General features: G+C 40.9%; 4 protein-coding genes across 5 annotated transcripts in view; 3 read left to right on the top strand and 1 right to left on the bottom strand.

Annotated features, from left to right (window-relative positions):
• The window catches only part of TFAM (transcription factor A, mitochondrial), a 17,505-nt gene extending 17,427 nt beyond the window's left edge, over nt 1–78 (top strand). Inside the window, exon 7 of the mRNA XM_047761254.1 lies at nt 1–78. This exon is cut by the window's left edge and continues 750 nt beyond it. The gene's annotated coding sequence lies outside the window, so the exon portion shown is untranslated.
• Nucleotides 79–7,148: 7,070 nt separating this feature from the next.
• LOC125116765 (60S ribosomal protein L37a-like) lies at nt 7,149–7,424 on the top strand. The gene has a single exon (XM_047762278.1). The coding sequence runs from the start codon at nt 7,149–7,151 to the stop codon at nt 7,422–7,424; it is 276 nt and encodes a 91-aa protein (XP_047618234.1).
• Nucleotides 7,425–25,015: 17,591 nt separating this feature from the next.
• Nucleotides 25,016–47,482, top strand: ZNF487 (zinc finger protein 487). The gene is given in 7 exon segments (XM_047762671.1): nt 25,016–25,083; nt 25,603–25,633; nt 25,635–25,705; nt 30,321–30,461; nt 30,720–30,776; nt 47,204–47,430; nt 47,433–47,482. Coding segments are annotated over 7 exon segments (645 nt in total).
• A 10,430-nt stretch (nt 47,483–57,912) lies between these two features.
• On the bottom strand, nt 57,913–70,922 carry ZNF239 (zinc finger protein 239). 2 transcript variants are annotated; one of them, XM_047759813.1, is made up of 4 exons: nt 70,842–70,892; nt 69,910–69,950; nt 63,134–63,228; nt 57,913–60,390 (listed from the first exon to the last, which is right to left on the bottom strand). In XM_047759813.1, the coding sequence occupies exon 4, from the start codon at nt 60,124–60,126 to the stop codon at nt 58,906–58,908; it is 1,221 nt and encodes a 406-aa protein (XP_047615769.1). In that variant the 5' UTR covers nt 60,127–60,390; nt 63,134–63,228; nt 69,910–69,950; nt 70,842–70,892; the 3' UTR covers nt 57,913–58,905. The 2 variants fall into 2 exon arrangements, with proteins under 2 accessions (XP_047615769.1, XP_047615768.1); XM_047759812.1 differs by having other exon boundaries at nt 62,984–63,228; nt 69,910–70,922.
• Nucleotides 70,923–72,089: the final 1,167 nt, after the last annotated feature.

The following is a 72,089-nucleotide window of genomic DNA, read 5'->3' as shown; positions in this document are numbered from 1 at the left end:
ACTAAAAAATTATGTACCAAATCTATGCGTAATGTTTTATATTGCAGAGAATAAAAATGTAAGTGTTTCCTAATTATATGTTTAAAGGTGAAACATTTATTTTACAGCTTTCTGGGGTTTTATTTTATTAAGATTTTCGAGGCACATGAAAGTTATATGAAATTCAGTGTCCATAAATTAAGTTTTATTGGAACACAGCCATACTTATTCTTTTACTCATTGTTTATGGCTGCTTTTGTGCTGACAGAGCTGACTAGTTGCTACGAGATGCATAGCCTGCAAATACTGACCCATATAGTGTGGGATGAGATTCTCTTAAATTAGGGCTTAGTATAATGATCCTTATGAGTATTCCAGTTAGCACCCTGCCATCTTTTAGCATTTGTTTATCCTCTTAGGAGAGTCAAGCAGAGGTTTTCAAAATTCACACTACCTTTTTGAGCAAAATAATTCAACTGTCAACATCAGTTCGTAAGAATAGGATAACTCACTTTAAGTTTATATTATGTAAGGTATGGGAGTTCCTGCTGTGGCACAATGGATTAATGGTCCAGCTTGTCTCTGGTTCAGTGCAGGTTCCATCCCTAGCCTGGCATAGTGGGTTAAGGATCCAGTTTTGCCACAGCTGTGGCTTGGACCTGATCCCGGGAACTTCATATGCCACAGGTAGAGAGATATTATGCAAAAAAAAATTGTATATTTTAGATCACCAGAAATGAAGGTTTTTGTTCTTTGTGGATGGGAAATAACTACAAAGTCGTGAAAAAAATGACTGAACTTGGCAAAGGTAGGGACCATAGAGAAAAATATAGCTTAAGAGGAAGCCTAAGATTTACATAAAGTTGGGTGTTTTCACACAACTTTCCCCTGTTGCTGGGAATACAGGATAAAATTTGCCATTGGGTCAGTGAGCACCATGAGTCTGAGGCTAGAGTATTTTGGGGAAGAAGGGTTAGGGAAGAAAAGGACATGTGCTAATGTCTATCACAAGCTTTTTCTCAGTTAGGTTTCCAGGAGAGAATTAAGTCCTAATTCCCTGATGGTACTAAGTTTGGTATCATCCTTTGGAGAATGGGAGGAATAATCACTCAAATCATTTACTGTGTTCTCTGCTTCAGGTGAGCCAAGGGAGCACATAGGAGTCAGTGTTTGTGAGGTAGAGAAATGACTTATATAAGCGCCTGCAGAACAAATGTAGTATAAAACATATCTTTGCAGTTATCTTCAGAGCTCTTTTAGCATTTAACATGAGTGAAAGGAGCTAGAGCAAAGTCATTTTATGATAATATTTTCTTTTTCTTTGTTTCTAAAGGAATGTAATCATTACGACTTTATTAGGATAATCTGACTTCACACCTTTCTTAATAAACCTCAGTACATGTTGAAGACTGGCATGCTATATATCAAATGCCATCCAGTTTAACATTATACACAAATGTTTTATTGTCATAAAGAATAAGAATTTCCATCAGCAACCAGTGGCTAGTAATATAAAGATTTAACTTTAGACTTTCCTTAAATTAACTCAAACAGAGAAATTGCTGTAAAAGCAAAGGAATAGTGCCAGGGAAAAAGATGCTGAAGAAAGGAAAGCATTGTCTATGCTATTCTGAGCAGTTGGTCATAAAGAGATGTTTAGGAGTTCCCATGTGGCTCATCGGGTTAAGGTTCAGTGTTGTCACTGCCGTTGGTCAGATCAGTGCTATGGTGTGGGTTTGATCCCTTGCCTGGGACCTTCTGCATGCTGGGCGTGTGGCCAAAAAAAAAGAGGAAGATGTTTATACTTTTGTTCTTTGGAGTACCAATATTGGGTTTTTAAAAAATAATTTGATGACAGGAAAGGAGTATGTGTGATTATTTTACTTTTTGATGTTTAAGGGATATTATGTGCAAATTCAGCCTACTGTAATCATGTGATTTTGCTATTGCTTTTGGCTAACTCCTTTTTTGGAAATGCCGTTTTTTTAAACAAGGCATATACTTTTTAAAATAGTTGCTATGAATGTATAAATTTAAATTTCTGAATTAAAATGATATTATTACAAGTGGAGTTAAAATAACTAGAAAATTGTGTGTTGATTTTTCTGCCATACTACACCTAAAACTAATCACCACTAAGTTGTGCCAACAGGTTAGTTATATCATTTAACTATATAAAAACTTCCTGTAGTGTGGCTTCAGTTCCTAGCTCCAGAACTTCTGCATGTTGTGAGTGTGGCCAAAAATCCATTTATAACTTATAGTTGGTCCACTGTATACATAGTTCCTCTACATAGGCATTTCTGCATCTGTGGATTCAGTCAACCATTGTTATTATAGTACTGTCGTACTTACTGTTGAAAAAAGCCTGCATGTCGGTTAGACTTACACAGTTCAAACCCATGTTGTTCAAGGGTCAATTATACATAGTTTTGACACAGTGACCTTTTATTACAGACTGACAGCCATTAGCCTTCACATTAAAAAACTTGATTCGGTTATGCCCATCTCTAAGGTTCTACTTGAATTGTTTTTTTTGTTTTGTTTTGTTTTTTTGATCTGGAGAGGGGGTGGGATCAAGATGGACTAGGAAGACCCTGAACTAACCTCCTCCTCTGAACACATCAAAAAATACAACTACATATAGAACAATTTTTGCTGAGGGTGAGCCGAAGACTAGCAGAACAGCTCTTGTAAAGAAGAGATTTAGTCAGGATCTTCCTACAGGGTGAACTAGAAGAAGGCGATGTCACAGGCTTGGGAATCCTCCCTAAGGAGCAAGGAGTTTAAGCCCCATATTAAGGATGGAGCATTGCCTCAAGCTGTGGTGTAGGTTGCAGACGTGGCTTGGATCCCAGCGTTGCTGTGGCTGTGGTATAGGCTGGCAGCCACAGATCCAATTTGACCCCTAGTCCAGGAACTCTTACATGCTGCAGGTGTGGCCTTAAAAACCAAAACACATATACAAAGAAGAGCATTATATAATGATAAAGGTAAGTACAACTAGAGCTATAACTCATTAACATGTGCACCTAATATAGGAGCACAAAAATTATATATAAAGCAGATATTAACAGACATGAAGAAATCGACAATAATAAAAATAAGAAAGTTTTAACACCATCTATATCAGTGGACAGAGCAAACAAAATCAATGCGGAAACAATAAGTTATGAACCTGACTAGTATCCATTAGGATGTGGTTTTGATTCCTGTCCTCACTCATTGGGTTAAGGATCCGGTGTTGCTGTGAGCTGTGGTGTAGGTCGCAGTTGCAGCTCTAATTTGACCCCTGGCCTAGGAACTTACATAATAAAAAAATAAAATGACACATTAGACCAATTGGACTTAATAGATACTCATAGGACATTTTCAAAAATGGTACTCACACATTCCTTTCTAGTGCACATGGAGTGTTTTCCAGGATATATCATTTGCTAGGCCACAAAAAAGTCAACAAATTTAAGAGGACAAATATCTTAATTTTATTTGTCTTTTGTCTTTTTTTAGGGCCGTACCTGCGGCATATGGAGGTTCCCAGGCTAGGGATCAAATCCGAGCTGTAGCTACCAGCCTACGCCACAGCCATAGCAACTCGGGAGCCAAGCTGTGTCTGTGACCTACACCACGGCTCATGGCAATGCCGGATCCTTAACCTGCTGAGCAAGGCCAAGGAATGAACCCGTAACCTCATGGTTACTCGTCAGGTTCATTAACCACTGAGCCACTACAGGAACTCCTAAGAGGACTTTTTTTTTTTTTTTTTAATTGAGCATCATTTAGTTTATATATTTATTTATTTTTACTCTTATTTATTTATTTATATCACATCTGTAGTTGTATAATGATCTTAACAATCCAGTTTCACAGGATTTCCATCCCATAACCCAAGCACATCCCCCCACCCCGAGCATCATTTAGTTTAATACACTACTTTCTAAACCAAACATAAACTCTAAGGTAATTTTTTTTATGTTCCTTTTTAAAATAATGTTTAAATTACATATTTTTTTAAATTTTTAAATAAGAATATTTTGTACAAATTAACACACATAATTTAACTCATTTCTGTATCAGTTCCTCCCGGGTGGCAACGTATTTTGGCAGAATGCGAAGTTTGTGTCAGATGACCCTAAGAGGACAAGTTATATCCAGCATTTTTTCCAATCACAACTGTATTGAAGTAGAAATCAATTACAGGAAGAAAAATGGGGAAAACACAGGCACATGGAGACTAAACAACATGCTACCAAAAAAACAATGGGTCAATAAACCAAAAAAGACGGAGTTCCTGTCGTGGCACAGCGGAAACGAATCCACCTAAGCATCCATGAGGATGTGGGTTCAATCCCTGGTCTTGCTCAGTGGGTCAGTGATCCGGTGTTTCCTTGAGCTGTAATGTGGGCTGCAGATTCGACCCCTAGCCTGGGAACTTTCATACATTGTGGGTGCAGCCCTAAGGAAAAAGAAAAAAAAAATGCAAAAGGAAAGGAAGACAAATGGAAATAAAAACACAGCTTTCCAAAACGTTTTTGACACAGCAAAAGCAGTATTAAGAGGGAAGTTTATAGCAATAAGCCCTATCTCAACAAACATGAAAAACCTCAAACAACCTAACCTACCATCTAAAGGAATTAGAATAAATAAAGCCCAATGTCAGCAGAAGTAAAGAAATAATAAAGATCAGAGAGAAAAATAAGTAAAATATAAACCAAAAATCAGTAGAAAAGATCAATGAAACTAAGAGCTGGTGTTTTGAAAATATAAAATTGATAAACATTTTCATTAAGAAAAAAGGAGGACCAAAATAAAATTAGAAATGAAAGAAGTTACAACCTGTATCACCAAAATGCAAATAATCATAAGAGAAAGATGCAACTGATTACATAATATTCCAGACTGAATCAAGAAGAAATAAAAAATCTGAATAGAACAATAACATACTGAAGTTGATTCAGGAATAATTAAAAAAAAAAAAAAAAAACCAGCAGAACCCCAGGACTAATCTTTCTCAAGCTCTTCTAAAAATTGAAGAAAAGGAAACACTACCAAACTCATTCTATGAGGCTAACATTAACCTGACACCAAAACCAGGCAAAGATGCTACAGAAAAAGAAAATAACAGGCCAGTATCTTTGATGAACATAGGTGCAAAAGTTTTTTCTTAACAAAACATTAGCAAACCAAATTCAGCAATACATTAAAAGAATCACGCATCATGATCAAGTGGAAGTTCTAGCCACAACAGTCAGATAAGAGAAATGAAAGGTATCTAGATTGGAAGAACAGAAGTAAAACTATTTACAGAAGACATTATATATAGTATGATATATTATCATATATATAGTATATACTATACATATAGGAAACCCTAAAGAATCCACCAAAAACCTGTTAGAACTAATAAATGAAGTCAATAAATTTGCAGGATACAAGATTAATATGCAGAAATTGGTTGCATTTCCATACACTAATAATGAACTATCAGGAAGAGAAATCAAGGGAGTTCCTGCTGTGGTGCAACAGGTTAAGGATATGGCATTGATGCTGCTGTAGGTTAAGGATATGGCATTGATGTTGCAGTTCACAGTTGCAGCTCAGGTTTGATCCCTGGCCCTGGAAGTTCCATATGCCACAGGTGCGGCCGAAAAAGGAAAGGAAAAAAAAATAGAAATAGGAAAACAATCCCATTTACAATCACGTCAAAAAGAATAAATTACCTAGGAATAAATTTAAGCAGGGAGGTGAAAGACCTATACTCTCAAAAGTGTAAGACATTGATGAAGGAAAATGAAAGTGATACAAATAGATGGAAAGATATTCCATTTCATGCATTCGAAGTATTAATATTGTTAAAATGTTCATACTACCCAAAGCAATCTATGGAGTAAATCAAACCCATAATGTTTTCCAAAGAATCTGAACAAATGATTCTGAATTTTGTATGGAAACACAAAAGGCTCCAAATAGCCAAAGCCATCTTGAAAAAAAAAGAACAGAGCAAGAAATGTCATGCACCCTGACTTCAGCTTATACTACAAAACTACAATAATCAAAATAGTATGGTACTAACTCAAAATCAGAAACATAGATTCTTGGAATGGAATAGAGAATACAGAAATAACTGAAACACATACTGTAAATTAAATTATGTGAAGGAAGAATATACAATGATGAAAACAGAGTCTTCAATAAATGGTGCTGGGAAAACATATAAAAGAATGGAATTAGAACATTTTCTCACATCGTATACAAAAACAAATGCAAAATGGATTAAATACTCGAATGTATGATTTGAAACCAAAAAATCCCAGAAGAAAATGTAGGCAGTATGCTCTTTGACATATGTTGTAGCACTAGTTTTTTGGATCTAGCTCATCAGGCAAGGGAAACACAAGCAAAAATAAATAGGGCATAATCAAACTTAAAATCTTTTGCACAACAGGAGTTCCTGGCTTTTGTACAACAGGAGTTGTAGCTCGGTGGGTTAAGAACCTGACTAGTATCCATGAGGATGTATTTTTGATCCCTGGCCTTGCCCAGTGGGTTAAGGATACTGTGTTGTTGCAAGCTGCAGCATAGGTCACAGATGCAACTCTGATTCAACCCCTAGCCTGGGAACTTCCATATGCTTGTAGGCACGACCTTAAAAAGAAAAAGAAAAAAAAGCTTTTCACCACAAAGTAAACCATCAACAAAATGAGAGGGTAATCTACTGATTGGGAGGAGATATTTGCCATTGATATGTGTCATAAAGCGTTAATATTGAAACTATATAAAAAACTCAGACAACTCCATTTCGAAAAGAAGAAAAAAATTGATTAAAAAATAGGCAGAGAGGAGTTCCTGTCGCGGCGCAGTGGTTAACGAATCCGACTAGGAACCATGAGGTTGCGGGTTCAGTCCCTGCCCTTGCTCAGTGGGTTAACGATCCAGCGTTGCTGTGAGCTGTGGTGTAGGTCACAGTCGTGGCTCGGATCCTGCATTGCTGTGGCTCTGGCGTAGGCTGGCGGCTACAGCTCCGATTGGACCCCTAGCCTGGGAACCTCCATATGCCGCGGGAGCAGCCCAAAGAAATAGCAAAAAAAGACAAAAAAGACCAAAAAAAAAAAAAAAAAAAACAGGCAGAGAACGCTCTCTTTCTGGGCCCAGACTAGTTTTGTGGCAAAATGGCTGAGAGCACCAAGGTCGGAATCACGGGTAAATACGGGAACTGTTATGGTGCTTCTTTCAGGAAAATGGTGAAGAAAATTGAAATCAGTCAGCACACCAAGTACACTTGCTCCTTCTGTGGCAAAACCAAGATGAAGAGACGAGCTGTGGGCATCTGGCACTGTGGTTCCTGCATGAAAATGGTAGCTGGTGGTGCCTGGACCTACAACACCACTTCTGCTGTCATGGTAAATTCTGCCATCAGACAACTGAAGGAATTGAAGGACCAGTAGAAGCACTACCAATGGAAACTTTGCTAGCCTATAATAAATAGGTTAATTTATGTAACAGAAAAAAAAAATAGGCAGAGAAACTGAGTAGGTCTTTTCCCAAAGAAGAGATACAGATGAACAAAAGGCACGTGAAAAGATGCTCAAAATCATAAGTGTTGGTGAGGATATGGAGAAAAGGAAACCCTAATACACTGTTCTTGAGCATGTCAGTTGGCACAACCACTATGGAAAATGTGGAGGTTCCTTTAAAAATTAAAAATAGAACTACCACATGACCCAGCAATTCCATTCCTGGTTATATATCCAAAGAAAAAGAAAGCACTATTTTGAAAAGATATATGTACCCCCCTATTAATAGCTGAGATATGGAAGCAACCTAAGCATCCATGAATAGATTCATAGGCAAAGAAGATGTGGTACATATATACAAAATGGAGTATTACTCATATAAAAAGAATAAAATTTAGTCATTTGTGACAACATGGATGGACCCAAAGAGTATGCTTAGTTAAATAAGTCATAGAAAGACAACTATTGTATGTTTTTACTTATATGTGGAATCTGATAAATAAAACTAATGAGTAAAACAAAACAGAAACAGACTCACAGATACAGAGGAACAAATTAGTGGTTACCAGAGAGGAGGGCTAGGGTGGAAGGTGGGGCAAGAGAGATGGAGATAGGGATGTGAAAACTATTAGATACAAAATAAATTATAAAGATGTATAGCATATAAAATATAGCCAATATTTAATAGTAACTTCATATGAAATATAATCTGAAAAAATTGAATCACTATGTTATACACTTGAAAGTAATATAATACTGTAAGTCAAGTGTGCAGATGAAGGATTCACAATTATAAGTCCTAAGAAAGGAAGGTCAGCAGCCTATCATTTGGTGTAAACTGAAAATAACAGTAAATTGGAGTTCCCGTTGTGGCGCAGTGGTTAACGAATCCGACTAGGAACCACGAGGTTGCGGGTTCGATCCCTGGCCTTGCTCAGTGGGTTAAGGATCTGGCGTTGCCGTAAGCTGTGGTGTAGGTTGCAGATGCGGCTCGGATCCTGCGTTGCTGTGGCCCTAGTGTAGGCTGGCGGCTGCAGCTCTGATTAGACCCCTAGCCTGGGAACCTCCAAATGCCGCAGGAGCGGCCCTAGAAAAGGCAAAAAGACAAAAAGAAAAGAAAAGAACAGTAAATTATGTAATATTTGGTTTTTTTTTTCAATAGGCATTTTAATGGGTGAGGGTGTGTGTGTGTGCGCGCGTGCGCGCGCATGGTTCAGGAGAGGTGTCAAAGATTTTATCCTTGGGATACTGCCTTGTCCTGCTAGAAGGCTAGAAGACTTGCTAGAGTTTAGTTATCTCTCTGCAGAGGCCTAGATGGAATCATCACATACACGGAGTTTTTCAGTTCTTAGTAACTGCAACAGTTTATCACCAGGAGAAAAAGAGCCCTCACAATTAGGACACTTCGTGTTTCTGCCTCAGTTAAGTAACGGATTTGCCGTGACCAGTCACCAATAGAGTTTGAAAGAAATGATGTGAGTGGTCACTGATCATGATGTGCATCTATTATTTTTTCCTTTAAAAACATTTTTATTGTGGTAAAATATACCTAACATGAAATATACCCTTTTAACAACTTTTAGGGGAATTCAGTGGCCTTAACTACATGTACAATGTTTTGCAGCCATCACCACCATCCACCTCCAAAACTTTCTCATGAGTCCAAACTGAAACTTTCTACCCATTAAACAGTAACTGCGATACTCTCTCCCCTATCCCCTGATAACTACTATTCTCTATAATTGTGACTCTTTAAGGCACAGTATATATAAGGGCAATATTTGTCCTTGAAGTATATATCATAATTTCATCTCTTCTAAAGGTTGAATAACGTCCCCATTTTATATTTTATACACATACATACACATGCATGCGTAACATTTTGTTTATCCATTCTTCTGTTTTTTGTTTGTTTGTTTGTTTGTTTGTTTTGGCTACACCTGAGGCAAATGGAAGTTCCCGGGCCAGGGATGGAATCCAAGCCGCAGCTGTGACCTATGCCACAGCTGTGACTTTTGATACAGTTGAACCAATGCTACAGCTGCACCAGTGCCAGATCCTTAACCCATGCGTTGGACTGGGGATTGAATCTGTGCTGCCACAGACAACACCAGGTCCTTAACCCACTGTACCACAGCAGGAACTCCTTCATTCATTTGTTGATAGATATTTGGGTTGTTTTTACCCTTTGCCTGTGGTTACTAATGATGATGTGAACACTGGTATACAAATATCTATTCAAGTCCCTGCTTTCAATTCTTTTTGGTTTATACCTAGATTTGAAATTATTGGATTATATGGTACCTCTATGTTATTAATGTGGTGGTTTGTAGACTGATGAGCTAGAAGTCAAGTTGCAGTATTTTATGGCGTTGTAGGAAAGATGGGGCATGAGACAATGGTTATGTCCCAAGTCTTGAGTGAGTCTCTGGGACAAGCCATCATATGAGGGTCCTTGGCTTCACCCAGGAAAGAATTAAAGAGTGAGCCATAGTGAAGTGAAAGCAGGTTTATTTAGAGTGATGCATACGCCATAGAGAGTGCGGATCATCTCCAAAGGGGAGAGAAGCTCTGGAAGATACACATTCCATAGACAGAATGTGGACTGTTTCAAAAGTTTTGAGAGCATGCCCTTTTGAGTTTGGGAGTGGTTAGTTTTTACGGTCTGGGTAATTTCAAAGGCTAATGAGTGGGAGGATTATTCCAACTATTTTGGGGAGGGGACAATGGCTTCCAAAAGGCAAAAAATGGCTTCCACTTTTTGGCCTTTTATGGTTTGCCTTGGAACTCTCATGGCACCTGTGGGTGAGTCATTTAAATAATATATTACAATGAGCCTATAATGAGGCTCGAGTTCTCCTGGAAGTCAAATCTTCACTGTCTTGTGCCTAGTAGGTTCTAACCATTTTTTGTGATATTCTGTCCTTCTTCAAGGTCATGTCATTCTTTTAATGGTTATGCCCTGCCCTCTTCCTTCCTATCTTAATGGGATTTCTTTCAATTAATATGAAAAGGAAACTAAATTTTGAATTTTATTGTTGGGGGAGTGGTGTTATTTAATCAAACCATGTCAAATGTAATTCATGCATATCTGAGCCTGTAAGGGATTGTTAGTACAGTGCTGCCACATTTTATGGGAATGTAAGTTGTGCACATTATGATATGAATCAATATCTGAAAGTTATATGTTGTGCACAAAGTTTAAAATAATGCAGTTCTGGGAGTTCCCGTTGTGGCTCAGTGGTTAACGAATCTGACTACGAACTATGAGGTTGCAGATTCGAACCCTGGCCTTACTCAGTGGGTTAAGGATCTGGTGGTGCCGTGAGCTGTGGTGTGGGTCGCAGACATGGCTCAGATCCTGCGTTGCTGTGGCTGTGGCATAGGCCGGCAGCTACAGCTCCAATTAGACCCCTAGCCTGGGAATCTCCATATGCCGCGAGAGCAGCCCTAGAAAAGGCAAAAAGACTAATAATAATAATAATAATAATAATAATAATAATAATAATAATGGAGTTCTCTTAATATTTAAAAAATGGTTGGGAGTCACAGAATTTCAAAACTCTCTCTCTCTTTTTTTTTTTTTTGCTTTTTAGGGCTGCACGTTCACCTGCAGCATATAGAAGTTCCCAGACTAGGGGTCAATCGGAGCTGCAGCTCCCAGCCTACACCACAGCCATAGCAACTTGAGATCCTAGCCATGTCTGTGACTTACACCACAGCTCATTGCAACGCTGTTAATCACTGAACAAGGACAGAGATCAAACCACATCCTCATGGATACTAGTTGGGTTAGTAACCGGATGAGCCACAATGGGAACTCGCTCAAAACTCTCTTGAACCCAAATTGAGGGCAGTATTTGTTATTACCTGCTTAATCCCTTTAGCACACAAAATTTAGCTCTTTCACATGTCATTCTCCTATAAATATTATGTGCTTTGAAATTTTTGTAAATGATCTGCTGACATATTGCTATTGTAATATTCAGTGTTGTTAAAACTCAAACTCTTTTTTTTAAAACCAACTAACCCAAATATTCATTTAGGATGGGCATTAATGCTTGTTCTGTAAAATATGCCTGAAGATTGGTAACTCTGGAACAGTATGTTTTTTTTTTTTTTCTTTTCCTTGGTTTCACTCTGGGAATATGGAAGTTCCCAGGCTAAGGATTTTTTTTTTTTTTTTTTGTCTTTTTGCCATTTCTTGGGCCACTCCCGCAGCATATAGAGTTTCCCAGGCTAGGGGTCTAATTGGAGCTGTAGCCACCAGCCTACGCCAGAGCCACAGCAACGCGGGATCTGAGCCGCATCTGCAACCTACACCACATCTCACGGCAACAGGATCCTTAACCCACTGAGCAAGGGCAGAGATCAAACCTGCAACCTCATGGTTCCTAGTCGGATTCATTAACCACTGCGCCACAACGGGAACTCCTCCAGGCTAAGGATTGAATCGAAGCTTTAGCTAGCTGCAACCTACACCATAGCTACAGCAACACTGGATCCTTAACCCACTGCACCAGGCCGAGGTTCAAACCCATGCCACCATAGAGACAATGCAGAATCATTAACCCACTATGCCCCAGTGGGAACTATGGAATTATGTTTTTGATAAAATTTGATTTTGATGCCTGTGCAGTTGAATTGGTAGATAATAGTCTGGAATGCTCAGAAAATAAGAAGCAGAACTAAAAAAAATTTCTCCATCCTGTTAGTAGATTTATGCTTTTTGAGAATGCCCTCTCTATAATTTTTCCAATGGGATAATTACTACTGCAGCTGAAACTTGGCCTTTGTACACTGGTGCTGAATAGAAAGGAGGAGACAGAATTTTGGACAAAGTAGAAAGGAGAAGTTCCTAGGCTAGGAGTCGAATCGCAGCTGCAGCTGCAGCTGCCAGCCTATACCACAGTCACAGCCAATCCAGATTGGAGCAGCATCTGCAACCTACACCACAGCTCACAGCAATGTCAGATCCTTAACCCACTGAGCAAGGTCAGGGATCGAACCTGAATCCTCATGGATACTAGTTGGGTTCTTAACCCACTGAGCCGCAATGGGAACTCCAGAAAGGAGTAGCTTTTATTGCTTTGCCAGGTAAAGGAGGCCACAGCAGGCTAATGCCCTAAAGACTGTGTTAGGGCCACAGATAAGAATCAGGGTCCATGCATGCTTGCGTTTTTGGAAAATTTCAAAATCATCAAAGCTGGTGTCAGGTGGTCCTGGGACAGGTTCTTGTGGTCTTTGAGGCTGTTGCACCATTACCTTCTTTCTAGACGGAAGAATCAAAGTAGTTAATATCTTCCATTTGTTAGGGGTTTTAGTTCTGCAGAAGAGCTCAAAGATACTGTTATGTGCGTAACTTAAGGTGGGGTCAGGACCCTGCCCCCATGCTTCACTATTGTTTCTTGAATTCTCCCCCCTGGTCTCTGTATCCACTCCCTTCGCTGATTAGCCACTATTTGAACCTGCCCTTAGGAACTCAGGGAAGGTCCTGGAGGCTGAATGAAGCCTGTTTCCTACAAACAGGAAATGGGGGCGGGACGACACAGAAATGCTTTTGTGGGAGTTCCCTTTGTGGTTCAGCGGGTTAAGAACCTGACTAGTATCCACGAAGATGCGGGTTTGATCCCTGGCCTCACTCAGTGGGTCCAGTGTTGCTGGAGGCTTCAGTGCAACTTGCAGATGCAGCTGGGATCTGGTATTGCCGTGGCTGTGGCATAGGCTGGCAGCTGCAGCTCCAATTCAACTCCTAGCCCCTGTGAACTTCCATATGCCTTAAAAAAAGAGAGAGAGAGAGAGAGAGAAAGGCTTTTGTGCCCACGAGCCTCACGGGGCCTTGCTTGGTTTCAATACTTAATCATCTAGTGAAAGTTGAGGAAGTCTTTCTCTGTCTACACTTAGACATTCCTCATATCACTACTATATGTATGTGGGTTTTGTTAAATCCTGGATTTAAAAAGTTTCAAAAATTTAAATCCTCTATAACAGACACTCTCAGGACAATTGGAGAAATTTGAATACGGACTTGATATTAGATGATTTTTATGGAATTGCTGTAAATTTTGATAATGGTATTGTGATTATACAAGAAGATACTCTTAACCACCTCACACCAGTCAGAATGGCCATCATTAATAAGTCCACAAATAACAAGTGCTGGAAGGGTTGTGGAGAAAAGGGAACCCTCCTGCACTGTTGGTGGGAATGTAAACTGGTACAGCCACTATGGAGAACAGTTTGGAGATACCTTAGAAATCTATACATAGAACTTCCATATGACCCCGCAATCCCACTCTTGGGCATCTATCTGGACAAAACTCTACTTAAAAGAGACACATGCACCCGCATGTTCATTGCAGCACTATTCACAATAGCCAGGACATGGAAACAACCCAAATGTCCATCGAGAGATGATTGGATTCGGAAGAGGTGGTATATATACACAATGGAATACTACTCAGCCATAAAAAAGAATGACATAATGCCATTTGCAGCAACATGGATGGAACTAGAGAATCTCATCCTGAGTGAAATGAGCCAGAAAGTCAAAGACAAATACCATATGATATCACTTATAACTGGAATCTAATATCCAGCACAAATGAACATCTCCTCAGAAAAGAAAATCATGGACTTGGAAAAGAGACTTGTGGCTGCCTGATGGGAGGGGGAGGGAGTGGGAGGGATCGGGAGCTTGGGCTTATCAGACACAACTTAGAATAGATTTACAAGGAGATCCTGCTGAATAGCATTGAGAACTTTGTCTAGATACTCATGTTGCAACAGAACAAAGGGTGGGGGAAAAATGTATACATGTAAGAATAACTTGATCCCCATGCTGTACAGCAGGGGTGGGGGGGAGAAGATACTCATAGAAGATACATGACAGACTTAGGGCTGAAGTTTCATCACAAAGACATATGTAGATAAATCATGTTGGTCTGCAATCACAGGCTTGCAAGCCTTGTACTTGCCCAGCCTCAATCTTGAAGAGTCCAGAGTCAGTGATAGAGACATCAGTAGTTTAATAGATGGGAGATCTTTTTTTTTTTTTTTTTTAGCTTTTTACGGCCGCACCATATGGACGTTCCCAGGCTAGGGGGTCGAATCAGAGCTATAGCTGCCAGCCTACATCACAGCTCATGACAGCCGGATCCTTAACCCACTTAGGGAGGCCAGGGATAGAACCTGAAACCTCATGGTTCCTAGTCGGATTCCTTTCTGATGAGCCACAGCAGGAAATCCTATATGGGAGATCTTACATGTTTGGAGTGAAGGGTGTCTGGAGCAACACCCCACTGTGAATGGCAGACATCTGGCAGGACACAGCAGCAGTCTTTGCTGCCTGGGGGAAAGGAAAGATTGCCAGTTATATGGGGAATCAGGTCAGATGGGTTCATTACTAGGGAAACCAGTAGAGGGGCACAGCCCCTAAGAGGTGGAGCTCTTCCCTTTGTTAAACTATCAAAGGGGAGCCATTCTGATCTAAAGATTAAAACAATATCTAGCTGGGGGTGGGGCGCAAGTAGGTAGGCCTTTACTGATTAGATTAGGATTAAGGTGGATGGTCAGTCACGTGAGTGGGGTGTGGGTGAAGCAGGGACTGGTTGCCTGGGGATGTACAGAGAGGAGCAAACAGCCATCTTGGGTGGCCTGATTATACAGGCAAATATGATACACAGCTTTTTTTTCTCCCCTTTCATTTTTCCACTGCATCTGCGTGGCATCTGGAAGTTCCCAGTCCAGGGACTAAATCTAGGCAATATATGTGGTCTATGCCACAGCAATGGCAATGCCGGATCCTTAACCCACTGCCACGGTGGGAACGCTGATACACAGTTTTTGACTCTAAATGAGATATGTCTGCTCACTGAGTATGTTGCCAAAACTCAGCCTCTGTCCACCGGTGCCTAATAGAAACATGCAGACAGTTTGGGGTGAAGGAGAAAAAGATAGCTTTATTGCTTTGCCAGGCAAAGGAAGCCACAGCAGGCTAGGGCCTTAAAGACTGTGCCCCCTTTGGGAGAGATTAAGAGGTGGTTTAATAGTTTTGGGAGTGGAAAACAGGTCCATAGATAAGGATCAGGGTAGAGTCAAGCTTGCATTGTCTCTCAAAGCTGGTGTTTAGTGGCCCCAGGCCTGGTTCTGGTGATCCTCCTTCTTTGCAGAATGAAGAATGCTTCATCAAGTAATTAACATCTTCCATTGTTGGGGGTTTTAGTTCTGCAGAAGGGCTCCAAGATACTGTTAAGTACATTCCTTGAAGTGGAATCAGGACCTTCCCTCCAGGCTGCACAATGGTCAGTCTCTTGACTTCTTCTCCCTGGTCTTTGCTCCTCTTCCTTCCCTGATGAGCAACTGTTTGAACCTGCCCTTAGGAACTCAGGGAAGGTAATGGAGGGTGAAACTTATTTTCTAAAAACAAAAAATGGAGGACACAGAAAGGCTTGTGTACCCAGGAGCCCCACGGGGCCCTAGCGTGCTTACAAATTCTTTCAAATTTTGTTTTAAATTTCCATAATGAAGACCTGGGAAATTCGTTGACCAAGAAAATGTTTATACTGCTTACTGAAATAGCTATGGCTTGAAAATACCACTTGTGTAAAATGTCAAAAGGCTGTGTACTGTTACCTAAGGGAGATCAGGCTGTGTGTGTGATAGTCTTTTCCCCCAGTTTGTGTGTATTTTCACTCATCTAACACTTTTTTGTGTACAAGTAATTTTGAGACTTACTTGTGTCATCACACTTCATAATGATTGTTACTACTGCCAGCACGACCAGCACTAAGCTGCTGTGCCTTCCTGTGGGAAGCCCTGCTGTCATGTGGTTTGTTTTCAATTATTGCACTGTGGGTCTCCTCCAGTCTTCCTCCCACTTCAGGCCCTGGACTAAGCACCTCACACTTCCTTCCTGACACCAGCCCACAGGGCTCAGGTCCCACTGAGGCAGAATATTAACTCAAGTAGTCAGTGTTGGAGCATGGGCTTCGATGCATTCTTTGATACGGCCATTGATGAACATTTGTGGCTTAAGGGCTCCAGGGAGTAACATCCCCACAGGCCTTGTTTACTATAGGGGGAGTACCTATGCCCAGATGGGCATTAATCCCTAATCCCCTGTGACCCAGTTTATGGGAAGAAAAGGACACAGAAACTATGAGACTTACGGGACATTTCCACCCCTAAGACCCCTATTGGACAAGGACGGATAAAGGTAACCAAGCAAGGCCAATGGGAGAAAACCACATCTTTCTGGACCCCACGTTGTTGGTACCCCCCCATCTTTAAGGGATAGAAAATCCCTATAGGACAATAGAGAAGGGGGGCTCTTCTCCCCACTCCCAGCAGCCCTGGGGGCTATTTGCTCTCCTTTAATAAAGACTTTGCTTGCTTGCCTGCTGCCTGTGTGTTGGTGGAGTTCATTCTTTGACTGCATGAACAAGAACCCAGATTCAGGTAACATCTTTCTGGCATCACCACTGCCAGCTCAATGGCAGGGGCAGGGCTTGGCGCCCACCAAGGGCTCTGATGGGAAGCACCCTTTGTGTCTGTGGCACACTGGTGCCAACAGGTGCTCTGGCACATGCACTTCCCATTCACAGCCCCAGTCTGGGTGCTGGCGGGATCCGAGCACCATTGGGTTCTTGGCAGGTGCAAAGGGCTGGCCTACTCTGCCGGAATTAGGGGTTCAAGGCTTGATCCCGGCAGGCTGGAAGTGCCGAGGTGGGTTGTTCTGGGCTGGTCTTTGCACTTATCAGTGCCTGCAGGTCCCCAAAAGCCGCAGTAGTGTTGGCAGCCACTGTTCTGAGGTCGCCACACATTCCATGAATGCTTCACAGAGTCCTCGCCTTCCCACTCTAATAGATAGGGAATAGAGACTCAGAGGCCAGTGAGTTTCCAAAGTCCACACAGCCCCAGGAGGCTGTGCTAGAGGCACATCCACAGCTGCTTCCTTCCTAAAAAAAATTATCTGAGAATGGCCTTGTATCCCTCCTGGCACTAAGCCAAAGGACATCGCTGCCTAGTGTAACATGAACTCTTATCACTGGGCACTTGGATTTATGGGATTCCTGGTGTTTCTTCAGGGCCCTGGGATCACAGTTCCTAATGGTTAGTTCTGGGCCTGGTCTAAACTGTCAAGTCTATGTGCTTTTGAAGTCTTGATTTGTAGTTCTCGTCGTGGCACAGTGGTTAATGAATCCGACTAGGAACCATGAGGTTGCAGGTTTGATCCCTGGCTTTGCTCAGTGGGTTAAGGATCCAGTGTTGCCGTGAGATGTGGTGTAGGTTGCAGATGCGGCTTGGATCCCAAGTTGCTGTGGCTCTGGCGTAGGCTGGTGGCTACAGCTCCAATTAGACCCCTAGCCTGGGAACCTCCGCATGCCGCAGGAGTGGCCCTAGAAAAGGCAGAAAGACAAAATAAATAAATAAATAAAGTCCTGATCTGAGTTTATTGAAGGACTCCACCTGAGATTTGGGGGCACAGGGAGTTCCAAGATTTGGGGCCCTCATGTATAGCTTCCAACTAAAATGATTTTGTGTTCAGGTCTTGGTTCCTAGGAACAAAGCTGATCTTGTGAGGAAGAGGAATCCTGTCTGTAAGATGGCTCATCTGCATGGAGATCTACCAGGGCTGCAGAACAGAGGAGGATCAAGGCCAAGAAGCTCAGACCCTAGATTTGCATGGCTAGTAGCACTGTGATTCTTGTGCTCTGCAAGCCACCCTTCAGATTGTGACATCCTGAGGTTTGAGCCAAGTTTCGTGAGAGGCGACCCGGGCTAAAGTGAGGGGCAAGTCTGCCCAGGAAACTATGCTTTTGAGTATTTGAGAGAGCTGAGTCTGGGGAAAAAAAAACACCACCTATCACTAAGAAAATGTTATCTCAGGAGTTCCCGTTGTGGCTCAGTGATAACAAACCTGACTAATATCCATGAGAACACGGGTTCAATCCCTGACCCCACTTAGTGGGTTAAGGATCTGCCATTGCCATGAACTGTGGCGTAGGTTGTAGAAGCGTCTTGGACCTGGCATTGTTGTGGCTGTGATAAAAGTCAGCAGCTGCAGCTCTGATTCAACCCTTAGCCTGGGAACTTACATATGCCGCAGGTACGGCCCTAAAGAAAAAAAAAGAAAATGTTATCTCAGTCTTCTCTAACAGCCTTTTACTTTTTTTCAGTTCGTCTACACTTTCCAGTTCCTTAGGGGGCCTCACACCATGCCCTTTATCACATGTGGCATTGAGAGACGTGGGTGCTTCCTCGATCTTGATTTCACAGACAGGAAGCAGTGAAAGAAAGAGAGCTTCCTGGACTGCCTGTTTTCTGCCTAGCCTGAGAGATGAAAACCACTGAGCCCAAAAGGATGAATGTCCATGTTATCTCATTCTTGGCAGCCTATCCAATAGTCAGATTTGCAGACATAGTCAAACCTAGCTTCTATCAAAAGACTGAGAAACTATTGCCTAGGTAGTTAACTATGGGAGTAGTGACTATGGGAAATCAGTGTAGCCATCTGCCTGTATTTGCTCCTCAGGAGAAACAGGACACTTTGTATCAAAGGAGAACTCAATCAGTTCCGGTTTCTAGGCCTTGTAGACCTTTTTCTGCTGGTCCCACTGGATCCAAGCATAGAACCAGGGAAATCTTTAAGAAAGAATGGATAATCTTTAATATTATGAATAGGTTGCACAGCAGATAGGTTACAGTTATATTTTCTGGCAAATGCTCCCCCACTGTCCCTTCACATTTCAAACTGCATCACTTATTGGATCTGTCTGGTCAGGGACACCAGTAACCTTATTGTGATGAATGTCATTGATCATATAGTATTTGCCTTAATTGAGCATTCTGTCCAGGTGACACTCATGTCAGCCCCTCCTAGAAAGTGTTTATTGGTTTCCGGTGTCTTCCTCTGTGATTATTTCTTTTCTGTTTTCTCCATGGAGTCTTCATCCTCTTCTTACCTCTGCTTCCCACAAGGTGTCCATTAATGGTCCCCTATTGTCCTCTCCTGGTCTTGCTGAGTGATCTCCTTTCCCTTCTGGGCATGTACATTTGCTGGGATGCTTTTCTGGCTCTCTAGCCCAGACCTCTCCCCTACCTTAGACCCAGTTGGCCAACTTTCTGTTCAACATCTCTGTATGGCTCTTCTAAAGGCCCATCAGACTCTATGATCCAAAGGAAAAGTTGTTATTAAGAGCCTTCCACCCTTCTCTTTTATTTCCCATCAGATGTCGTCACCAGCCCACACACAGCACTTAGAAATAAGTGCTTTTACCTTTACCTGCTACCCACACATCCAGTCAGCAATCAAATCTTGTTACTCTCAAGTTGTTAATACTTCTTTCTTTTTTTTTGAAATTGAAATAAAGTGTACACAAATCCTCAGAGTACAACTTGATGAATTTATTATACACTTTGCTGCTGAATAGCTATCCCTCAGCTCAAGATAAGGGGCATTTTTCTGTACAAAATGTTTTCCTGTTTTCTTGCCAAGGCTGGTCTTATCCGCTCCCTCATCCCGCATGTGTGTCTCCTTTTGGATTCTTATTCTATTGCAGTTGCTTCTTTGTCTAGCGTAATACCAGTACCATCCTGCCTTATTGTTTGGTTCGTCAAGATTTGGAGTTCTCTTGTGGCACAATGGGTTAAGGATCCAATGTTGTCACTGCAATGGTTTAGGTCACTGCTGTGGCATGGGTTTCATCCCTGGCCTGGGAACTTCCACCTACCACTAGGGGAGCCAAAAAAAAAAAAAAGAGTTACTGTGACTATAATTTCTTTCCCGCCCCTTTCCTGGGAATTTGCTGGAATTTGGTATTACACTGAATGTATAGATTGATTTGGGGAGTTTGGTTATATTAATATTGACTTGAATTTTCAATTCATGCACATGGCATTTCTCTTCATTTATTTAGGTCTCATAATTTTTCTCAGCAATGTTTGATAATTTCTATGTGTACATCTTATACTTCTCTCATTTGATTTATTCTTAGGTGGTTGAGAAATTTTCTCTGTATTTGGATGCTGCTAGTACATAGAAATTCAGTCAATTTTTGTATATTGAACTTGTTTTCAATGACTTTACCACTTATTAACTCTAATATTTTATCTGTAGAATACTTGTTTTCTTTTCTTTTTCTTTTTTTTTTTGTTTTCTTTTTAGGGCCACACCTGTAGGATATGGAAGTTCCTGAGCTAGGGGTCAAATGGGAGCTGCAGATGCCAGCCTATGCCACAGCAACAGCAACATAGGATCCGAGCCTCATCTGCAACCTACACCACAGCTTGTGGCAATGCTGGATTCTTAACCCACTAAGCAAGGCCAGAGACTGAACCCACATTCCTGTGGATACTAGTCAGGTTCTTAACTCACTGAACCATGACGGGAACTCCCTATTTTGGGTTTTCTATCCATGCAATAATATGTAAAACTGATTTTTAAAATTTAGTAATATTTTCTGTGAAGGCACAGCATAACACAACAATTATAATTGGCACTTTACTTTCAAATGACCTTGTTCCAATTTAAGGTGACCTTGGGGAGTTGAGTAACCTCTCTGCCTCAATTTTCTTATATGTTAAATGGGAAAAATAATGTCTTTTTTTAGGTTTGTCCTGAGTATCAGATAGTATATACTTAAAATACTCTATGGAAGACATTTTTCTAAATAGCTGCCCAATGAATTTTAACTGTAATTATTTTTTTTGCATTTTTATTTATTTATTTATTTTATATAATTTTTTTTATTTTCCCACTGTACAGCAAGGGGGTCAGGGGTCAGGTTATCCTTACATGTATACATTACAATTACATTTTCCCCCCACCCTTTGTTCTGTTGCAACATGAGTATCTAGACAAAGTTCTCAATGCTATTCAGCAGGATCTCCTTGTAAATCTATTCTAAGTTGTGTCTGATAAGCCCAAGCTCCCGATCCCTCCCACTCCCTCCCCCTCCCATCAGGCAGCCACAAGTCTCTTTTCCAAGTCCATGATTTTCTTTTCTGAGGAGATGTTCATTTGTGCTGGATATTAGATTCCAGTTATAAGTGATATCATATGGTATTTGTCTTTGACTTTCTGGCTCATTTCACTCAGGATGAGATTCTCTAGTTCCATCCATGTTGCTGCAAATGGCATTATGTCATTCTTTTTTATGGCTGAGTAGTATTCCATTGTGTATATATACCACCTCTTCCGAATCCAATCATCTCTCGATGGACATTTGGGTTGTTTCCATGTCCTGGCTATTGTGAATAGTGCTGCAATGAACATGCGGGTGCATGTGTCTCTTTTAAGTAGAGTTTTGTCCAGATAGATGCCCAAGAGTGGGATTGCGGGGTCATATGGAAGTTCTATGTATAGATTTCTAAGGTATCTCCAAACTGTTCTCCATAGTGGCTGTACCAGTTTACATTCCCACCAACGGTACAGGAGGGTTCCCTTTTCTCCACAACCCTTCCAGCACTTGTTATTTGTGGACTTATTAATGATGGCCATTCTGACTGGTGTGAGGTGATATCTGGTAGAGATATATTGTCTCTTACTGTAACTGTGGTTTTCTTTAAATTATCTTGTAATTGTAGCAGATTTTCTTTTACCTATTTGGATATATACAGATTTGATTTTACCATTTATCATTACATAGTATCTACTTTGTACCTTCTCACGGATCCCTACCAGGAACCCACATTAGGTCCCAACTAGGATCCATGGGGATGTGGGTTCAATCCCTGGCCTTGCTCAGTGGGTCAAGGATCTGGCATCGCTGTGACCTGTGGTGTAGGTCGCAGGCTCGGCTCGGACCCTGTGTTGCTGTGCCTGTGGCGCAGGCTGGCAGCTGTAGCTCCGATTTGACCCCTAGCCTGTGTGAACTGAAGTTTGGCACTTGCCTCTACGTGGAGTAAAACATGAGCCACTGTAGCTGCCAATCTACAGTACCCCCTGAATGGAGCTCAAGGTGGAGACCAAGAGTGAGGCCCTCTGTGCTCTGGGAAAACTGGAAGAACAAGTCTTCGGATAGCTAGATATTTTTAAGAGAAGATTTTACGAGCTCAATTCTTGCATCTCCTCGTATCTAGAAAAACACTGATCCATCAATGATGACTAATGTCTATGACTAGTAGCAACCTTCAGAGACCAGCAGAAAACTGTAAAATGTGTGCATGGCTGCAAGCGCCTCCGCCTTCACCTTTATCACTTGGATCTTGATATTCCCCCTTTCCGCTTTGGGCCAGTATTTCAGAGCTTCTAAAATACTGCCTCCTAGGCTGTAGTTAGTGGGCGAAACAAAAGATGTCATGATCATCTGTGAGAACAGCTGCTCCCAAGGGTGGGCCAGTGAGCCCTGAGGGAACTCAGGGAAGAAACAGAAGAAGCATATCAAAGGAGTGATTCCAGTCTTGTGCAAATCTGGTTATCTGTACATTTTTTTGTTCCTACTACCTCCCCTTTGTTGCAAAAACTCATATCCTAGCTTCCCCCTCCTCTCCTCTGAGCAGTTTCTCAGGGTTACCTGAGATGCTGTCTCCCGGTCTAATTTCACCATAAATAAAACTTAACTCTCAACTTTCAGGTTATATTTTTTTTAGTTGACACCTGGGAACTTCCATATGCTGCATGTGTTGCCCTAAAATGACAATAATAATGACGATAATAAGTAAAACATAATGCAATATACATCATAATTTATACTATTTTTTTTTGTCTTTTCGCCTTTTCTAGGGCTGCTCTCGCGGCATATGAAGGTTCCCAGGCTAGGGGTCTAATCGGAGCTGCAGCCGCCGGCCTACACCAGAGCCACAGCAACGTGGGATCCGAGCTGCGTCTGCGACCTACACCACAGCTCCTGGCAACACCGGATCCTTAACCTACTGAGCAAGGCCAGGGATCTAACCCGCAACCTCATGGTTCCTAGTTGGATTTGTTAACCACTGAGCCATGACGGGAACTCCATAATTTATACTATTAATTATACTTTTTCAGAATCTTTACTTTTTCTGCATATTCGTATTTGTCACTATTTCATTTTTCTTTGGTAAATTGGTAGTTTTCTGATTTTCAGTTCTCACAGCTACCAACCCACAACTAAGTATTACAACTGAGTTTATTTATTTATTTATTTATTTTTTGTCTTTTTTTTGCTATTTCTTTGGGCCGCTCCCACGGCATATGGAGGTTCCCAGGCTAGGGGTTGAATCGGAGCTGTAGCCACCGGCCTACACCAGAGCCACAGCAACGCGGGATCCGAGCCGCGTCTGCAACCTACACCACAGCTCACGGCAATGCCGGATCGTTAACCCACTGAGCAAGGGCAGGGACCGAACCCGCAACCTCATGGTTCCTAGTCGGATTCGTTAACCACTGCGCCACGACGGGAACTCCTACAACTGAGTTTATATCTACTAACATATCAGGATTACTCTGCTATTCCATAGTGTAGTGATTGCTACTCCTCTTCCTCCAGTTCTTAGATGATCTTAGAAAGTTGTAATCCATTCATTACTCCTCCCCAAACCCATGCTCCGTTTTGCTAATTTACCCAGGCTCTTTTTTAATTCTTTCCCCAAGCTAGGGGTCTAATCGGAGCTGTTGCTGCTGGCCTACGCCAGAATCACAGCAACACCAGATCTGAGCCCATCTGCGAACTGCTGCTGGCCTACGCCAGAGTCACAGCAACACGAGATCTGACCCCGTCTGCGACCTATACCAGAGCTCACGGCAATGCCAGATCCTTAACCCACTTAGCGGGGTCAGGGATGGAACCCGCAACCTCATGGTTCGTAGTCAGATTTGTATCCGCCCTGCCAAGACGGGAGCTCCCCACCTGTTGCGGCAGCTGTCAGCAGCCCAAGGCCGGAGCACATCAGCTCTGATGGCAGCCCTATGGCCAGTGTACCAGCTCCAGCAGGTCTGTGGCCCCAGTGTACCAGCTCCAGCAGCTCTTTCACCTGGCGAGGAACCAAGCGAGCACTCGGAGAGTTGGAGAACTCAGGGACTCAGAGGAGATCGCTCTCCGGAGTCTGAGCCCAAAAGAGGGGTTTCACAAGGCTTTTATGGGCTAGTTCTTCCGGGTCTGTTCTTGGCGGACCAGAGTGAGAACTGGCAAAGTAATAGATGTGGGACCAAGTTTTACAGAAGCTGATGTGTGGGGGAGGGGTGGTTATGGGTAGTTGGCTGGGTTAGGGGCGGTTTGGCCAGATTTTGCTTAGTCATCATGGCCAGGGTGTCTCCTTTTGACGTTTTTGTCAGGACATTTTCTCCTACACACCCAGGCTCTTTTATTATGGGGGGGGGGGGTCTCTTCTGTTTTAAGAGGTCTTCTTTATGTTATATATTGCATCCTGTTCATATCATCCATCTAGTTGTAACCTTCCTCTTGACCTTCACCTTGCTTGAGGCTTGTTCGGCAGATTGTTAGTACCTCCTTAGTGTTTTCTATGCAGAGATTACAGGGACAATTTATTTCCCAAAGTCCTCCTCATTTGAATATGTCTGGTTTGGGACCTCTCATGACAGCATGTGGGCCCTGCTCAGAGGACTCTACAGGGATATGATGCTAGAGAACTATAGCCACCTCATCTCAGTGGATAGGGATTGCATAATTTGTAGATCCAAATAATATTTGCTTCCTTTTTTGCAGCTGATATAGGTGTTTCCTTTGTAGAGATTAATGATTAGATTTTTGTTTTGTTTTGTTTTAGGGTTGCATCCATGGCATGTGGAAGCTCCCAGGCTAGGGGTTGAATCAGAGCTATGCCACTGCCACAGCAATGCAAGATCCAAGCCATGTCTGTGACCTGCACCACAGCACATGGCAACGCCAGCTCCCCGACTCACTGAGTGAGGCCAGGGATCGAAACCCTCATGGATACTAGTCAGATTTGTTTCCACAAATTGTACCACAATGGGAACTCCTGATTTATAGATTTGAAATTCAGGAATCAAAGGTGATTCATTCCTTTCATGCACTAGGAAGAACACTTGTGTTCTCTTCCCAGCAAAATATTCAAGCGGGCCTATTTTCATGCAGACATAACTTTGTCCTCCTTTAAAGATCCTGAACCTCAAGCTACCTGTCTAAGTCCTAAGTCATTTCCCATTTACAGGGTATTGTGTTGCCAAACCAGAGGTGATTTTTCAAATTGGAGCAAGGAGAAGAGCCATGGATGTTAGAGGAAGAGTCCCAAAATCAGAACCACCCAGGCGAGTAGTGAGCATAGAGGTTACTGTAACCTAGGGAGAAATCACATCTCAGGGAGTTAGTTCAGATGCTGCTCTCTTTCACATTTTTTAGGAAATTTTTTTAGAGTTAATTGAGCTTTGGAAGTGACAGAATAATTGGCCTTCATGCCTCAGATGCATGTATCACACAGATAAGAGCTAAATGGTTTCTTTTTCAGTTTTCTTCCACAAATCCAACCTATGCCTCTATAATTTTAGATATTTGATTATTCTTCTTATGTTGATTTCACTTGTCTTCTTTTAGTCATGTATTATGTATTCATTTAATAGATATTAATTTGATATCCACTATATGCCAGGTCTGTTTATGTGCTGGGGATGCAGTTGCTAATAACATAATGACTGAATTTTAGTGGCAAAAGAGAATTAAATGTGGTGCCACTTAAGAAATTGTGATCAGAAAAGAGCCTCCTTGAGGTCAATATTATTTTTATTTATTTGTTTTTGTTTTTTAGGGCCACACCCATGGCACATGGAGGTTCCCAGGCTAGGGGTCGAATCAGAGCTGTAGCTGGCCTGCGCCACAGCCACAGCAACTCGGGATCTGAGCTGTGTCTGTGACCTACACCGAAACTCACGGCAACGCCAGACCCCCTACCCACTGAGCGAGGCTAGGGATGGAATCTGTATTCTTGTGGATACTAGTCAAATTTGTTTCTGCTGCCCCACAATAGGAACTCCCAAGAGGTCAATATTATAATTAACACAGATTTTAATTGAGTGAGGCAGTAGATTTTGAATGTTCTAGCCAGATGGTATATACCCTGTGCCATGAACTTGAGACCAGAGTGTTTAGTGTGTGCAGGACAGGATAGTGTATGCCAGGCTAGATAAGGGTCAGAGAGTTAGAATTGATGTCAAAGAGATATTTGGGCCAGTTGGCTTTACTGGCTATTGAAAGTGCCTTAATCCTTTTTCTTTTTTTCTGGCTGCACCTGCAGCATGCTGAAATTTCCGGGCCAGGGATCAAACCTATGCCATAGCAGCCACCTGGGCTGTTGCAGTGACAAGGGGGTATACTTAACCCACTGTGCCACAGGTAACTCCAAAAGCACCTTAAATTCTAATTGAGATGGAGCCATTGGAAGGTTTTGAGCAAAGGAGAGCATGTACTGATCTGATTCATGTATGTCTCTGACTGATATACAGTAGAAATGCTGACAGAGGGGTGGAGAGGAGAGAAGAGTAAAGTCAAGGATGGCAGTTAGCAGTGTGAGGGCTCATAGTGCCTTATACTGGTCGGAAATAGTGAAAGTCAAATGGCATGGTTGGATTCTCAATATATTTTGAAGTTGTAGCCAAAACAGGATTTGCTGTTAGAGTGCATTATAGGTATTGGAGAAAGAGAAGAATCAAGAGAAAACCTGAAAGGTGTTTTTTTGTTTGTTTGTTTGTTGTTTTTATTTAGGCACTGGATATCCAGTAAAGCTAACTTTTAACACAAATGGGGGAACTTGAGGAGAAACAGTTCTGGGAGAAAATAAGTAAAGATATGGGTAAATTTATCCAAATATTATTTCTATAAAATACAGACAATCTCCAAATTACAATTATTCAACTCATGATTTTTCAATGGTGTGAAAGCAGTAACCACTCACTGGAAACTGTATTTTGAGTTTTGAACTTTTCCATGGGCCAGCGGTATGTGGTAGGATACTCTATTGTGGTGCAAGCTGCACCTCCCAGTCAGCCACATGATCATGAGGGCAAACAACCTTACAACTATTCTGTACCCATACAACCATTAGTATAATAATCAATAAATTACATGAGATGTGCCACACTTTATTATAAAATAGGCTTTGCATTAGATGATTTTGTCCAACTGTTGGCTAATACAAATATTCTGAGTGCATTTGAAGTAGGCTAGGCTAAGCTATGATGATTGGTAGGTTAAGTGTAGTATACGCATTTTCAACTTTTGATATTGTCAACTTACAATAGGTTTATGGGGACATAACCTCATTGTAAGTCAAAAAATATCTGTAGTGTTCATTCTTTTGGGTATAAAAACAATAAAAATATTCTAAAATGATGTAAGTAATTTATCAGTTGATCAGACTCGTGTTCTAAAACCCTTTTATTGTTTAGAAGAGGTGTTGAGTTAAATATGAATGGTAAAATTTAATGAGTAAATGCTATAAGAAAATAACTTCTAAACTCTTGAAAGGAAGAAAATGTAGAAGAAAAAAATTAAAATATATTGGATTATTTATTTATTTATTTGTTTATGTATTTAGTCTTTTTTTTGTCTTTTCTAGGGCCACACCCGCGGCAAATGGAGGTTCCCAGGCAAGAGGTCTAATGGGAGCTGTAGCCGCCAGCCCACACCACACCCACAGCAACATGAGTTTCAAGCCGCGTCTGCCACCTACATCACAGCTCATGGCAACGCTGGATCCTTAACCCACTACAGGAGGCCAGGGATCAAACCCGAAACCTCATGGTTCCTAGTCGGATTTGTTAACCACTGAGCCACGATGGGAATTCCTAAAATACATTGGATTAAAAAAAAAAAAAAAAAAAGAACAATGAAAAAGAGGGGAAAGGCAAGTAAAAATTAGAACAAGTGGAAACTATAAGTGAAATGGAGGAAACTAACCTAGATATTTTAGTAATTACAATACATTTGAACGGACCAAACCCTTTTGTTAAAAGTTAAATATTGTCAGTCTGATTTTTACAAATATAGGTGTATGGTATTTGAAAAGTACATATGAAATATATAAAGAAATAATGAACTATATTTCATTGTTGGAATATAGAAAGGAATAATGATATATTTCAAATATTAAACAAAGTAGAATATTAAACCTTGGTATACTATCAGGGTTCCTGTGTACTCAGTTTTTGTTTCTGAATTTCTTTATTTTTAAATTAAATTAATTTTGTTGTTTTTTTGACTACGGTATGTGGAAGTTCCCAGGCTAGGGACTGAACCCACACCACAGCCACTGCAGTGACAACACCAGATCCTTAACCCACTGTGCCATGAGAGAATTCCATGCTTCAGTTTCCTTTTTTAAAAATTTTATTTATTTATTTATTTGCTTTTTAGGGCCACACCTGTGGCATTTGGAAGTTCCTAGGCTAGGGGTCTAATCGGAGCTGTAGCCACCAGCTTAGGCCACAGCCATGGCAACACGGGATTCGAGTCACGTTTATGAGCTACACCACAGCTCACAGCAACGCCGGATCCTTAACCCACTGAGGGAGGCCAGGAATCAAACCGGAAACCTCATTGTTCTAGTTGGATTCCTTTCTGCTGCACCATGACAGTAATTCTTCTTCTTTTTTTTTTGCTTTTCAGCATGTTTCAGTTTTCTTATTGAGCTCTCTGAAGTATCAGTTGCAATGATGGTATGAAGAAGTTTGGAGACCTTATTGTTGTTTGTTTGTTTGTTTAGTTTTCATTGAATATGGTTGAGAATTTAGAAAGTTTATTTTCTACCTTTAATTGCAAAGAGCAGAAAATTGACATAAGGACTTTTCGCAATTAATTTACAATTATTAGACAAATCATAAGATGAGTGTAGAGCATTCTAGATGATGGATAATTGATTGTATAAGTGAAATTCATACTCTAAGTTTTAGATGATAATATGCTAGGAGAATAAAGATGTGCCTCTGAGTCTCTTATAAGAATAGCTTGAGGGAGTTCCCGTTGTGGTGCAGCAGAAACTAATCCGACTGGTAACCATGAGGTTGCAGGTTTGACCCTTGGCCTCAATCAGTGGGTTAAGGATCCGGCATTGCTGTGAGCTGTGGTGTAGGCTGGCAGCTATTGTTCCAATTTGATCCCTAGCCTGGGAACTTCCATGTGCTGTGGGTGCATTCCTAAAAAGAAAAAAGAGGAAAAAAAAAAGAATGTATACTTCATTTGGACATTACTATTCATTGTAATCCTAGTGAGAATGCAAATATAGCCTAGGCAATACAGTTTTCCTTTCAACTCTAATGGAAACGTGTACTTACTGAAGTTTAATTTGGTGCTATTATTTGGAATAGAAAAGAGGAGAATGAGGTTGTAACCATGTGCATTAGTGAGGTTCCTGCTTCTGGAGATAATGACTATGTTCTGATTTAATTGTTCTTTTGATAGCTCCTCTTACCCTCATTGTCTATTAATTTTCTTTGTGAGTCTACTTAATATTTGTTGAGCTGTTGGGCTGATTCTGTTCCCTGTGAGGTTCCCCATCCCAAGATTAAGCAGTCATTCAGACATTTTAAAGTTGTTGTTTGTGTTTATTTCAAATTGTCTATTTTTGAATATCTCATTTAAGAAAAACTGAGGTATAATTGACATACAGCATTTTAGTGTCAGATGTACAACAAAATGATTTGATATTTGTAAGCACTGCAAAATGATCACCACAATATACATTTTTGAAATGTCAATCTATTGTGTTTTGTTGCCAGAGTCCCCATTTTCCACTACTGCAAGTTATTTATTTCTCAAAGCTAGTGGAATGAGACCGTATGCCCTTGGGATTACTTTCACAGCAAAAGGCTGGGCTGGAATAGGACATATGAATGTGTCTTCTTTCCATAAGAAATATGTTGATATTTATAATCTATAGTAAATTATTTTCATTTCTGGACTTTTGCATAATTGACCTGATGGAGAATAGCCAGGGAAATGAAAACAAGCATTGGTGGAAAGTTGATTTTGTCCACAACAAAACAGTGACTAAAGAGAGAAATAGTGTGTTAGGAAAAACATTTTCTTTTTGGCTTTTTAGGGCTGCACCTGAGGTGTATGGAGGTTCCCAGGTTAGGGGTGGAATCCGAGCTGTTGCTGCCAGCTTACACTAAAGCCACAGCAATGCCAGATCCGAGCCGTGTCCTCCACCTACACCACAGCTCACAGCAATGCTGGATCTTTAACCCACTAAGCAAGGCCAGGGATTGAACCCACAAACTCATGGTTCCTAGTTGGATTCATTTCCGCTGCACCACAACAGGAACTCTGGAAACACATTTTCTTGGAACACAAACTCTGTTTTACCAAGGAAAATACCTGGTATATATGACTCATGGGATGAATTTGAATTTTGTTTCAGAATTAATTATCAGTAAAAAACTCCTTTGTAAGGCAGTTTGATGAGTTTACTGTCCATGTGGAAATTATTCTTCTGTACAAAGCACATTCTCATTCCCGAGAGAAACCTTTTGAATATGACAGAAATGGAAAAGCCATCAGTCAAAGTGAGGGCCTATTTCAGCATCAAGATACTCAAAACTCTAAATAGAGCTTCCTTTTGAATATAATGAATGTGGGAAAGCCTTCAAGGAGGGGGCAATTTTTTTCTTTTTTTTAAGATTTTGTTGTTGTTGTTGGTCTTTTTAGGGGCGCACCCGCAGCACATGGAGGTTCCCAAGCTACTGGTCTAATTGGAGCTATAGCCCCTTGCCTACACCACAGCTACTGCAGGAAGAAATCTAAGCCTTGTCTGCGACCTACACCACAACAGCTTACAGCAATAACGGATCCTTAACCCACTGAGCAAGGCCAGGGACCCAAATCCATGTCCTCATTGATTCTAGTCAGATTTGTGTCTGCTGCTCCACGAAAGGAACCCTCTTTTGACAATTTTCTAATTGGGTTTATTTTTTTACTGTTGAGTTTTATATTTGTTCATTTCATTTCTTTTTTCTTTGTTTTTATTGCTGGCCTTTCTGTGGATTACTGGAACATGTTTTAGAATTCCATTTTTATGTATCTAAAAGGTTTTGAATATATCTCTTTGTATAGCTATTTTAGTGGTTGCTCTATGTATTATACATACACGTATCTTATTAACTTTGCTTTCATTTTATCAGTTTGAATGAAGAATAGTAACCTTACTTCCCTTTACATCCTTTTTTCCTCACTATAATCAGACATTATAATTTGTGTTTCAAGTCAGAAATATAACTTAGAAATCTTAAGAGAAGGAAAGTCTATTGTTTTAAACTCATATTTTTTATTTACTATGTTCTGAGTCCTCCCTTAATCATTTTTTAAATTAACTTTTTATTTTTAAATTAAAAAAAAATTTTGGGCATTCCCGTCGTGATGCAGTGGTTAAGAATCTGACTAGGAACCATGAGGTTGCAGGTTTGATCCCTGGCCTTGCTCAGTGGGTTAAGGATCTGGCGTTGCTGTGAACTGTGGCGTAGGTTGCAGATGAGGCTTAGATCTGGCATTGCTGTGGCTCTGGTGTAGGCCAGTGGCTACAGCTCTGGTTACACCCCTAGCCTGGGAACCTCCATATGCTGTGGGTGCAGCCCTGGAAAAGACCAAAAAAAAGAAAAAAAATTTAATTTTACATTTTTGTTTAAAGAATTTCTAGCCATTTATGAGGGCAGATCTGAGGGTGATAAATTCTCTTAGTAATCCTTCATTTGAAAAATATTTATTTTCTCTTTGTTACTGAAGGATATTTTGGCTGGTTATAGGATTTTTTTTTTTTTTTTCATCTGCTCCTGCACATGTGGAAGTTCCTGGGCTGGGGATTGACCCTGAATACTGCAGTGACTGGAGCCACAGCATTGATAATACCAAATCCTTAACTGCTAGGCCACCAAGGAACTCTTGGTTATAGGAGTTTGTATTGGCATTTCTTTTCTTCCAGGACCTGAAAATTTTTGTACCACTTCTTTCTGGACTCTATAGTTTCTAATGAGAAATCTATTATCATTCAACTTTTTCCCTTATAAGTCAGGTGTCATTGCTCTCTTGATACTTCCCAGATTTTTTTTTTTATCTTTAGTTTTCAATAGTTTGATTATGATGTATCTTTTTTTTAATTTTTATTTTTTGTCTTTTCTAGGGCCGCACCTGTGGCATATGAGGTTCCTAGGGTAGGGGACTAATTGGAGCTGTTGCTGCCGGCCTACGCCAAAGCCACAGCAATGCCAGATCTGAGCTGCATCTGCGACCTGCACCACAGCTCATGGCAACGCCGGATCCTTAAACTTCACTGAGCGAGGCCAGGGATCACATCCGCAACCTCATGGTGATTATGATGTATCTTGATACAGATTACTTCAAGTTTATCCTGTTTGAGGTTTACTCATTTTCCTGAATGTTTATGCCCTTTACCAAATTTGGAGAATTTTTAGCTTTTATCTGTTCAAGTATTTTTCCAGTGCTACTTTGTTTTTCCTCTCTTGTGACTCTGATAACATGAATGTTAAAATTTTAAATTTAGTTTGTCAGGTCCCTAAGGCTGCCTTTTTTTTTTTTTTTTTTGGGTCTCTTCTAGGGCCACACTTGTGGCATATGAAGGTTGCCAGGCTAGGGGTCTAATCTGAGCTGCAGCCGCCAGCCACAGCCACAGCCACTAGGGATCCGAGCCGCGTCTGCAAACTACACCACAGCTCACCTCAACCCTCTGAGCAATGCCAGGGATCGAACTTGTAACCTCATGGCTCCTAGTCAGATTTGTTAACCACTGTGCCACGATGGGAACTACCCCCTGCCCCTTTTTAAAGTCTCTTTGTTGTTCAGATTGGGTGGTGATGCTGTTGTGAGTGAACTTAATTATTTTTCTCATCATTGCGAAAAATAAGAGGTTATATTGTACAAGAAAATGTTTTCTGCAAGGTTAGTGATAGAAATCATCATATATGATGGCATTTCTGCAAACTATTAAGTTATATGTTTAATGGTTAAGCACGTTAATCTAACAGAGTGAGAGTAAACCTGTGTTCATCATTCCTTTTGGTTTGTGCTTATTTTTCTGATTTTCCATATTTATATATTTTTAATATATATTATATAGTGTATTTAATATTCAATAATCAAATAACTATTTAATATTATTTAATATATAATACATGGTGCAATTATTTAATATGTAATTATAATTAATATAATTATACATGATATATTAATATATAATTAATAATACATATAATATATAGTGTATTTTGTATAATTCTTGGAAGCTGGTCTGGTAAAAAGTATAATAATAAAAAACATTCTCCGTATTTTCTTTCTTTCTTTTTTGCTTTTTAAGGGCCACACCGGTAGCATATATATGGAGGTTCCCAGGCTAGGGGTCAAATTGGAGCTACAGCTGCTGGCCTACACCACAGCCACAGCAACACTGAATCAGTGGCAAGTCTGCGACCTACACCACAGTTCACTGCAACGCAGGATCCTTAACCCACTGAGCAAGGCTAGGGATCCAACCAGCAACCTCTTGGTTCCTAGTCGGATTCCTTTCCTTTGTGCCGCTACAGGAACTCCCATTCACCATTATTTTCCAGTCCTGGGAGAAGCCATGCTATTCCCTCGTTTTCTATTCATAGGGCAGGTCTCGTGTCACCGCTTCTGATGTTAATGTCACCCTGCCAGCCTTCTCGGGGTCTCGCTGCGCTGGTTCCACCTGCACATGCTTAGCCTTGTGCGCGTTTCCCTGCCAGGCACGTAGGTGCATACCCTTCCCGCTGGAGTTGATGGGAAGCTGCACACGTGGGCCTTCCTGTGCGCATGTGTATCCGTGGCCAGCGTTTCACAGCTCGGCTGAATCAGGGCGTTGGCAGTGCTGTGTCAAGGTTTAGCCGCAGAGCTGTGTGACCAACGCAGCTGAGAAGGTTGCTGGGTGAGTGTAGGTTGGAGCGGGGTGCGGGACGGGTTCCAGTGTGGCTCTGCAGCAGGGCACGTGCAAAGGCGGGCTGCTGGGGGGTAGGGGGAGAAGAGTGTGACCTGGCACCCAGGCTCTGAGGATTTGCAGCCAGCTGTCAGGCCATGTCCACTAGGGGTTGTGACCTTGAGCAAGTGAGCCTCTGAAAGCAGCCCGGGTCCACACTTTGAAGGAGACCTGGCTCTTCAGTGGACTTCTCTGCATTTCCAACGAGGTCTGTGTGAAGCATTGGGCGTAGCGTTTTGTGTTTAATGATTAAGCAGCCGTTGGTTTCATTTGGTAGCTCTTGAATTTTCGCAATCGTTTGTTTTAGCAAATAAGAAAACAGGCCTGAGAATTCCCGTCGTGGCTCAGTGGTTAACGAATCCGACTAGGAACCATGAGGTTGCAGGTTCAATCCCTGGCCTCGCTCAGGGGGTTAACGATCCGGCATTGCGGTGAGCTGTGGTGTAGGTTGCAGACACGAATCGGGTCCATTGTTGCTGTGGTGTAGGCTTGCGGCTACAGCTCCCATTAGACCCCTAGCCTAGAAACCTCCGTATGCCTTGGGTGCGGCCCTAAAAAGACAACAAACAATAGGTCTGGAGAGATGAATGACTTACCCAAGTTCACATACCTTGCAGGTAAAGGAGTTGGACTGAAGGCCAGGTGTTGTCCAGATCTCTTGCTGCTGCTAATAGGACGCTGCTGAGCACTCCCAGGTGGCACAGGTGCCTTTCTGCCCTGTGGAGCCCTGGGTTCAGAGTCCACAATCATGGGTATGGATTTCTCCCAAACCTTACCAGCCTGTGTGTTTCAGCAGTCCTGCTTGAGCCTAAAGAAGGTGCAGTCTTGGAAGCAGCCTTCCAGAGTAGCCAAATCGGGGGCCCTGTATGAAGATTACAACTAAATGCTTTTGTCCCATAGGCCCTGAGTTCCATTTCCCTGGGAACAAAGTGATTCTGTGGGAAGATAAAGGGAAAGAAATGCACGAACCAGAAACCTACCTGTAAGAAAACACCCCTGAGAACTCCCTCAGACCTCAAAAGAGCTTCAGTGCAGAAGTAGACGAGACCTCTAAAGGAACAGATTTCCAAGGCCAGAAGTAATTTTTGATCTCCCTGCCCTAGAATGAGCATGTCTTCAGATGTCCTGTTAGAAATCATCACAGCTTTGTAAAGTGGAAGGTCGTGACCAGGTTTCAGCCGAGAGCTGTGCTGCCTTGAATGGTGAGTGAGGCGCAGGCTGCACAGAAAATGCCACTTCTCTGTGGGTGCTCAACCTGGGGGAAGGGGAAAGATCACCACAAAAGAGGAAGTTTTAAGTAACTCTCCAAATAGCCCACATTTTCCATATCCTGAACTTGTATATCCATGTATTTAGCATGTAGATATTTTAAACCTTTTACGCTGAACTTGGAATCACATCTTGGTAGTTCAGGGATGGTCTACAAGGTTTATCTATCTCTGCCTTATTTGAAAGATTAAAAACCTGCGAAGCCTGAGAGAGTTAATAAATTGTTACAGGTCACCCCTTTGTTACTGATCAAGACATAAGTGTTTCTTGGTTTTCTCCTATGTACATTTAAAACCAGTTTGTTATCAAAAGATTATGAAATTGCAATCAAGTTGGGACAGATTTAAAAAATAACTCATTAAAGCATTCATTCCCTTTTTCAGAGTTTCTGTGAATTGTTCAATATTTCCAGTATTATACTAATGGAAAACAGATAAGCAATGCAACCTCAGTAATTCCAGCCACATCAGCTTAAAGAAAACAGTTTCTTTGGAGTTCCCCTTGTGGCACAGCGGAAACAAATCGGACTTGGAACCATGAGGTTCCAGGTTTGATCCCTGGCCTCGCTCAGTGGGTTAAGGATCTGGTGGTGTTGTGAGCTGTGGTGTAGGTCACAGATGCGGCTTGGATCTGGCATTGCTGTGTCTGTGGTGTAGGCCAGTGGGTGTAACTCTGATTAGACCCCTGGCCTGGGAACCTCCATGTGCTGTAGGTTTGGTCTTAAAAAGCAAAAACAAACAAACAAACAAACAAAAAACAACCACAAAGAAAACAGTTTTTCTTTTTTGGCTGCACCTGTGGCATATTGAAGTTCCTGGGCCAGGGATCAAATCTGAGCTGCAGCTGTGACCTATGCATCCTTAACCCACTGCACCACAGCAGGAATTCCAAGAAAACAGTTTCTGTGTTAGTATCTTGTAATGTATAAATTGATTGTATTTTAAGGTTTTTTTTTTATGTTTCATAGACATAAATTATTGTTGTAATCAATGAATGTGTATGTTTACTTTCACCCAGTGAAAATGTGTATCTGGTCATTGTTATTATCTTCATATTATTCAAACTGCCTATTCTGTGGAGCATTGTAGAAAGGTAAATCCAGGATCTGCAAGGCAGGCCAGATTCTCCTGACTTGGTTCTTATTTCCTTCTTCCCAAGCTCTACCTTTATACTTTTCTACATTTTTCTCAAACCAGCAGAAAATGAGTAAATCCTGGTGAGTTATTTCTATATTATTTTCAACTCTATTCATAATGCTTTGTGTGAGGCTTTTAAGGGTTAGAGGATTAGATTGGAAATACAGAAATAAATACAAATCAACAATGGTAATAAACAGCAGATCAATGATAGAATTCTATAGCATATAGATATGTACAAGTTTTATGATCTTAGAGAGTTATCAAAGTTGGGCTGCAAATTTGTTCCTTTCTTTTTCTTTCTTCTTCTTCTTCTTTTTTTTTTTTTTTTTGCTTTTTAGGGCCACACCTGCGGCATATGGAAGTTCCCAGGCCAGGGGTCTAATCGAAGCTACAGCTCCTGGCCTATGCCACAGCCACAGCAATGCCAGATATGAGCTGTGTCTGTGACCTACACTACAGCTCATGGCAATGCCGGATCCTTAACCCACTGAGCAAGGCCAGAGATTGAAGCTGCAATGTCATGGTTCCTATTCGGATTCATTTCTGCTACGCCACGATGGGAACTCCATGTTCCTGATCTTTCTGATCAGGTCATGGCAAAGTACAGACATCTGGTAAATGACTTACATTTTCCATAAAGAGAAACCATATTGTTAATGGGGCATAAAGCCTTCCTACCACTGAAGTCTAAAACAGTTTCTTTCTTGCCCTTTGTGTGAATGATGAAATGTACCGTCTTCTTTCTAATAACTTCCTTAAAAAACATGCAGCCTCTTTCATAAAGCAGTTCTTCAGTGGAAACAGAGAGCTCTAGAGCTAAGGGAGAACTCAGTGAATATAGGTTTTCAAAGAATTGAAATGTGATGGTCCTGTACTATATGCTGTTCAGTATGGTAACCACTTGGCATATGTGGCTATTTAGTTTGAACTAATTAAAATAATAGTTCCTGAGTCACATATCAACATTTTAAGTGTTCCGTTGCCACATGTGGTTAGTGGCAATCTGCTCTAGACATTTTTTTTCCCCTTTTCTTTTTAGGGCTGCACCTGTGGCATATCGAGCTTCCCAGGCTAGGGGTCAAATTGGAGCTGCAGCTGCTGACCTATGCCACAGCCACGCAATGCAGGGTCCTAGCTGCATTTGTGACCTGCGCTGCAGCTTTCTGCAATGCTGGATCCTTAACCCACTGAGTGAGGCCAGGGATCAAACATGCATCCTTACAGATACAGTGTTGGGTCCTTAGGCCCCTAACCCACTGAACTACAACAACAACTCTTCTAGACTGTTTTCTGATGTTCCTGCTTGATCCAGGGATAAAATGTAGGAAATAATTGAGTGCATTTCCTTACTGATTATTTCAGTAAATGACTTTTTCCCACTAGGCTGCATTTATTGAGTGGCATAGATACTTCAGAGTTATACTCTTTGGCACTTATGTCCGTAATTCTGCTTTACATTTCAGATCATTCTTGCTTCTGCCTTTACATTTGTCATAATCTCTTTTGGTAAAGGTCACAGTGAACTACTTATATTCAGAGGATGGCTGTTTTCTGTGCCTTCACAGACACTGTAGACCATTCTCTCCTGAGAGCCTTCTGTTGGTTTCTCTGACACAACCCCGTTGGCTTTTCTGTTTTGTGGTGCTTTCTTTGCTTTCCCCCCCGCCCCCCTTAATCATTATTGTCCTCAGGTGCCTATCCTAGTTCCTCTGCTTCTTGTTATTCTCGACCCTCCCAGATCCCATCCTCTCTTTTTGTAGCTGAGGAGCACCTGTGGGACTCAAAAGTGTCTTTCCTGTACACATCACTGCTGGTCCCTGTGTGTCTAAAAGCGCATCAACACAACAGATCCAAAATAAAAGTACTTGTGTTCCTTTACTGTCTGTCAAGTGTTAACAACTGCTCAGCCAGTCATACTATCCATCCTTAAAAAGCAGGTCCTAAACCACTCCCATCTCAGTCTCCTATCCATATGGTTAGTCATCTCATTCTTATATGTTTTAAATTCTTAATATTTTTTATATCTGTCTTTTCTAGCTCATCCTGTAGTCCACCATCACTTCATTTTCTTTTTTGTTCCAGTCTGTATGCCTCTGCTTTTTAGCATCTCAGGATTATTTTAATTTGTCTAAAATGTTCATCAGTTAATGTTTCTTCCACTCCATTGGCTTTTACCTGTTGACAGAGTCCAAGATCCTGTGACATAAATGGCTGCTGCTGACAGAGTGACTTCATACTATCCATCCTTAAGTACACACCATGACTGGTCTAGTCTCTGTCAGTGTGTTACTAAGCAATTGTGATATGTTTCCTGTGAATTGTCAGTGTGTTACTAAGCAATTGTGTTACTAAGCAATTGTGATATGTTTCCTGTGAATTGCTCTGTTTATATTTTTTCCTATTTTTTCTAATCTCGTAAGAATCTGTTATGTAATTTGGATAGTAATTTTTTTTCTCTTTTTTATGTGTAACTGCATTTCCTCACTGTGTTCCCCCCCCCCCCCTTTTTTTTGTCTTTTCCAGGGCCGCTCCCACAGCACATGGAGATTCCCAGGTTAGGGGTCCAATCAGAGCTGTAGTCACTGGTCTACACAGAGCCACAGAAATGTCAGATCCTTAACTTGCTGAGCAAGGCCAGGGATCGAACCCACAACCTCATGGTTCCTAGTCGGATTCATTAACCACTGTGCCACGATGGGAACTCTGTCCTTTTTTATTTTAACAAGGTAATTTTTTTGGTAATAATAAAATTTTAAATTGTGATGTACCTAGTGGATTTTTAAAATGTCTTTTAAAAAAGCCATTTGTCTCGACATGATTATGATGAAGAGTCCTTAACATATTAATCATAGGTATTTTATTTTATTTTATTTTGGCTGCCCCTGAGGCATGCAGAAGTTCCTGGGCCAGGGATTGAAACCCTGACACAGCAGTGACCCAAGCCACGGCAGTGACAACATCAGATCCTTAACCTGCTGAGCCACCAGGGAACTCCTAATCATAGTTATTCTAAATTCTCTGTATGATGATGCCAACATCAGTGTCATACTGGATTCTGCAAAAACAGAACAAAACAACTTAAGAATGTTTTTTTTTCCTTGCTTATTGGCATACCTTGTAGTTTTTTGTTGAAAGCTGGGCAAGTATCTGGTAATAGAAACTCAGGCCAATAGCCTTTAGTGTGAAGGTTTGTGTTATTCTGGTTTAGGATTTAGGCTTTGTTTACTGGTTGTTGTAGCTATAGGTGCCAAAGCCTTCAGTTTCCTCTGGTGTCTATTTTTGTCTCCCTTCTTGACTCTGAGTCCTTAAAAATGCCGTCTTAGTCAGAGTCTGCGTCTTAGAGCTCTTTTAGCTATGATTCATTGTCACTATGCTGGAGTCTTGTAGGTGTGGTGGTAAAGGATGGAGGAAGGAAACCATTCTATAGTCTCATGATTAAATCTCAGTTTTTTAATGGGCATGTATTCTTGGGGCTGAGATTTTCACAAGTGTTTCTTCAACAGTATAGCTTTTCCTCCCTGCCTCCACCCCCTTCCTTGGCTGAGAGTTCCTATTCTATTTCTTTGAAACCCTAACCTTGATTTACTTACCTCATGATTAATTCTTTTCCATCTGTCCCTTTAATTTACTGGAATCCTAATTATTTATGTTAGCTCTTCTGGATGTGTCAGCCAATACCATTGCTTTTATGTAGTAATTACTTAGCTTGGATTTCTTTTCTCAGGATTCTGGTTCCTCTTAAGTGGAGGTAGTCATCCCTTTTCATGATCTAGGTTGTGCATTTCCAGTGTACTTTGATAGATAAGCTGCTAGGGTCTTTCCAGTATGTGTCTCCCAAACAGCTAGTAAAGGCAAGTCAGTTTCTACCTTTGTGGTAGCTAATAAGCTGGAACCCTGTTACTTTTTTTTTTCTTTCGGTAACAGGTCCTTTAATTGAACAAAGAGCTTCCTTGGTAGCTGAAATCCTGTTGTCTATTCGTCTGTCACACTCCAGTGGCCTGTTACTTTTTTATATGCTCAGGAAAGAAGGCTGGACCTCTCATGTGATAGCACTTGGCTATCTTTTATTTCATGTTTTAGGAGATTTGCACAATATTTTTCACTTATGTTCATTGTATTTCAGGTCTTCAGTTAAGAATTTTGATTTCGGTTTTCACAATTCAGTCGTCAAGTTTTTTGAACAGTAATGTCGAACTCAAATATTATTATTATTATTATGACTATTATGTTTATGTTGATATGCTTTTTGGTTTTCACAATTCAGTCGTCAAGTTTTTTGAACAGTAATGTCGAACTCAAATATTATTATTATTATTATTATTATGACTATTATGTTTATGTTGATATGCTTTTCATTCTTTTTCATTTGGGTTAAGTTTTGGGAGTGGTTGCTATTCTTTTTTCCCCTCAGTTTTATTGAGAAATAATTGACATATATCATTGAATACTTTTTAAAGTGTCCAGCATGGCGGTTTGATTTATATATACAACGAAATGATTACCACAATAGGTTCAGCTAACACCCATCATCTCATATAGCTACAATAAAAAGGAAAGAAAGAAGAGAAAAGAAAACAAAATTTTCTCCTTTGGTGAGAACTCTTAGGATTTACCCTCCTAACAGGTTTTCCTATCATACAGTGGTGTTAGCTGTAGCCTTCATGTGTGCATTGCATCCCTAGTACTTACTTACCTTTTGACCACCTTCTTTCAGTTCCTGCTCCCTCCACTCCGCGCCCCGGGTAATCTCAAGTCTGATCTATTTTCCTATATTCATCTTTTTATTTTTTTTAGATTCCATGTTAAGTGAGATCATACAGTATTTATCTTTGCTCTCTCTGACTTATTTCACTTTGCATAATGTTTTTGGAGTCCATCCATGTTGTTGCAAATTGTAGGATTTCCTCATATTCTGTGGTTGAATAGTAAATATTCCATTGTGTCTGTCTACCTCTGTCTGTCTGTCTATCTATCTATCTATATCTGTTTCTAACTCACAACTTCTTTATCCATTCATCTGATGATGGACACCTAGGTTGTTTTCATGTCTTTGCTATTGTGAATAATTCTGCTAGGCCATGGGGGTGCAGATATCTTTTTGTGAGTTAGTGTTTTTGTTTCCTTTGGATCTATTCTCAGAAGTGGAATTGCAAGATCACATGGTAGTTCTATGTTTAATTTTTTGAGGCTCCTTATGGTATTTTCCATTGTGGCTAGACTAATTTGCATTCCCACCAACAGCGCATGAGGGTTGCTTTTTCTCCATATCTACGTCAGCATTTATCATCTCTTGTCTTTTTGATGATGGCCATTCTAATAGGCATAAGGTGTATCTCATTGTGGTTTTAATTTGCATGTCCCCAATGATCAGTGATTTTGAGCATCTTTTCGTGTACCCGTTGGTCCTTTATATATCTGCTTTGGAAAACTGTTCAGGTCCTTTGCCCATTTCAATATTGGGTTATTAGTTTTTGTTTGTTTTGCTGTTGAGTTGTATGTGTACTTTGTTTATTTTGGATATTAACCCCTTATCAGATATATGGTTTCTAAATATTTTTTAACAATCCATAGGTTATCTTTTCACTTTGTTGTTGGTTTCTTTTTTCTAAAGAAGTTTTTTAGTTTGAGGTATTCCTACTTCTTTCTTTTTTAGTTGCTTGTGCTTTGTATGTTAGATCTAAAAAACATAATTGCAAGACCCATGTCAAGGAGCTATTTTCCTGTATTTTTTTCTAGGAGTTTCATGGTTTCAGGAGTAGTCAAGGTTGTTTTTTTGTTTGCTTGTTTTTAATTTTGAGAATTATTTCTTGTTCTCAGATGGTTCTTTTGATTAAAGTCCATTCTTAGTCAGTTTTCTATTCAAGTATGTTGAGTTATATTTAACACATTAAATTGGAATTAAAAGCAGATTTTCTTTCATTTCTTGCTGTGGTTTTTGTTTTATTTATGTTCAGTTGTTTTGATTTTTTTTTAATTTAAAAAAAAATTTTTTTTGTCTTTTTTTTTTTGCTATTTCTTGGGCCGCTCCCGCGGCATATGGAGGTTCCCAGGCTAGGGGTCCAATTGGAGCTGTAGCCACCGGCCTACACCAGGGCCACAGCAACGCGGGATCCGAGCCGCGTCTGCAACCTACACCACAGCTCACGGCAACGCCGGATCGTTAACCCACTGAGCAAGGGCAGGGACCGAACCCGCAACCTCATGGTTCCTAGTCGGATTCGTTAACCACTGCGCCATGACGGGAACTCCTGTTTTGATTATTTTATTGCTTACTGTTTTGTCCTTGGTTTTCCTAAAATATCTCTGCTTATTCTTTTTCTATTCATTTTTTAATAAGTGAAGAACTATATGTTTAATGTGGATTGCCAATTTTATTTTTACCTTTCGGATAAATTTTTCCTCCCAAATGGCTCCTGAATTTACCTGGATGCTTATAAAGATGGCTTAGGAGGTAATTTTCTTTTCTCTTTTCTTTTTTTTTCCTTCTTTTTTTGTCTTTTTGCCATTTCTTGGGCTGCTCCTGAGGCATATGGAGGTTCCAAGGCTAGGGGTCGAATTGGAGCTGTAGCCAGCAGCCTACACCAGAGCCACAGCAACATGGGATCTGAGGCGCCTCTGTGACCTACACCACAGCTCACGGCAAGGCAGGATCCTTAACCCACTGAGCAAGGTCAGGGATCGAACCCACAACCTCATGGTTCCTAGTTGGATTCGTTAACCACTGAGCCATGATGAGAACTCCGGGAGGTAATTTTCTTTTTACATCATGAATGTGGGACCAAAATACCTTAATGTCTTATTTTGCATGATCATTTATTTCCAGGAATTGGCAAACATATTTAGTAAAACACACAGACAGCAATATTTTAGGCTTTATGGGCCAAGAGATAAAATCAAGAGTGTTATGTAGGTACTTATTGAACAAGAAAGAAAACAAATTTCTACCAGTTTTTTGTTGGTGAAATTTACTTATTTATTATTATTATTGTTATTATCTTTCTGTCTTCTTAGGGTCACACCCATGGCACATGGAGGTTCCCAGGCAAGGGTCTAGTTGGGCTACAGCTGCCGGCCTACGGCACAGCCACAGCAATGCCGGATCTGAGCTGTCTCTACAACCTACATCACCGCTCATGACAATGCCAGATCCTTAACCCACTTAAGCCAGGGATCGAACCCGCAACCTCATGGTTCCTAGTTGGATTTGTTTCTGCTGTGCCATGACGGGAACTCCTGTTGATGAAATTTAAAATATAATGATGATTGACTGTAGTCTAGTCAATGTAGGTCTAGTAATAGAATGATAGAGTTCTTTTGGGGTTGATAACATTTTGCTTAATTTGGATTCTTTGTTAATGTTTCTTATCAAAATCTATGGTAGATTGTCATCTGTTAATGCTAACGTGTAATGAGCTTTGGCATATTTCCTCATTGAAAATGTCCTTCAGGAGTCCTGTCCTGACTAGTATACATGAGGACGTGGGTTTGATCCTTGGGCTCACTCAGTGGGTTAAGGATCTGGCGTTGCTGTGAGCTGTGGTGTAGGTTGCAGATGCTGCTTGAATTTGGCATTGCTGTGGCTGTGGTGTAGGCTGGTGGCTACAGCTCTGATTCAGCTCCTAGCCTGGAAACTTCCATATACTGTGGGTGCAGCCCTAAAAAGACCAAAAAAAAAAAAAAAAAAGAAAAAGAAAACATCCTTCACACAAATAGGTAAATTATTGATATCCAGTCCACAATATATGATTTCAACTTATTAGCAAATTCCTTACTTATAAACCATTTATAGAATTTTTGTAAATTCTTCTCTTGGTATCTGCCTTTTAGCCTGTCATTGCATTGCAGATTAATCACTTCTAACTGAAGGTTTAGTTGGAATCTTGTTAAATAGATTTTGAAATATGAAAATTTCATATGATTTACATTGAGGTCTAGAAAAAGTCACTGAAAGTGTAATTTGAGATTAGGAAATATATCTACTATAGATTTAGAAATGCAGATCTCAATTTTTTTTGGCCATGCCTGTAGCATGCGGAGGTTCCCAGGCCAGGGATCAAACCCACACACACCACAGCAGTGACCCAAGCCACTGCAGTGACAAAGCTGGATTCTTAACCTGCTAAGCCATGAGAGAAATCCGAGATCTCAATTCTTGCTTTAACTTTTGACAGCACAGAATGTGCAGCTTAACTTTACTTGTGATTCTAATAATACTGAAATGTCTAGTGTGGTTTAAGATTTGCATAAGTGCTATTTTACTTTGTAATTTCAGGTAGAATTCATTAAGACACATTATCATGTCTTCAGAAAGAGCTAATTTCCAAAGCTATTCAGTGTTTGATATAATGGATATTGAAGGATGGTCTTCTCATTCAAAAGCATTTCAATTTCAGTTTTGAGCTAAAAATAAATTATAAAATTTTACCATTGCTAAGCCATTGGAGTACTCCGTGGAAAGGCAAGTCAAGATATTCATCTTCTATTTCTTTTTCTTTAAATTGAACTATAGTTGATTTACAATATTGTGTTAGTTTCAAATATACAGAAAAATGATTCAGTTATACACACACACATAAATATATATATATACACACACACATACATATATATATACCTATAATGGAAAAGAATCTGAAAAAGAATATATATCAAGGAAAGTCACTTGATCATTTGCCTTTTTTTTTTTTTTTTTTTGGTCATTTTAGGCCCACACCCATGGCATATGGAGGTTAGCAGGCTAGGGGTCAAATTAGAGCTGTAGCTGCTGGCCTACACGGCAATGCTGGATTCTTAACCCACTGAGCAAGGCCAAGGATGGAACCTGTATTCTCATGGAGGCTAGTCAGATTCGTTTCCACTGAGCTATGATGGAAACTTATTTGCCTTGTTTTTAAATTGAGTATTGATGTTGCTTCCAGTGCCATTGACTCTGTGAGCAACTCTTCTAAAGTTTATAATAAAACAAGTTAATTTTCTCTAGATAGATTTCTTCTTATTTTTTAAAAAAATAATTTCTATGTATTTATTTGCTTTTTGTTTGATGTCATCTTTGACTCATGAGCTTTTTTTCTTTTTCTTTTTTGGTCACCCCATGGCATGTGGAGTTACTAGGCTAGATCAGATCCTGGGCTCAGTTGTGACTTATGGCATAGCTGTGGCAATGCCAGATCCTTTAACTCACTGCACCCATCTGGGATTGAGTCTGTCTTGGTGCTACAGAGACGCTGCCTATCCTGTTGCGCCACGACAGAAACTTCTGGATACATTTATTTAGCTAGTTTTATCAAATACAAGTTAATTCACCATTGCTAAGTGGCTTCCTTGCTTTGCTAAGACATGAGTCACTTTGGTTGCAACCTCATTTTCTTTTCTTTCTTTCTTTTTTTTTTGTCTTTTTGCCTTTTTCTTTTTCTTTTTTTTTTGTTTTTGCTTTTGTTTTTTTGCCTTTTCTAGGGCCGCTCCCGTGGCATATGGAAGTTCCCAGGCTAGGGGTCAAATTGGAGCTTGTAGCCACCGGCCTACGCCAGAGCCACAGCAACGCCATATCCGAGCCGCGTCTGCAACCTACACCACAGTTCATGGCAACGCTGGATCCTTAACCCACTGAGCAAGGGCAGGGATCGAACCCGCAACCTCATGGTTCCTAGTCGGATTCGTTAACCACTGAGCCACAACACGAACTCTGCAACCTCATTTTAATTTTTAATTTTTTTGTGAAGAAATTTTGCTACTATGAGATATTATGTTTTATTATCAAACTCTTTTGACTGGTACTTGGCTGTGAGTTGGGAATACAGTTGTTGAATGCTTAGTTTGGTGATATTAACTTACATGGTGCTCCTTTTAGCACAGCTCTCGTGTCCATTGCTTAGTATACACAGTACTTTACCATCTAATTTGATAAGAAAATAGTACTCCACTGTGCTTTAAAAATGTGAACATTCAAAGTCTACTCTCTTTTTTTTGACATGATATAAACAAACTAAAATAGGAATTCTTTCGTGGCATAGTGGGTTGGGGATCTGGCGTTGTCACTGTAGCAGCTTGGGTCACTACTATGGTGCAGATTCAATCCCTGGCATGGGAGTGTCCACATGCCACAGGAGTGTGAGGAGTATGCTCCTAAAATTACTTTCAGACCAGAAGATTGGGCTGTCCCAGGACATTTATATATTAAGTCCCCTTTCCACATGAAATGTGTTAACATTTTTAAGCTATGATAAGTTATTCTTATTTCTAGAATTCTGGAATGTTGATGACCTGATGGAAAAGAGCCAGGAAAACCAAGACTAGCATTTATGGGAAATTGATTTTGTCAACAATAAAATAATACTAAGGAGAGAAGTAGTGTATTAGGAAAAACATTTAATATAGACACAAGCCTGTTCCAATGAGAAAAATACCTGTTAAAACTTCTGTAATGAATTTGAATATTTCAGAATTAATTATCACTAACAGAAACTCCTTTGTAAAGAAGATCGGCGAATTTAGTGTTCAAGGGAAATTGCTTCTTAGTACAAAGCCTGAGAATTCTCATGCCAGAGAAAAACCTTTTAAATATGGTAGAAGTGGGAAAGCTGTCAGTCAAAATGAAGACCTCTTTCAACATCAGGATATTCAAACTCTAAAGCAATTGTTTGAATAAATGAATGTGGGAAAGCCTTTTATAAGGAGGCAGCCTTCATTACCTGAAAGAGAGCATGCCCGTGGGAGAAGCCCTGTGAATATAATGAACGTGTGAAAACCTTTTCTGATGATTTGAACCTTTTTGTACATTAGACAACTCTTGCAAGGAAGAATCACTGTGAATTAAAAAAAAAATTTTTATTATAGTTGATTTACGATGGTCTGTCAATTTCTGCTATACAGCAAAGTGACCCAGTCATAGATATATTCACATTCTTTTTCTCATATTATCTTCCATCATGTTCCTCCACAAGTGATTGAATATAGTTCCCTGTGCTATATAGCAGGATCTCATTGGTTATCCATTCCAGATGCAATAGTTTACATTTACTAACCACAAACTCCTAGTCTATCCTACTCCCTCCCTCTCCTCCTTGCCAACAACAAGTCTGTTCTCTATGTCCATGAGTTTGTTTCTGTTCTATAAATAGGTTCATTTGTGCCATATTTTAGATTTCATATATAAGTGATATCATGGAATTTATCATTTTCTTTCTTACTCACTTCACTTAGTATGAGAATCTCTAATTCCATCCATTTCCATTGCTGCAATGGCATTATGTTCTTTTTTATGGCTGAGTAGTATTCCACTGTGTATAGGTACCACTTCTTCTTAATCCATTCATCTGTTGATTGACATTAAGGTTGTTTCCATGTCTTGGCTATTGTGGGTAGTGCTACAATGAACATAGGGATGCATGTATCTTTTTCAAGGAAAGTTTTGTCTGGATATATGGCCAAGAGTGGGTTTGGTGGATCATATGGCAATTCTATATTTAGTTTTCTGAGGTACCTCCATACTGTTCTCCATAGTGGTTCTACCAATTTACATTCCCACCAACAGTGCCAGAGGGTTCCCTTTTCTCCACACCCTCTCCAGCATTTATTTGTAGACTTTCTAATGATAGCCATTCTGACTAGTGTGAGGTGGTACTTCATTGTAGTTTTGAATTGCATTTCTCTAATAATTAGTGATGTTGAGCATTTTTTCATGTGCTTGTTTGCTATCCATATGTCTTCTTTGGAGAAATGTCTATTTAGGTCTTCTGCCCATTTTTCAATTTTTTTTTTTTTGGTCTTTTTGTCTTTTTAGGGCTGCACCTGCGGTGTACGGAGGTTCCCAGGCTAGGGGTTTAATTGGAGTTGTAGCTGCCAGCCTACGCCATAGCCACAGCAATGCTGAATCAGAGCCACGTCTGTGACCTACACCACAGCTCACGGCAACATTGGATCTTTGACCCGCTGAGTGAGGCCAGGGATCAAACCTGAAACCTCATGGTTCCTAGTCAGATTCATTTCCACTGTGCCACTATGGGAACTTTCAATTATTTTTTTGCTATTGAGTTGTCTGAGTTGTTTAAGCCCTTGTTGGTTGCATCATTTGAAACTATTTTCTCCCATTCCACAGGTTGTCTTTTATTATTATTATTATTATTATTATTATTATTATTATTATTTCCTTTGCTGTGTAAAAGCTTGTAAGTGTGATTAGGTCTCGTTGGTTTTTTTCTGGTTTTTTTTTTGTCTTTTTGTCTTTTTAGGGTAGCACCTGCGGCATATAGAGGTTCCCATTCTAGGGGTCCAATTGGAACGATAGCTGCCAACCTACGCCACAGCCACAGCAACGCGGGATCTGAGCCACGTCTGCGACCTACACCACAGCCCACAGCAATGTCTCATCCTTAACCCACTGAGTAAGGCCAGGGGTCAAACCCACAACATCATGGTTCCTAGTTGGATTTGTTTCTGCTGAGCCATGACGGGAACTATGGGAGAGTTTTTATTAATATTCAATTTCATTTTAGTGATTGATCTGTTCAAATGATTTATTTCTTCTGGATTTGGTTTTGGTGGACTGTATGTCTCTATAAAGTTGTCCATTTCTTCTAGGTTGTCAAATTTGTTGGCATATGATTGTTCATGTATTCTCTTACAATTTTTTTTGTATTTCTGAAGTATCTGTTGAGATTTCTCCTTTTTCATTTCTTATTTTATTTGGTCTTTTTCTCTTCTTCTTGGTAAATATGGTCAGAGGTTTGTCAGTTTTGTTTACCCTTTCAAAGAACCAGCTCTTGGTTTTACTGATGTATTTCTATTGTTTTTTAAATCTCTATTTTATTGATCTCATGTCTGATTTTATGAATCACTGTGAATTTAATGGGAGGTGGTCTTTTGGTGAAAAGTTAGCTCTAAATATAAACACCATAGAGTTATCATGGGGAAGAAATACTATGAGTGTGGGAATAATTTTGGCCAGAAGTTATTCCCCATTCATAATGAAAGAACTCACAGAGGAGAAACAAACTTTGAATGTATCGAGGGAGGGGAAATCTTCAGGAAACCAAATTTCTCTCAACACCAGCAAACACATATAGGGAAGAAAACTTTTGAAAATAGTCAGTATGAGAGATCTAATCGGCATATGTCAGTTCTTCCTACAGTTGCTCCAGGACTGCAGGAGGAAATTCCCAGGCCATGTATGGCCTACATAGGGATAACTCCAAACATACCCTTACTGAATAAAGAAGAGATATTTCATAGTTCAGGGAGCTCAAGGCAGCTGTAATATGTGGGGTAGAAACTGAAGAGGGAGATAGCAGAAAAAGAGCTTGAAAAATCTGAGTACCAGTCTGCAAGACTCTTTGAGGCCTGGCAAAACCCAGCAGCTGATAAAGGAACAATTACTGGGGAACTGTAAGACAAACAATTTCTGGGAGTCATACAGAGCTGGGAATCATTTGACGACCTACCAGCCAAAACCCCTCCTCCTTCAGATCCTAGGATCATGGTCTCTCCACCTTTTGGTATAGTTTTTGAAGACCCTGTGGATTTACTGAGAGTGGAATAAGAGTTGGGAATATAAAGAAAAAAAAAGAAAAAAAGAACAAAAAATAAAGAGAACAAAAAAAAGAAAAGAAAAGAAAAAGAAAAAAAAGAGTTGGGAATATATATCGTTCTGTATTAGTGTTCTGCCATAACAAAATACACAGACTGTGTGGTTTAAAGAAAGGCATTTATTTTCTTACAGCTCTGGAGGCTAGAAATCCATGATCAAGGCACTGGCAAATTTGATTTCTGGTGAGGAGGGCTCTATGTCCTCACATGGCCTTTCTTCAGTGTATGCATGCAAGTAGGGGAGGGGAATGAGGACAAGCTCTCTGTTACTGCAATGCGGGATCCCTAACCCACTGTGCTGGGCTAGGGATTGAACCCACACTGCCAAAGAGACTACACCAGATCTTAACCTGCACCACAGCAGGAACTCACTGTTGACTCTTATTTTTTAGGACCACACCAGCAGCATATAGAAGTTCCCAGGCTAGGGTGGAATTGGAGCTACAGCTGCCGGTCTACGCCACAGCCACAGCAATGCAGGATCTGAAGCCGCATCTGCAGCCCACACCACAGCTCATGGCAATGCCAGATCCTTAATCTGCTGAGGGAGGCCAGGGATTGGACCCACATCCTCACAGACTTTGGGTCAGGTTCTTAAGTACTGAGATGCAATGGGAACTCCCCTGTTGTCTCTCCCTTTTTTTTTTTTTTGTCTTTTTGCCTTTTCTAGGGCCACTTCCCGCCGCATATGATGATTCCCAGGCTAGGGGTCCAATCGGAGCTGTAGCCGCCGGCCTGCGCCAGAGCCACAACAATGCAGGATCTGAGCCTCGTCTGCAACCTACACCACAGCTCACGCCAACGCCGGATCATTAACCCCCTGATCGAGGCCAGGGATTGAACCCGCAACCTGAGATCGAACCCACAACCTGATGGTTCCTAGTCGGATTCATTAACCACAGCACCACGACAGGAACTCCTGTCTCTTCTTTTTTTTTTTGTCTTTTGGCCATTTCTCGGGCCACTCCTGCGGCATATGGAGGTTCCAAGGCTAGGGGTCCAATTGGAGCTGTATCCACCGGCCTACACTAGAGCCACAGCAACTCTGGATCCGAGCCGTGTCTGCAACCTACAGCACAGCTCACGGCAATGCCGGATCCTTAACCCGCTGAGCAAGGCCAGGGATCGAACCCACAACCTCATGGTTCTTAGTCGGATTCGTTAACCACTGCACCACAATGGGAACTCCAGTCCTGTGTCTTCTTATAAGACACTTATCCTCTTGGATCAGGGCTCCAGCCTTTTGACCTCATTTAACCTTAATTACTTAGAGACTCTGTCTCTAAGTTCAGCCATGCTGTGTGGTCAGTGCTGCAACATATGAATTTGAAAGGAGACATAATCATTTGGTCCTTAACATCCTGGCCCTGGCACTCAAAATCCATATCTTTCTTCCCTTTTCTTGAAAAATTGCTTATATTCTGTGGAGTTCCTGTTGTGGCACAGTGGTTAACAATCCAACTAGGAACCATGAGGTTGCCCTAGAAAAGCTAAAAAGCCAAAAAAAAAAGAAAGAAAAATTGCTTATATTCTGTAGAATCTAAAAAGTCTGACAACCTTCCTTCATTGCATCCCATCTCTGTCCCCTTCTGTTCAAACTGACAGCTCATATAATCTCTTAACCTCCTTATCCATACACTTGCAGTTTGCCTCAGAACATGTTTTCTAATTTTTTATAATCTGAAAATTGAGAACTTTCAATTCTCATTGAAAATGGGACTTTTGGAGTTCCCGTCGTGGCGCAGTGGTTAACGAATCCGACTAGGAACCATGAGGTTGCGGGTTCGGTCCCTGCCCTTGCTCAGTGGGTTAACGATCTGGCGTTGCCATGAGCTGTGGTGTAGGTTGCAGACGCGGCTCGGATCCCGCGTTGCTGTGGCTCTAGCGTAGCCGGTGGCTACAGCTCCGATTCAACCCCTAGCCTGGGAACCTCCATATGCCGTGGGAGCGGCCCAAGAAATAGTAACAACAACAAAAACAACAACAAAAAAAAGAAAAAGAAAATGGGACTTTTTCAAATTTTCTGAGACTGTGAATTTTCCAAATCTTTAAGCTCTGATTTCTTTTGCTTATTCTTTCTTCGTTTCATCTTTCTCCTCTCACATTTTGCTATAAGCAGTTAGAAGGTTGCACCATTAACATTTTGGTTAGAAATCTCCTAGGCTGGGAGTTCCCATCGTGGCACAGTGGTTAATGAATCCGACTAGGAACTATGAGGTTGCAGGTTTGATCCCTGGCCTTGCTCAGTGGGTTAAGGATCCGGCGTTGCCGTGAGCTGTGGTGTAGGTCACAGACGAGGCTTGGATATGGCGTTGCTGTGGCTCTGGTGTAGGTGACTACAGCTCCGATTAGACATCTAGCCTGGGAAACTCCATATGCCCCAGGAGCGGCCCAAGAAATGGCAAAAAGCCAAAAAGCCAAAAAAGAAAAGAAAAAAACTCATAGGCTAAATATCCAGTTTCATTTCTCAAAAGTTCCATCTTGCACAAAACATTAGAACACAATTTAGACAAGTTCTTTGCCACTTTATAGCAAGGATCTATTTTCTTCTAGTTTCCAATAACATGTTTTTCTTTTCCATCTGAGACCTCACCAGAATGGCCTTTAATGTTCATATTTCTACTGACATTCTGTTCATTCTGTTCTTGGTGATTCTCTCAGATGATAGAAGCTTTCTTTTATAGCTTCCCTCTTTTCTTTCTGAGTCCTCACCCGAATTGTCCTTAATATTCACATTTCTACCGACAGTGCCTTCAAGGCAAGCTAGGCTTTTTCTAGCATTCACCTCAAAACTCTTTTGTTCTCTGCCCATCATCCAGATCAAAAGTCACTTCCACATTTTTAGGTATTTGTTTTAGTTGCACCCCTCTTCACAAATCTGCTGTGGCACCCAAATCTGCTCAGGCTGTAATAACAAAATACCATAGAATGAGTGGCTTAAATGACAGAAATTGGTTTTCTTAACAGTTGTGAAGCCTACATGCCCCAGATTGTGATGCTGGAAGATTTGGTTTCTGGTGAGGACTGTTTATGGCTTGCAGATGGCTGCTTTCTCACTGTATCCTTACATGGCTTTTCTTCCATGTGTGCTTGTAGGGGGTTAAGAGGCAGGGAGATAGAGTGAGTAATAGAGATGTCTCTCGTGTCTTTTTCTTATAAGGATACTAATCCTACTGGATCAAGGCCTCCACCTTTATGACCTCTTTTAACCTTAGAGGCCTCACCCCCAAATGTAGCCATACTAGGGATAGGGCTTCAACATACGACTTTTGGGGGGGACACATACAGTCCCCAAATCAACCTACAGCCCACTGAATGTCCAATTCATTCCCTCCTTACCCTCCATTCCCCCACTCCCCTGCACCAGATCCTCCATCTCATCTAAAATTGGGTCGAATTATACATATCTGGAAGAGTGGAACTGATCCCTGAGCAAACTTTAATTAATCCACTAAGAAAGTATCCCTCTGTCAACTACTCAAGAGTTCAGGAGAGAAGTACAGATCTTATGGCTGCTATTTTTAAAATAAATTTTTGCATTTATGTTCATGAGACATGCTGATGTGTGATTTTCTTGTGATATCTTTATACGACCTTGGTATGTGGGTATATTGGCTCATAAAATAAGTTGGAAAGTGTTTACTCTTAGAAGAGTTTGTGTAGAATTCTTACTACATCTTTGTTAAATGTTTGGTGGAATTCACTTGTACCATTTGGCCTGAACTTTTTTTGTGTGGGAAGGTTGTCAGCTACAAATTGTATTTAATAAAGCTACTCAGATTTTCTCTTTCTTCTTGAATGAGCTTTGGTAGTTTGTAACATTCAAGGACTTTTTCTATTTCAACTAAGTTTTGGAATTTATTGGCATATTTATTAATATAATTCCATTCTGCTTTGGCTGCATCCCACAAATTTTGATATATTTATTCAGTTCAAAATATTTTCAGATTTTCATTGTTACTTCCTCTTTACCCCTTGGCTTATTTTAAGAGCTATTAATTTCTAAATGATGCTGACCCTTCAGGTATCTTATTATAGCAACTTCTAATATAATTTTGTTCTGGTGATAGAATATACCTTGTATGATTTCTGTTCTAAGTCATTTGAAACTTGTTTTATAGCCCATAATGTATATGAACTTGAAAAAAAAAAGAATATTTTATGCTATTATGTTGGAATATTCTATAAATGTCAGTCAAGTTAGTTGATAATCTTACGTATCTTAATGATTTTCTGACCATTTGTGTTATCAGTTATGTGAGAGTATTCAAATATATAACTATAATTGATAATTTGCCTATAGTTATTTCAGTTTAATCATTTTTTATCTCATGAATTTTGAAGCTGTTATAAATGTATTGGAGCTAGAAGGAGCTTTACTGTTGGATTTACAAAAGCCGGAATACAGGTCTGTTCCTTAGGGTCATTCACTTTCTACAGTGAGGAGGTTTCCCATCTCTTGTTGGACAGTAAATCCCTGAGTAACAGGGCATAGGGGTTGGGGAAGAGGGCAAGTGTGTATGGAATGAAGGGAATGTCCTATATTCAACTGGATATTAATTCCACTGCTTTCTCTTCATGTTTTGCTTCTATCCTCCACAGTATTAAGCATTTCTGAGCCTGCAGCCAAGCTGGCTCCTTCTTGTCCTTATCCTTAGGCCCCTACTTCTGCTCTGATACAATAGTTATCTATCATCATTCTATATTTCAAATTTTTGGTGAGACCTTCTGTTTACTGGTGTTTTTTTCTTGTTCTCTTTATTGCTTTTTTTTTTTTTTAAATGGCTGCACCTATGGACATTCCTAGGCGAGGGGTTGAATTAGAGCTACAGCTGCTAGCCACAGCCAGAGCCACATCAACAGCAATGCAGGATCTGAGCCACATCTGCAGCCTATATCAAAGCACACGGCAATGCTGGATCCTTAATCCACTGAGTGAGGCTAGGGATCGAACCCATGTCCTCATGGATACTAGTTGGGTTTGTTACTGCTGAGCCACAGTGGGTACTCATGTGACTTTTTATAAATGTAAAAAATAGTATTTTAATGCTGTCTTTTTTCCTTGCCATTTTGCTTAGCTGACCAAACCCTGAATGATTTCTGTAGACCCTGCTGATCAGTTGCCACATACTCCCTATGTATTAGCTTTTCCCATCTCTACTCTTGAACCTACTTGTTGGTATCATCTGCTCTCAGGTACCAACCCAATGCCAATTTTACTCTCACAACTACTTTGGGCATGTTGCTTTGGACTTTCCTTTGCTCTCCTTACCTGGGGTTCAGCCTTGCACTTCATGAATGCTGTCATGACCCTTTCTTGCCAATTAAAGTACAATGAGAAAGGTCATGGAGGTGCAAAAGTGAACCTCCATATTTCTTTTTATTCCCTAACTCTTGCTATCAGGATGGGGAATGAGAAAGGAAGAATTAAAAAGACTGTAATGTAGAAGTGTGACTATAGGTAATGATCACATATTCACTAGTATTTTGATCTTAAGATCTTAAACAATCCATGTAGAAAGTAACCGCATTCACTGAATAGGTAAGAATTTTAAGAACTGTAAAATCTTGTCCCAAGTACTCAACAAATAATCTTTAACCTAGGTTTTTTGCTAAATTAGTGATAGAATTATTGAATTCTGGAAAGGAACCATTTTGCAATATATATATTTTTTAATTTACGGCTGCACTTGCGGCATATGGTGCTTCCCAGGCTAGGGGTCTAATTGGAGCTGTAGCCACTGGCCTACACCACAGCCACAGCAACACGGGATCTAAGCCGCCTCTGCGATCTAACCACAGCTCACTCTAATGCCAGATTCTTAACCCACTGAGCGAGCCCAGGGATCAAACCCTCAACCTCATGGCTCCTAGTCGGATTCATTTCCGCTGTACCACGACCAGAACTCTGATATCTTTTTTTTTTTTCACATTTCTGAAATTGGGGTGTGTCTTAGAAATTAAGTGTTCTCTTTATCTGTGGCATTTTAAGATCTGATTAAATGTGACAGGTTCCCTATTGTTCTTCCTGCTTTTTTTTGGACAAGTCCCTCTTTTTCTAACTTATTTTCCCCCTAAAACTTCCTTTCTGTAATCAGTGAAATGCTTCCTAAAGATTCTGATTGCATTTCAATTGTATTAAAAGGAAGGTAATGCTTAAAAGAGATCAGTAAAAGCGAAACATAGTTAAAAACATTGATAAGGTATGTATACAAGGAAACTTGGAAAAACAGGCTAGTTTATACCCTCAGCTCTACCCTCTGGCCTGACTGCACATGGATTCTTGTGATTTGGCTCCAAACCCCAGATAGGTTATATACATTGGCCAATTAGAAGATGTATGTGACAAACAGGAGTCAAATCTAGAACAGATGCTCAGCTATAATCTTTTAAGGCAGCAGGAACTGGGAGGCATTCATCATTCTAGACATCACTGAAGCACACACCACTTGTGATACCATCTTATGGTATTTAAACAAGTGAGGGTATTATGCAATGCCAAAGGGCAGATGGTGCTCAGTCACCACCCTAATCATTCCATGTGTACTGCTTGGGGTTGGAGTCAAATATTCTTGGACCGTATCTTGAAGGAAGGCAAGTCTCAATCTGTTGCCCTCCTTCATTCCTTATTAGAGATTAGCTTTGTTTCCCCAAAGTTAACATGTTTCTTCCTTGTTATCTATGTCCAGTTAACTGCTTCAGGTTACCTTTGATCAGAATGAACCAGCTACAACCCCACTTTCTCAAGCTAATCCATATTTTCCCCATCATTTTTCTTGTATGGTTACTAGTCATTGGTCAATAACTGAAACATGGGTGACTGGGCAGCTTCATGAGCACTGCTGGAGGAATCATCAGGCATTGTTTAGAAAGTCAGGGCTGCAATTAGTAGTTAACTGTATAGTAACTTCTGCTTTGGTTATATATTTACAATCATCTTTCTTTCAACTGTTGCCCAAGCTTCTTGTCTTAATATCTAGGAGATGAATGCCTAACCCTTTGAGGTGTTCTAGCTCCACACACCAAGTGAATTATGAGTGATAGTGCCTATTTTAAGCTTAGTCATCCCAAACATACTCCCCAAGCCTTCCCCAAATTCCAAAGAGTAAATTTAATCAAAGAAGTGAGAAAATGAAGAAAGGAAAACCATCAAGCAAGACAAAGTAATAGTCTAGCCATTAAAAGAAGTCAGAGACATTTAGTTCCTTCTCAAGGAACATAGTTAATATTCTGAGCCATCCTTTGAGCTGTTCTGCAGATACCGAAACCTCCATCAGGTGGGAGAAATTAACTGTATGCCCACAAGCAAGTAGACCTTAGATGGGTTGGAAGCAGATTGATGATGTTGACTCTGATTACCTCACCACCAACCAATCAGAAGAATGTCTATGAGCAGATCACACCCCCCCAGTCTCCCCTCCCTCACCCTGTCTTTAAAACCCTTGTCTAAAAGCCATCAATGAGTTTAGACCTTTTGTGCACTAGCTGCCTGGACTCCTTATTTGGAGCCCTGCAATAAATGCTGCACTTTCACCACAACCCAGTGTCAGTAGATTGGCTTTACTGTGCATGGGCAAGCGGGCCCAAGTTTGGTTTGCTAACAACACTGCAAAAACAAATGACTTTTTTTTGTTATACATCAAATATTCAAACAAGATAAGCCTGAAGAGAAAAAATATCAGAACTTTCTCTACTAACACCTTTGTTTTGATTAATATATAATACGGGTGATGAAGAAAATTAAGGAAATGAGAGTTAAGTGTTGAGAGATGAATTAAATACATTTAAATATATTTCAGCTTCACTGGACATCTCCACATAATATATGTACCCTACTTGGCTTTAGTTTGGTGGGGGCATCATCTGAAGTGGCAAGATCTGGAAAAACCCCAACAAACTAGCTGTACCCATGAAAAGGAACCACTGATGTTCTTGAGCAGTTGCCTTTGGGGAAGCAGGGTTCCACATCCTGGAGTGTGTGGAGTGTAATACACAAGTAGCTCTTCACCGTCTTGTTGTGAGGCTACAGGCTGGAGCACATGTTTGCAATAAACAACAGATTTCCATGCCAATGATATGTCCAACCATGCCCTCAACCTAAAACATATTGTACAGTCATAGTTTAGAGAGGGCTACTCAGGGCTGGAAGGAAATAGGAAAACACAAGGCACGTGATTTGAAGAGAAGCCAAAGTTCCAATTTCTCAGAGGATGTGAACAAAGAGAAATATGTTCTGCTTTGACAAATGTAAGGTTCTTGCACTTAAAAACGCTGGGTAGGATATGTAGCTCTAGTAACACTGGCTCAACGGCAAAGTACAGACGTTTTTCACTTTACCAATCTGAGGAACAAGAACAATCAATTTGCTGTGTAGCATAACAAAGTGCTTGGTACTTAAATACTTTAAATGAATGATTTTCAGTTAAGGAACATATCTGAGTAACTCTTACTACCTCCTAAGAGTAGAAAAGTAAGAGTGATGTTAAAAAAACATTTATTTCTTGAGAGTACGAGCATGTGACTGAAGACCTCATTTAATGAGGATCTTTCCTGTGGACCCGCTGGTGGATGTGGAGGTTGGAGCTCTGGCTGAAGCCCTTCCCACACTTGCTGCACTCATAGGGCTTCTCTCCGGTGTGGACTCTCTGGTGGATGAGGAGTTTGGAACTCTGGCTAAATCCCTTCCCACACTTGCCACAGTGATAGGGCTTCTCTCCAGTATGGACTCTGAGGTGGATGCGGAGGTCTGAGCTCTGGCTGAAGCCCTTCCCACACTCATAGCACTGGTAAGGTTTCTCCCCCGTGTGTGTGCACCGGTGGATGTGAAGGTTTGAACTCTGACTAAAGCCCTTCCCACACTCCCCACACTTGTAGGGCCTCTCGCCTGTGTGGATGCGCTGGTGGATATGCAGGTTGGAGCGCTGACTGAAGCTCATACCACACTCCCCGCACTCATAGGGCTTCTCACCAGTATGCACACGCTGGTGGATGTGCAGTTTGGAGCTCTGAGTAAAGCCCTTCCCGCACTTGTCACATTTGTAAGGCTTCTCACCTGTGTGGACTGAGTGATGAATGAGCAGACTTGAACTCCTCGTGAAGCCTTTCCCACACTTGTCGCACTTATAAGGCTTCTCATCTGCATGGACTTCGCGGTGGATGAGGAGACTTGAGCTTCTCGTGAAGCCCTTCCCACAGTGATCACATCTGAAGGGCTTTTCCTCTGTGTGGTCTCTCTGATGAAGGACTAGCTCTGAGCGCTCACTGAAGTCCCTACCGCACTGACTACATCTGTATAGTTTCTCTGCAGTGTGAACTTTCTCACCTGGGTGACCACTGAGGCTGGTGCTACACATTTTCCCACAGTCATAATGGGTACAGGGCTTCTCCTCTATATGAGCTCTCTCATGACTATGACTGACAAGCCGTGATTTCCAACCACAAACGTCTTTGTGGTTACAGTCAGAGGGATCCAAGGATTCTTTCAACTGGCCAATCTGGCAGAATGTCTCACCTCTGAACAGTGGCGAGACCATTTCTGTTACATTAGACTCAAGTTTATTCTGAAATTTCTCTGAACAATGGTCAATGGGAGGACTTTTTCCCTCTGTCATTTTCCTCTCAGTGCTTTCTTCAGTTACAAACAGACTTTTGCTTTCCTGAGGGTCCTGGGGCTCATTTTTACAGAATGTCACTGAGGAGTTCTGTGTGGCCATTTGGCTTGGGACTTTCAAAGACAAATATTCTTCACTTTCCATGTTTTTTTAAATCATCACTTTGAAGAGTCACCACACTGTTCTTGTTTCTGGAAAAATGAGAAGATGTTCTCCCTACTTCTGACAGGTGGAAAGATCTAGTTCAGGGTTCCTATACACCTCCCCTTGAAGATTCACAATTTAATCCTGACTCCCAGTTACTGTACTGGCCATCTCTTCCAAAATTTGCCAGGTGGAAAGCTCTTCAGGTGATAGATAACCTAAGTCCTTTCTCTTGATTCTCCACAGAATTTTCATTCAAGTCTCCTAGGGAACAAAGAGAATTCAGAGATAACAAAGGGTAAATTCAAAATTTCAAAACTGGGGTGCCTAAGATAACTAGGAAAAAATGCAGTCTTGTCCTTATAGTCATGTCCTTTGGGCTAATGTTAGGAAGGGAGAGGGCTTGGGTACACAAGACAGACGTTTAAAGCATAGCCATAAAAGCATTCATACTCTAACCCTGCAGAAGGCTATGCTCCCACATCCTTGCCACAAATAACATTTCATTTTATTTTTATTTTTTTGGTCTTTTCGCTATTTCTTTGGGCCGCTCCTGCAGCATATGGAGGTTCCCAGGCTCCCAGGCTAGGGGTCCAATCGGAGCTGTAGCCCCTGGCCTACGCCAGAGCCACAGCAACGCCAGATCTGAGCCACGTCTGCAACCTACACCACAGCTCATGGCAACGCCAGATCGTTAACCCACTGAGCAAGGGCAGGGATCGAACCCGCAACCTCATAGTTCCTAGTCGGATTCATTAACCACTGCGCCACGACGGGAACTCCTCATTTTATTTTATTTTAATTAAATTTGCATTTAACTGGTAATCTAATAGGTGCTGGGAATACAAAGAAGAAAATAGAAATCCTTTTGTCTGACAAGCTAGAGTTTACTGGGAAGAAAGATAAATAAGTCAGCATGATAATACCATATAAATGCTACTGTAAATGCTTGCACAGCCAGTCATGGGAGCACAGAGTAGGGACATTCAACTCAAACCTTAGCGAAGATTTCTGGGGGTAAATATAAGGAAAAAAATGAAATGTGGAGAGAAAATATGACATGTTCAGGAAAGCTATATATAGTTTTTTTGTGAAGGAAATAAAACAGGGAGCAGTGACAAAGACTACGCCTGGAGAGGAAGACAGAAGCGAAAACAAAGGGCTTGGTGTATACTCAGATATTCCCCTCAGAGATGTAAAACTATTAAAGGATTACAATCAAGAGTGAAAGACTGACTTTGTGATTATAACCACATCAGAAATGAGCAAGACTTTAAGGTAAGGACAGAGGAGATCAGAAGAAAAGTGATAAGGAGGATGGCTATGGAGAGAAAAGAGATTCATTCTAAATCATATGATGACTGACTAAACTCAGAAGGAGGCACCAAGAATCCACAAGTTCTTTGCTTGAGTGACTAGATATAAGCATGCTGTATCACAAGATGGGGAGTCTTAATCTCCCAAGTCTGGACTGGGGAAGGGAGAGAGAGAACAAACTCAGAATCTGACTTGTTTAATTTGCGGTTCTGGTGGAACATGTTTGCACCATTCAGTAAGCAGTGAGATACATGGGTCTGGTACTCTTGGGAGATTACTGTGCTAGTAATACAGATTTTAGACTTACTAGACATGGTCTCTGACTTACAATGGCTCAACTTACGATTTTTTGACCTTAAGGTGGTGTGAAAGTGATATTCATTTAATAGAAAGAGTACTTTAAATTTTGATCTTTTCCTGGGCTAGCGATATGCTGTACAGTACTCTCTCATGATGCTGGGCAGTGGCAGCAGCCACAGCTCCAAGCAATATGCTTATAACCATTCTGTTTTTCACTTTGAGCACAGTATTTGATGAATTTCATGAGATATCCAATACAATTATAAAATAGGCTTTGTGTTAGATGATTTTGCATAACTTAGGCTAATGTAAAGTGTTCTGAGCATAATTAAGGTAGGTCAGGCTAAGCTATGATGTTTGGTAGGTTAGATGTATTATATACATTTTTGACTTAATAGTATTTTTAATTTACCATGGGTTTATGGGGATAACCCCGCTGTAACTCAAGGAAGATGTGTTAGTCAAACAATTATGGTAAAGACTCTTATATTACACTAAATGACACCCCCCTCCCAATTCACAGTAGTCTTGGGAAAAAAAAAAGGTTGCCATTACCAGAATAAAAATGCTAAGGAATGGAGTTCCCGTTGTGGCGCAGTGGTTAACGAATCCGACTAAGAACCATGAGGTTGCAGGTTCGATCCCTGCCCTTGCTCAGTGGGTTAACGATCCGGCATTGCTGTGAGCTGTGGTGTAGGTCGCAGATACTGCTCGGATCCCGCGTTGCTGTGGCTCTGGCGTAGGCTGGCAGCTGCAGCTCCGATTAGACCCCTAGCCTGGGAATCTCCATGTGCCGCAGGAGTGGCCCAAGAAATGGCAAAAAGACAAAAAAAAAAAAAAAGAAAATGCTAAGGAATTCCTAGATGATAAAGAGCAGATGAATGAGGTCTGAGGGAGAAACTAGAAAAAAATCAAATGCACAGCTCAAATTATGTACAGGAAGAGGCTCCCGAAGATGTAGGAGAGCTTCTCAAAAGTCCTAGAAATTCAAATTCCAAGTTCAGAATCAACAATTATGAAGTAAGACAGGTTTATCCTGGAAACAAGTTTATTAAATCATGTTAGGCATTTGTAATGGTTCAACTAGTTGTTGCCATTAGCAGTACCACTCTCATTAGGTGGCTAAGATTAGTGGCCCCCTATAAAGCTTCAAAAATAAAATAAATGGTCTGCCAAAGGGGGACTCCTAATGGTATTATCTGGGCTGAAGAGTGAAGCAGAAGGTGAGGTAATGCCAAACCTGCACAATGACAGGACTGAGGTACAAAAGGAGCAACCGACTCCACATGTGCCCAGGGTAAAGCCTCTAGGTAACCTGTGAAGTAGAATTTCTGATAAGGAGGACATCCCAGAGCTGGAGACTGATGCAGGGATGCCCCAGATTACTTACCAGTCCGAAGAGGCAACCTCAGAAAAGGGGTCTGCATCACTCACCATCTGGATTCTTATTAGATCCATCCCAAGCCCAGTCAGCAGAGATGTCCCCTGTAAGTAGAACATGTATGCACCAAAGAGGGTTGAACATCAGCTGAGGATGTACCCTCTAGCATCATACTGTGAACGTAGGACTTTTGGGGAAAAAAAAAAAAAGACAATTATAATAATATATGGAGTGTGAGTTCCTGCTGTGGCACAGTGGGTTAATGATCCAGTTTGTCCCTGTGGAGGTGCTGGTTCAATCCCTGGCCTGGAGCAGTGGGTTAAGGATGTGGCATTGTGGCAGCTGTGGTGTAGGCTGAAGTTCTAGCTCAGATTCAATCCCTGGCCCGGAAACTTCCATATGCTGTGGATGCAGCCAAAAAAAAAAAAAAAAAGACAAAAAAAAGGAGACAAAAAAAGCAGGAAACTATAATAAAGAGGCACAAACTCAAGAAACAATAAACAGAGGAAATAGATTTTAAAAGGCTCATAATTAAAACCCCAGAGAAATCTTAGAGGATATCACATCTTAAAAGAACCAGTAACTCTAATAAAATAAAAATATAAATACACTGCTATGAAGAATCAGAATTCTTCAAAATTAATAAAAGGATTGAAAAAGATGATAATCATAATATTTAACATCTACTGAGCCCATTTGAAGCACTAAGGCACTGGCTGCATGACCTTGTGTGAGAGGAACTATTAGAATACCCATTCTACATTAGAAGAAACCAAGGTTGAAATGACTAAGTAACTTGTGTCATAATACAAATATCAGGCAGTCTGATTCTAAGGCCTGCAATCTAGATGGGTTGAATAGTAAAATGGACATCTGACTAAGATGGAAGATTGAGGGAATGCAGAGTAAAAGGGTAGGCAGATAGATAAAAGCAAAAGCTCACTTGAGTTCCCTGGTGGCTCAGCAGGTTAAGGATATGGTATTGTCACTGCTGTGGCTTGGGTTGCTGATCCTTGGCCTGGGAACTTTTACATGCTGTGGCAGTGGGCAAAAGTCCATCTTGGAGTCTGATGAATATAGTGGAGGTAGAATGAAGGAATGATCAAAGGACAGAAACAAGAAAGTTTCCTAGAATTCAAGATTCAGGGCTCACTAAATGCTAAAAAACTGTGTGTGAAACCTTAGGACTTCAAGGGAAGACAAACTTAGAAAAATGCTAAAAGCACTCAGACTAAGAGTTCCTGTTGTGGCTCAGTGGGTTATGAACCTGATGAGTATCCATGAATATGTGAGTTGGATTCCTGGCCCAGCTCAGTGGGTTAAGGATCCCATGTTGCTGTGGCTGTGGCATAGGTGGGCAGCTGCCGCTCCAATTCAACCCCCAGCCTGGGAACTTCCATGTGTCACAGGTGCAGCCATGAAAAGCAAAAAGCAAAAAGCAAAAACCAAAAAACTCAAAAAGGAACCCAGATAGAAAAGCCAAGTTAGATGTAAATATAAATGAGAATTATACTGATAATAAACTACTAAACAGCAATATTGTTTACCTGAAGATAACTGAGTAAAAACTTGTAATTTTGGAGGTAAAAGATTGTGAAATTAATATTCTATTCTATACCCAGCAAATCAGCCATTTCAGTAGGAGGAATAGACACTTTTTCAGATAAGGAAGGATTTAAACAATTACTGAAACAATTACTCAGCAATGTGCTGTAGCAGATGAAAATTTAAATTATTTAAGAAAAATGATATATAAGAAATAGCAAATGACAAAGAATAAAACAGACAAGCTGAATCAACTGTTGATATATAAAAGAAAACCAATATTTAACCAAATCAACCAAAACTCTGTAAAACAGAATGGAAAGAAAGAAAACCCTAAATAAAATATACTTTAGAAAGAGAGGAGGGTAGTATTTACGGTGTTGACAAATTTTCTCTATCTCTAAACTATTTTAAAAGGAAAAGAGCTATAATCCCATGATAAAACTAAAGGAAGAAGAAGGTTGCTTTCTCAAACTTGTCCCAAACCTGCTGCTAATAATAGTATCATCACTCTACCATTGGCTGGCTAGGCCAGTGCATTTGTGCATAATTTCTTTATGTGTACATTTAATTTTTAAAATGTCTTTTCTTATAAATATGACATAGCTTAATTGCTGCATACTCAAGCCATAGAGAAAGGTGCAGCATTTTTTTTTCTTATAGTCTGCCAGATTTTTTCATTTTTCACTTTTTCATTCCTCCCTTTACCTGAAGTTTATATTTACGGAAATGCTGGCACAATGCTCAAAGTATCAAATGGTTCTAAAGCTTCTATCATCCCACTTCCTACTTCCACTAGGCAACCACTTTGAGTTTTTCAAATTGATATTTTACCATTTACCCCAGAATCTCTGTATAACCTGTCTATACATGTACCTATATTTTCCCATTGAAATGATCGGTCGACTCCACTTTTTGGAATATGAGGATTTGTATCTTTTCACAATCCTTTCTCTACCCCCACTACACACATACACATACACACCACACACACACTCACATCCTTTCAACTCAGTAAAATTTTGATTTTTTTCTGACAATCCAATATACTATGATCACTTTTGCTTTCTTATAGAACATTTTGTTTAACTTTGAGCTCAAATTTTCTCTGTCAAATTTATGGAGTTCCTGTTGTGGCTAAGAACTCAACATAGCATCCATGAGGATGTGGGTTCAATCCCTGGCCTCACTCAGTGTAACCCCCTGAGTGAGGGTCCGGAATTGTCACAAGTTGCAGCTTAAGTTGCAGGAGTGGCTAAGAAGGATCTCATGTTGCTATGGCTGTGGTGGAGGCCTCAGCTGCAGCTCTCTCTCTCACCTGGTCAATGTTCCTCTCTCATTTCATAGATAGGTACTTTGATGGGCTCTGTTTCCTTCCATAATGTTGGGCACTCTATGTATGAATCCCTTTTCAGTGGGAATTCATATACGCTAGATTTGCAAATTTTTGAAAATTATCTTGTTCGTGACTTTATCTTCTCTATGCACTTCTTTTTTCTTTTCAGAAATTTCTATCAGATCTCTTGGACTCTTTCCTTTTTTCCGTATTTCCCATTTGTTTGCTTTTTTGCCCAATTCGGTGGGAGAATTGCTGACTTTGTCTTCCAAATCTTGTTTTGACTTATTCATTTCTGCCCTCATATTTTCAATTTTCAAATACCTCTGTTGGGATTGGCATATGTACACTGTGGTATATGGAATGACTGCCAGCAGAGACCTGCTGTATAGCACAGGGAACTCTACCCAATATTCTGTGATAATCTATATGGGAAAAGAATCTGAAAAAGAGTGGGTGTGTGTATATGTATAACTGAATCACTTTGTTGTACAGCAGAAGTTATCTCAACATTGTAAATCAACCATACTTTAATAAAACTTTTAAAAAAGGAAAAAAAAAACCCTAAATAAAATATACTTTAAAAAGCAGGTATTAGTTTTAGAAAAGGGATTAAAAAAAAAGGAACTGTAATCATAGTATACTGTTTGCAGGAAAAAGAATTATGAAGTCAAAGCAACATAAGCATTAATTGCTGATGTGACTGAGATAAATTCTTGGGAAGATGGGCATTATGGGGGATATAACATAAAAAAGAGCTAAATCTCATCTATGATATAAGGAAGTTAATAGGAAATGTCAAATATTGATAAACTGAAAAAAAGCAGTATAACATATAAAATATTTAAATCAAAACTATGCTGAGGTACCATTTTCTCCCTGTTAACACTGGAAAAACCCAAAGCCTGGCAACACACACGGCTTGGGAGTATAAATTGGTATCAGTCCCCCCTCCAAAGGACATTTTGATAATTAAGTATCAAAGTCACAAACGTACACACTCAGCAGTCCAGCCTGGGGGTTTTATTCTTTAGGTTTCCTGGCATAGTTGTGAAATGATATTTGCACAAGATTTACTCCAATGCAGACAGTCTGTGATAGCAAATGACCAGAACCTGGGTAGAGTGAAGTTAGGGACATGAAAGTTTTCAGGAAGTTCCCTTGTGGCTCAGCAGGTTAGGGACCTGGCAGTGTCACTGCTGTGGCATGAGTTTGGGAACTTCTGAATGCCACAGGTGAAGCCAAAACAAACAAAGAAAGCTTGAGATCATCAAATTCAGCACTCTCATTTTACAGATGAGAAAACTAAGGTTCATAATGGTGAAGTGACTTATCCAAGGTCACAAAGGGAGAAAGGGGATAAACGGGACTTCTGCTTTTTTTTTGTCTTTTTTTTTGCCTTTTCTAGGGCTGCTCCTGCGGCATATGGAGGTTCCCAAGCTAGGGGTCTAATTGGAGCTGTAGCCGCCGGCCTACACCACAGCCACAGCAACGCAGGATCCGAGCCAGGTCTGCAACCTACACCATAGCTCACGGCAACCCCAGATCCTTAACCCACTGAGCAAGGCCAGGGATCGAACCCGCAACCTGATGGTTCCTAGTCGGATTCATTAACCTCTGAGCAACGAAGAGAACTCCAGAAATTTATTAACATATGCCAGAATCTTAAATTTCAATATGCTAGCAATCCCTAACTTCATCATAGTGAATAAACATTCTTCATTAAGGAAGAGACAGAAGGGAAGTAAAATAACACAGGCTTTTACTCAGGTCAATCTTTGCTGAAGTTCTCGATTATTTTTTCTTTCTTTCTTTCTTTTTCTTTTTTTTTTTTTTTTTAAACGGGCTTTGTCTGAGGCACATGGAAGTTCCCAGGTTTGGGGCTGAATCAGAGCTGCAGCTGCCAGCTTACACCACAGCTGCTGCAACAACAGATCTGAGCTGCATTTGTGACCTATACCACAGCTCATGGCAATGCTGGATCCTTTAACCTACTGAGCAAGGCCAGGGATTGAACCCGTATCCTCATGGATACTAGTCAGATCCTTAACCTGCTGAGCCACAATGGGAACTCCCTCTCAATTATTTTCAAGGCACTGAGATGTCACACTCAGTATCTGAGGCAGCTTACTGTCCTTTTAAACAGATTTTTATTTATTTATTTTTGTCTTTTTAGGGCTGCACCTGCAGCATATGGAGGTTCCCAGGCTAGGGGTGAAATCCCAGCTGTAGCCACCGGCCTATACCACAGTCACAGCCACAGCCACGCCAGATCCAAGCCATGTCTGCCACCTACACCACAGCTCACGGCAACACCAGATCCTTAGCCCACTGAGCGAGACCATGGATCAAACTGGCAACCTCATGGTTCCTAGTTGGATTTGTTTCTGCTGTGCCATGATGGGAACTCCTTAAACAGATTTTTATAAGCATACATGGTGTTTTGCCATGGATGTGAGGACTAAGCAAAAAGATGGTTTTGTTGGTGATATTGTTAAGAACTAATTTTTTTTCTTCCTTAAAATCCAGTCTGTACATCTGAAACACTGTAAATCAACTATACTTCCAATTTAAAAAAATAATTTCATCTAATTATAAAAAAAAATCCAGCCTGATATTTTATTCAAATAATTTCTGGTGTGATAACCTGTTTAGTTATGGAGAAGGAAGTGCATGGAGTTAGAAAACATGGGGTTTACTTCTGGCTCTGCTGCTCTCTGCAATAAAAGACATGGTGTTCCCCTTTAGCTCCCTCAGAATTTGACCTCTCCTCTGTAAGATAACGGCACCAAGGCAGAGAAGGGGCTGGCTAACCCCTTCCTTTTCAAAAATTCTATGATACTGACAGTCTTGACCTAACTTCCTAGAAATGGTTTTATGGAAACCAATGAGAAATTGGTCTTTAAAAAAATGCTGCATGGTAATTCAACTTCTTGTACCAATTAAACATGTAGATATGCTGGTATAAGCAACAAAACAATGAGAGCATGCAAGATGAGCAACCTATCTTATCTACCTATGTGGTAAGTATGTAGAGAAATATCCAAGTATGTAGAGAAATATGTCACAATAAATTTTTGGATGTACAAAGATCAAAGGGATAAAAAAGGAGTGAAATTCTCCTTTTAGTAGTTCTGGGGGAATGATGCCTAGGAACCTTAATTCTTGGAGTTCCCTTCGTGGCTCTGTGGTTAACAATCCTGACTCAGTCTTAATTCTTAAAGAACACCTCTGATAATTGTGACGCACAGCCTGACTGAAGAGCCATTTCTGGGAGTGATCTGGTAACTACTCTGCTGTTATTTAACAAATTTCCTCATGTTTTTGATCTTTCGTGTTTAATAAATCATTGTTAATGTGCATACTTTTTTCATACACATCATCTGCTCATGACAAAAAGCACAGTTGTTTATAATTCTGTTGTTTTCTTGAGACCACTGGATTGTGCATGTCACAACTCTGAATGAATTTCAATGTGAGTGAAATGTCTGGCAGGAAAAGGCACGGTTTGAGACACAGGACCAGACAAAAATGCTATGTGGAGTCTTTAATAAAAGAGCATAGCCCAGTGCTCTCAGGAGTGGGCCAAATTCATGGAAGCAGGGTAGTTCAGTGAAAACAGGTGGAATTTAAAGTCGCATGTTTTCTGTGCAGACCCTGATGACATCATTTGATAACCATACGCTCTTAGTATCTTAATGTTCTTACACTCATGTTTATAAAATGTTTTCTGTCTCACACTGAAGTATGACAATAAAAAGAAAAAAATATAGAGAACCAAGACGGGACCTGACACCATACAGGCACTCAAGTTAATCCTGATGTCCTTCCCAAGAAAGGAAAGGAAAGGAAAAGAAGGAAAGGAAAGTATTTCCAGTCTCAGAGAAGAAAAACTGCAACTCACCTAGAACTCGGTCATTTCCTCTTGTCAGGAAGGACAGACTCCTGGAAAGGTAGAGTTAGGGAAAGCGAAAAATCCATGTAAATCACGTCCACTTTGCAGGACACAGACAAGCCAATCCAGCAAGACTGTAGGAAAAAAGTTACTCAGCTCCTGCAACCTTCCTTCATACACCCTCTGCTGGGGTACCCTTCCTGTCTCTCCATGCTGCACCTCCCTCACCTCTCTCCACTGGGCTTCGGATCAAATATGCCAAGCCTCCCCCGCAAACCCACCAGGGTAAGAAATTCCCATCCTTCCCAGCAGCTCTTAAGATGTGCCCATTTCCCCAGGCTTCGCGGATTTTTTTGCCCTCAAGTTCTAGTTAGAGCAGTAGGAGCTGTCGGGTTAGATGTATCGCCTCTCCGGAGAGATTTCGGCTGCCAGACACCTGACGGCCTGACTCGTTTCTGGGGTGCACGGCCTGTGACGCACTCTCTTTTCACCGAGGACAGGGCTGTGGGGATGGAAACTTCAGTCCCTCAAAGGCCACCTCTCGGTCCCTTAACGTCCACCGAAAATCTTCTTCGAGTAGGGCCAGTCACCGGCGTGGAAAAGGCCGGTATGGCCAACTGCGAAGCTCCCAGGCCAGCCAAGGCCGGAGCTCAGGCAGGCGAGAGGAGGGCCATTCGGAACCGCGGGCGGCTCAGCAGTGGGGGACGCCTGGTCTCAGGTGATCGCCGCCGATCCTTGGAACGCAGCAGCGGCCGAAGCGCGTGGGCACACGTGCGGCCCGCGTTCGCATCTCCACCAGGGCGCGCGCCCTCCCACGGCCGCCCGCCAGGCTTCCGGGTCCCTGCGGTCCAGCGCCTGCCCCGCAGCGTTCCCACAACTAGACAGCCAGATGCTTCGCTGCGGGCTGCTCCAGGCTGCGCCTTCTGCCAGACAGCTCTCACCTCCCACTTGGAGTCGGACACCTGGAAGCGCAAGATTCGCAACACTGACCCGCACCCGCGCCTATGTGCCGAACTACAAGTCCCAGAAAGCCGCGGGCGGACCACGCCCACTTCCGGCGCCGCCCTGGGACCTAGCGCGGCGCGGCGTGGGAGGATAGTATCACAAGCTCGGTCCAGTGCTCTTCGCGGTTTTTTGAGGTCTGCGTCTGGTTCCTTGGAGTTATCCGTGTTAGTGCGTCTGTGTGTTTTAAATTATAAACGCATAAGAATTATTTTAGGAATACTCATTAAAGTGTATTTTCGTTTTATTAAAGCGCTAGTGGGGTTAAAGAATGTACATTACCCGTAATTTTTTCCTCTCCTTTAAAAATCAGAAGTTCATTCATTTAGCGACTTATACAAATATGCTTTTTAAAAACAAAAATGAGGTCATGCTGTATATAGAGGCCTGCAGTTTGATTTGTAAAATTTGATAGTACTGTGTATCATAGATTACACAGAAACCTTTCTCTCTGAGGCCCTTTTAGTTCTTAATGCCTTCAAGGGAATGGCACCAAAATTCTCCTCAGTGGCTTCTCCATTGTTTTCACCCTCACTGAATGACACAGGGATGCTCACTTGGTCTCTCTGGAATACTTTCCCTTCAGATTAATCCTGGAGATGAAAGAGCTGTTTTCTAGTCCTCTCGTCTTTGTCTCTCCCCTTCTTGGTGTAGTTTCCAGTTGCTGCTGTAACAAATTACCATAAACTTATCATGATACCATGACGTATCACAGACGCAAATTTCATCTCTTACAGTTCTGGGAGGTCGGAAGTTTGAAATCAGTTTCACTGCACTAAAGTCAAGGTGTCAGCACTGCTGGGTTCTTCTGGAGGTTCTAGAGGAGGATCTATTCCCTTGCCTTTCTCAAGGTAATTCATGGTCTATGTTCCTTGGTTTGTGATCTCTTCCTACATCTTCAAAGCATATGACTCCAATCTCTGCTTTCTTTGAAATTAATAAGGTAGCTTGATAGTTACTTTCTCTGGTGCAGACTCTTCCAGAGAACTACATGTGATTACATCAGGCCCACTTGGTTAATCCAAAACAATCTCCACATCATGATCTTAAATTTTGTCACATTTACAAATCCCTTTTTGCTCTATAAGGTAGCACTCATGGTTTCTGGGGATTAACATGTGGATATTTTAGAGGGCCTACCACATTTGGAGAGCCTCCTCCTCAGAGGTGTTCTCCTGCCTTTGGTC

This window comes from Phacochoerus africanus, chromosome 15 (assembly GCF_016906955.1).
Source record: "Phacochoerus africanus isolate WHEZ1 chromosome 15, ROS_Pafr_v1, whole genome shotgun sequence".
Classification (NCBI taxonomy): Eukaryota; Metazoa; Chordata; class Mammalia; order Artiodactyla; family Suidae; genus Phacochoerus; species Phacochoerus africanus.
The sequence above is the reverse complement of the archived record's forward strand: the minus strand, read 5'-3'. Positions and strand labels throughout refer to the sequence as shown.

Coding starts and splice junctions, on each gene's coding strand:
- LOC125116765 (XM_047762278.1), top strand. CDS start 7,149: ATGGCTGAGAGCACCAAGGTCGGAATCACGGGTAAATACGGGAACTGT.
- ZNF239 (XM_047759812.1), bottom strand. CDS start 60,126: ATGGAAAGTGAAGAATATTTGTCTTTGAAAGTCCCAAGCCAAATGGCC.